The sequence below is a fragment of the Haliotis cracherodii genome, unplaced genomic scaffold, assembly GCF_022045235.1.
Source record: "Haliotis cracherodii isolate W230 unplaced genomic scaffold, xgHalCrac1.p SCAF_7, whole genome shotgun sequence".
In the NCBI taxonomy this organism is placed as follows: Eukaryota; Metazoa; Mollusca; class Gastropoda; order Lepetellida; family Haliotidae; genus Haliotis; species Haliotis cracherodii.
In genome coordinates this window covers 4,696,315-4,768,403 of record NW_027266330.1, presented here as the reverse complement: position 1 = coordinate 4,768,403, position 72,089 = coordinate 4,696,315, and the positions used below count along the sequence as shown (strand labels likewise).

Below are 72,089 nucleotides of genomic sequence, written 5' to 3'. Positions count from 1 at the left end.
CCTCTGTATGATGTGTGTAGTCCTCTGTATGATGTGTGTAGTCATCTGTATGATGTGTGTATTCCTCTGTATGATGTGTGTTCTCCTCTGTAGGATTTGTGTAGTTCTCTGTATGATGTGTGTATTCCTCTGTATGATGTGTGTAGTCCTCTGTATGATGTGTGTAGTCCTCTGTATGATGTGTGTATACTTCTGTATGATGTGGGCAGTCCTCTGTATGATGTGTGTAGTTCTCTGTAGGATGTGTGTAGTCCTTTGTATGATGTGCATAGTCATTTGTATGATGTGTGTATTCCTCTGTATGATGTGTGTAGTCCTCTGTGGGATGTGTGTAGTCCTCTGTATGATGTGTGTAGTCATCTGTATGGTGTGTGTAGTCCTCTGTATGATGTATGTTTTCCTCTGTATGATGTGTGTAGTTCTCTGTATGATGTGTGTAGTCCTCTGTATGATGTGTGTAGTCCTCTGTATGCTATGTGTAGTCCTCTGTGGGATGTGTGTAGTCCTCTGTATGATGTGTGTAGTCCTCTGTATGATGTGTGTAGTCCTCTGTATGATGTGTGTAGTCCTCTGTATGATGTGTGTATTCCTCTGTATGATGTGTGTAGTCCTCTGTATGATGTGTGTAGTCCTCTGTATGATGTGTGTAGTCATCTGTATGATGTGTGTATTCCTCTGTATGATGTGTGTAGTCCTCTGTGGGATGTGTGTAGTCCTCTGTATGATGTGTGTAGTCCTCCGTATGATGTGTGTAGTCCTCTGTATGATGTGTGTAGTCCTTTGTATGATGTGTGTATTTCTCTGTATGATGTGTGTAGTCCTCTGTATGATGTGTGTATTCCTCTGTATGATGTGTGTATTCCTCTGTAGGATGTGTGTATTCCTCTGTATGATGTGTGTAGACCGCTGTGGGATGTGTGTATTTCTCTGTAGGATGTGTGTATTCCTCTGTATGATGTGTGTAGTCTTCTGTATGATGTGTGTAGTCCTAAGTAGGATGTGTGTATTCCTCTTTTTGATGTGTGTAGACCTCTATGGGATGTGTGTAGTCCTCTGTATGATGTGTGTAGTCCTCTGTATGATGAGAATAGTCCTCTGTATGATGTGTGTAGTCCTCTGTTGGAAGTGTGTAGTCCTCTGTATAATGTGTGTAGTCCTCTGACGAATGCGTGTAGACCTTTGTGGGATGTGTGTATTCCTCTGTAGGATGTGTGTATTCCTCTGTATGATGTGTGTAGTCCTCTGTGGGATGTGTGTAGTCCTCTGTATGATGTGTGTAGTCCTCTGTGGGGTGTGTATAGTCCTCTGTATGATGTGTGTAGTCATCTGTATGATGTGTGTAGTCCTCTGTATGATGTGTGTAGTCCTCTGTATGATGTGTGTATTTATCTGTATGATGTGTGTAGTCCTCTCTTGGATGTGTGTAGTCCTCTGTATGATGTGTGTAGTCCTCTGTATGATGTGTGTAGTCCTCTGTATGATGTGTGTAGTCCTTTGTATGATGTGTGTATTCCTCTGTATGATGTGTGTAGTCCTCTGTATGATGTGTGTATTCCTCTGTATGATGTGTGTAGTCCTCTGTAGGATGTGTGTATTCCTCTGTATGATGTGTGTAGACCTCTGGGGGATGTGTGTATTTCTCTGTAGGATGTGTGTATTCCTCTGTATGATGTGTGTAGTCTTCTGTATGATGTGTGTAGTCCTAAGTAGGATGTGTGTATTCCTCTTTTTGATGTGCGTAGACCTCTATGGGATGTGTGTAGTCCTCTGTATGATGTGTGTAGTCCTCTGTATGATGAGAATAGTCCTCTGTATGATGTGTGTAGTCCTCTGTTGGAAGTGTGTAGTCCTCTGTATGATGTGTGTAGTCCTCTGACGAATGCGTGTAGACCTTTGTGGGATGTGTGTATTCCTCTGTAGGATGTGTGTATTCCTTTGTATGATGTGTGTAGTCCTCTGTGGGATGTGTGTAGTCCTCTGTATGATGTGTGTAGTCCTCTGTGGGGTGTGTATAGTCCTCTGTATGATGTGTGTAGTCCTCTGTATGATGTGTGTATTCCTCTGTATGCTGTGTGTAGTCCTCTGTTTGATATGTGTAGACCTTTTTTGGATGTGTGTATTCCTCTGTAGGATGTGTGTATTCCTCTGTATGATGTGTGTAGTCCTCTGTATGATGAGAATAGTCTTCTGTATGATGTGTGTAGTCCTCTGTATAATGTGTGTAGTCCTCTGTATGATGTGGTAGTCCTCTGTATGTTGTGTGTAGTCCTCTGTGGGATGTGTGTAGTCCTCTGTATGATGTGTGTAGTCCTCTGTATGATGTATGTTGTCCTCTGTAGGATGTGTGTATTCCTCTGTATGATGTGTGTAGTCCTCTGTATGATGAGAATAGTCCTCTGTATGATGTGTGTAGTCCTCTGTATGATGTGTGTAGTCCTCTGTGGGATGTGAATAGTCCTCTGTATTATGTGTGTAGTCCTCTGTATGATGTGTGTAGTCCTCTGTATGATGTGTGTAGTCCTCTGTGTGAGGTGTGTAGTCCTCAGTGGGATGTGTGTAGTCCTCTGTATGTTGTGTGTAATCCTCTGTATGATGTGTGTAGTCCTTTGTGGGGTGTGTTTATTACTCTGTAGGATGTGTTTTGTCCCTGTCGGATCTTCAATGTGTCATTGCAGGCGAAAGATGAAAAAGCAGTCAATACATTCTGAAATATTGATCTTTATCTTTCTACTAATCATATTGGGTAAGTATGTCTGTAAAAATATATTTTATATAAAGTGTGACATACCTTAAACTGATATATGCAAATGTTCCTTGTTTAAAAGTAAACAACACATATTCTTGTGCTGATGATTATTCGAACAATGTATTTGAAAATGTAGTCAGTAAGAACATTGCTTACATGTTTGTTGCAGTGTGGAATGTCAGAGGTGACCCAATATGTCAAAGGGGCAAATATGGAGAGGCATGTGACAAAAACTGCCCTGAACACTGTAACAGAGCTCCTGATCAGAACAGTGTTCACTGTGAAAAGGCAAGTGGAAGTTGTTCCGAAGGATGCGAACCAGGCTGGTATCATGCCAAATGCAACAAGGAATGTAGTAAAAACTGTTTCGACAACATCTGCACTTACCAAGATGGAACCTGTACAACAGGATGCATAGATGGCAAAAAAGGAAGTTTTTGTGAAGGTATGAATTAAGGAATGTAATTTAGCTGATCGCATAAAATATGTGTGTACTTTCTCCAAACTAGTCTTTCTGTCAAACTGTACTGTCTATGAAGTTTAAATATTCGGACTCACAAGTGGCAACGATATATATTATAACCAAATCGGAATATGTTTCTTGGGGTATTTATTTATTTATTTATTTATTTATTTATTTATTTATTTATTTCGGCAATGTGAATACAAGCGTAAATCTTAAATTCGTAATTTTATGTTAAAATGCACATTTAAAAAGGGTGTCACGTTTTTGCATATGTCATTTCTTGTATGAATATATTGTTGTTGTTGTTGTTTTCGTGTATTTTCTATGAAATATTGTTATGAACAACACAATAGCCCATGACACCAAGTCAGCCATGTCGTAACCATGTGAGCTACAGAAGTCGTATCTTCATAGCTAGGAATTACCACAGTCTTCCTGTTGATGACACGTCCTGACCACTAGCGCGTGATTTCACTGACGTACGTGCAAAGGTGTCCACGTTTACTCTTGAATAAACCAGGGGAACACAGAAATTCAGTCGAGATTTTATGAAAGTAACGTACATTGATGTAAATAAAACAAATACTCCTTTCTGTTGATTAGTATCCACCACCATAGGTGATATTGTATTGCTTTACAAACTAATTATCATAATATCTTTTCAGAAGACGAACGCGAAACGAAGGAGAAGGAACCCACATCAGACCCGTTCATGATACCTTTTATATCCTTTTTGGTGGTGGCAATCATCTTGGCTGTAGGGCTTGGATATATCCTCTGGTAAGCATGCACCAACCATGTGTTCAGTGTTACCCGGATTCTAATCAGTGTATGTCAGGCATGCATCTTTTAACATACCACTCTGTGTTCAGTGAGTGTTTAATGGGCTAATGTAAGTCGTACCTCAAACCCTTACACGTATTAAATATCCAAAAGGATATATGCATAAACTACATATCAAAACTGTTCGCAGCAACACGCTGTGTTGGATGGTGTGTGCTTGTGAGCACACCTTCTTCATCGATGTTACTCGTGCAAACAACACCTATAAGGCGACTAATTTGTCTCTATATTAACTATATTAAATGTTGATCATTACAAAGTGACAAACTTGATGAGAACATAAACCTATACTATCAAGGTGACTGTAAACATTTCTGACACATTTAGCTGGCAGACATTGGCAGTGACATATCCTGATTTCTTATACATGTATTAAATTTGTTTAATTAGTTCTTTCGTTCCTTTTCAGTCGGCACATTAAAGGTAAGTGTCCTATGGTTTGAATTCATTATCGAAGGCATGATGTGAGAGTGCAGAGATATTATTACTTAAATTTGAATGGAAAATACATATTTAGACATACCGGTTAAACCAAGGATTTATTAAAAATAGGCAATAACAACAAGACTAAATCATTAAGGACTTTTGTAAGCAACATAATTGTGTTGGGTGAGGTTAGGTAAAACGTCACGATCAAGCTTCTTGCACTTATATGGGGACGTGTGTGTGTGTGTGTGTGTGTGTGAGAGAGAGAGAGAGAGAGAGAGAGTGTGTGTGTGTGTGTGTGTGTGTGTGCGTGTGTGCGTACGTGTGTGCGCGTTTGTACTTGTCCAGACTACTGCCGATTTTATAGTGCTAGTCCACTGAGATACCATGCCGCAGTGTCACATGAATATCCCACAAAGACACATTATACTTACTCTGAGCCGACCAGTCCAGGTTTTAGTCCCTTTATGCCAGGCACCAGGCAGAGTAACAACAAGTACCATCTTTTAACGTCTTTTGGTTTATCGCAACCGGGGAAGCTCAACCACTAGGCCATTGAGATGGTCCAACATAGTTGGACTCACACAGAGTGAGTACGTCCAACAGGCGAATATACACATGTAAACAGCACTGACAGTAACTTGTCAGTTCTAATAGGATCTAAATACACATAGCGTATTTCAAATCTTCCGAGGTGTGCCTACCGCCTGTTTCTGGACAGCAGCTCTGGTCTTTGAACTTCCGTCGGGGCGGAACAACCTGTTATCCAGATCGGGATGATGTCTCCGAGAATAATTAGGACTTTGGTTATATACGTAAGAGTTACAAAGCGCAGACAAGTAGGAAACTTTCGCTCCTGTATTATGTCACCCCAAAAACGGCAAACCAATGATATGCAGTGTTTTCTTTAACAAATTTGAAAGCGATACCACAGGTTAGCGTTTCAACTAACATAAGAAATAAGACCATCGTTATAAGGTGCAGAGTCTGCACTTTCAGAAGATATTTTATATACAGTGAAGGCCCAAGTGGTGTATTAGTTATCGCCAAAATGGAAACTACAAACTAGCGGGAAATTAAGATACACATAAGCAATACAATACAAAGGGGCGGTCCCACAATCTTGACTTAATCATACTCCGTAATAAATAATGTCATTTCAGACGTAAAGATGCACTATATTTCATTCATTCACTAATCTACAACATACTGTTGGGGTGGATGATTATATGCCGCACTGTAGGCAGTTCTGTATCTTGTTGGCTGATTCAGTGAAAAGCATCATCATCAGCGTCATAACAAGTGTAAACGATTCAGTATGTTGGGCATAACGAGTGACATTTCACACAAAGATTGATATATGGATTTACCTCAGGGTTAACAATGTGATGTTTTTTGTGAGACGTGACATCATATGATGTATATAGTTAATAAAAATAATCAATCCAACGGCTTATATTCCGTATATTCATATATTCTCTAATTAATAAGCTAAGCAAACGTATGGGATATTGGGTTTACATCAGACGAGACATTAGTCCCTGAATCCTTTTTGTGTAAGTTTGGTGTGGAAGTAGTGTCCTCTTAGTCAGTGGTCATGTGGATGTTAACTAGCAGAAATTCACTCTCTAGCATGTGCAAACAGATGCACTTTCTGGTAAAGTCAATCTTCAGATACAGCGACAGGTCTAAATGTTTGACTGTACACAATGGTGTTAATGTATTGTTTACAAAACAAATCCAACTCATGCACTCTGTAGCTTAAGTACCAGATTACTCATGATCTCTTTGTCCTCAGGTGCGAACAAAAAAGCTGCAACTGCAGGTGAGTGTAGAATGCATGACAGGTCATCGCGGTTTCCGTGCCTCATCATTTCTTCTTTATCAACTGTGATGTAAAACACCATTCGACACGTTATACAAATCAGTTAATGTAGGTTTGGCTCCTCCTGTTTTCTACTACTAATACATTATTAATAAAACGTACATCTCTTAATGTGTGATACACTTTACTTTTATCGAATAAGGAATAAGGATTCCAGATCCGGATCGAAAAAAAGCCAGTGTAGGTTTTTGAAAGGAAGATGTGGCCGCCTCAACATTATTATTTTGAGTTATGCATAGAATGTGTAATACTAGTAAATACGACTTTAGTGACTTATCAGATGTCCAACTAATAACTGCACAGGAATGATTTATAAGCAATAACATGTTTCAGATTCTAAAATAGCAAAGTTATCTGTGGAACGGATAGGTTTATTGTATTTTATGGGTGTCTTTTTCATATTGTCCCACTTACTAATATATTTGGGGCATGGTTGGCTCAGTAGCTAAAACATAATGTATGGTTATGATCCTGCATGTGCATGCACAATAACCAATTTTACAGTTTCCCTGGATGCTGTCAATGGTTTACCTGAATCTCTTTGGGTTCCACTCCCAAATTAACCTGACAAACCGATTTAAACAAACTCAAGTACAAAACAAAGATCGCCCGATATGTATTTGTTATTTGATGTGAACATAAGAAGTTTAGAAATCTACGTACAAGTGACAAACCAAACTCAACAATTGTGTTTTTGTCGCCACAACACTACAAACCAAGATTATACCATTGGACGCACATGTAACGCATGAACAATAAAAAAGTCAGTTAGGTGCAACTTTAAAATGCCAGGATTATCAGCAGCACAGCAAGAGCAAACCGTTGGCCTGACGCAGATGATTTTTCAAACAACCATATTGCCAGTAATTTGACGATACAAGGCAGACATAAAGTTGCTAAAAGCGGAAGTGGAAGACCAAGAGTGACCACCACACGACAAAACAAGAACTGTCGAAAAACTGCATTTTTCCGACGTGTTTCTGATGATGGAGCCATTGTCATTAACAACATTTGGTCACTCCATCCGCGAAAAGACAAAGGTAATATAACTAGCCACTGCCGATATGACCCGAAAAGGTCGTATGAGTCTACTCTGGACGAGGACTGTGCAACGTTGGCAATATTGAGAAGACATCTTTGGTCACCATACTGAGGGTATCTGACAGGCCAGAGTTACAGTGATAAGTCGAGCAGGAAGTGGTTCTCCCTCTTTGACAGCTAAAGCCACATGATTTCATTTTCCAAAAGGGCAAAGCCAGACAACAAACCCAAGAATCCTCCTTACTGCTGTCAGGACATAATACCTATTGGACATCTCTTGGACCATCTGGGGAGACAATTCTAACGTCTAGCAGCTGCAAATAGCTCTACACGACGGGAAGAGACGGATCACCAGTAATTGTATCCGGCATAATGTCATCAAAACCATTGAAGATCATACCAGATACTGTTTTTGCCATGGACCGTTGCAGAAAGAAATTGTATTATGATACTTGTTTCAGTGACTGCAGCTCACTCTTGTAATATTGAAGCCTCAGAGTTTGCGTTTGGTATAAACAATCCTTAGAGATCCGATATTATTACACATCTGATATAAGCTGGATATGAAGCTATCTTAAAGTTAGGGTGTGTGCTTTCTTTTGTAATTTAGTTTATAACCAAAATTATGCTCTTCTTCACACGCTGATTTAGCAATCTTTGGGACTTGCACAAGCCCAGGTTATCACTATTTATGAGAAGGACTGCAAGCTCCAATATCTCCAATATGAATACTATTTAATCTGTTATGTTCTGACTTTCACTTATTAATTCTGCTATTTCACGACTACGATTATGGCTGCTTTCTAACTTTCAGGTACATACATTTTCAGGACATTATAAATTAGAAAATCGAAAAGTTATTCTTAGGATCAGTGTAGAATTCTTTTTGTAAATACACTGGATCTATCATGGCATGATAAGGTATAGAATGTACCCCTCACAGGAGAGATTTTAGGAAATTCGTTCATAACAGTATCATTAATTCATGTCTTCTGTTTTCACAGAGGCGGAAACTGAAAGATTAATCACAGGTAAGACTTGCATTCTCCGACTCAAAGGGAATCAGCTATTTCTTCTTCACATTGGCAAAAGTACACACAGTGCAGCGAAGTGCATTCATAAGCAATACATTACAAAGGGGAGGTCCCACAATCTTGACTTAATCATACTCTGTAATAAATTATGTCATTTCAGACGTAAAGATGCACTATATTTCATTCATTCACTAATCTACAACATACTGTTGGGGTGGATGATTATATGCCGCACTGTAGGCAGTTCTGTATCTTGTTGGCTGATTCAGTGAAAAGCATCATCATCAGCGTCATAACAAGTGTAAACGATTCAGTATGTTGGGCATAACGAGTGACATTTCACACATAGATTGATATATGGATTTACCTCAGGGTTAACAATGTGATGTTTTTTGTGAGACGTGACATCATATGATGTATATAGTTAATAAAAATAATCAATCCAACGGCTTATATTCCGTATTTTCATATATTCTCTAATTAATAAGCTAAGCAAACGTATGGGATATTGGGTTTACATCAGACGAGACATTAGTCCCTGAATCCTTTATGTGTAAGTTTGGTGTGGAAGTGGTGTCCTCTTAGTCAGTGGTCATGTGGATGTTAACTAGTAGAAATTCACTCTCTCGCGTGTGCAAACAGATGCACTTTCTGGTAAAGTCAATCTTCAGATACAGCGACAGATCTGAATGTTTGACTGTACACAATGGTGTTAATGTATTGTTTACAAAACAAATCCAACTCATGCACTCTGTAGCTTAAGTACCAGATTACTCATGATCTTTTTGTTCTCAGGTGCGAACAAAAAAGCTGCAACTGCAGGTGAGTGTAGAATGCATGACAGGTCATCGCGGTTTCCGTGCCTCATCATTTCTTCTTTATCAACTGTGATGTAAAACACCATTCGACACGTTATACAAATCAGTTAATGTAGGTTTGGCTCCTCCTGTTTTCTACTACTAATACATTATTAATAAAACGTACATCTCTTAATGTGTGATACACTTTACTTTTATCGAATAAGGAATAAGGATTCCAGATCCGGATCGAAAAAAAGCCAGTGTAGGTTTTTGAAAGGAAGATGTGGCCGCCTCAACATTATTATTTTGAGTTATGCATAGAATGTGTAATACTAGTAAATACGACTTTAGTGACTTATCAGATGTCCAACTAATAACTGCACAGGAATGATTTATAAGCAATAACATGTTTCAGATTCTAAAATAGCAAAGTTATCTGTGGAACGGATAGGTTTATTGTATTTTATGGGTGTCTTTTTCATATTGTCCCACTTACTAATATATTTGGGGCATGGTTGGCTCAGTAGCTAAAACATAATGTATGGTTATGATCCTGCATGTGCATGCACAATAACCAATTTTACAGTTTCCCTGGATGCTGTCAATGGTTTACCTGAATCTCTTTGGGTTCCACTCCCAAATTAACCTGACAAACCGATTTAAACAAACTCAAGTACAAAACAAAGATCGCCCGATATGTATTTGTTATTTGATGTGAACATAAGAAGTTTAGAAATCTACGTACAAGTGACAAACCAAACTCAACAATTGTGTTTTTGTCGCCACAACACTACAAACCAAGATTATACCATTGGACGCACATGTAACGCATGAACAATAAAAAAGTCAGTTAGGTGCAACTTTAAAATGCCAGGATTATCAGCAGCACAGCAAGAGCAAACCGTTGGCCTGACGCAGATGATTTTTCAAACAACCATATTGCCAGTAATTTGACGATACAAGGCAGACATAAAGTTGCTAAAAGCGGAAGTGGAAGACCAAGAGTGACCACCACACGACAAAACAAGAACTGTCGAAAAACTGCATTTTTCCGACGTGTTTCTGATGATGGAGCCATTGTCATTAACAACATTTGGTCACTCCATCCGCGAAAAGACAAAGGTAATATAACTAGCCACTGCCGATATGACCCGAAAAGGTCGTATGAGTCTACTCTGGACGAGGACTGTGCAACGTTGGCAATATTGAGAAGACATCTTTGGTCACCATACTGAGGGTATCTGACAGGCCAGAGTTACAGTGATAAGTCGAGCAGGAAGTGGTTCTCCCTCTTTGACAGCTAAAGCCACATGATTTCATTTTCCAAAAGGGCAAAGCCAGACAACAAACCCAAGAATCCTCCTTACTGCTGTCAGGACATAATACCTATTGGACATCTCTTGGACCATCTGGGGAGACAATTCTAACGTCTAGCAGCTGCAAATAGCTCTACACGACGGGAAGAGACGGATCACCAGTAATTGTATCCGGCATAATGTCATCAAAACCATTGAAGATCATACCAGATACTGTTTTTGCCATGGACCGTTGCAGAAAGAAATTGTATTATGATACTTGTTTCAGTGACTGCAGCTCACTCTTGTAATATTGAAGCCTCAGAGTTTGCGTTTGGTATAAACAATCCTTAGAGATCCGATATTATTACACATCTGATATAAGCTGGATATGAAGCTATCTTAAAGTTAGGGTGTGTGCTTTCTTTTGTAATTTAGTTTATAACCAAAATTATGCTCTTCTTCACACGCTGATTTAGCAATCTTTGGGACTTGCACAAGCCCAGGTTATCACTATTTATGAGAAGGACTGCAAGCTCCAATATCTCCAATATGAATACTATTTAATCTGTTATGTTCTGACTTTCACTTATTAATTCTGCTATTTCACGACTACGATTATGGCTGCTTTCTAACTTTCAGGTACATACATTTTCAGGACATTATAAATTAGAAAATCGAAAAGTTATTCTTAGGATCAGTGTAGAATTCTTTTTGTAAATACACTGGATCTATCATGGCATGATAAGGTATAGAATGTACCCCTCACAGGAGAGATTTTAGGAAATTCGTTCATAACAGTATCATTAATTCATGTCTTCTGTTTTCACAGAGGCGGAAACTGAAAGATTAATCACAGGTAAGACTTGCATTCTCCGACTCAAAGGGAATCAGCTATTTCTTCTTCACATTGGCAAAAGTACACACAGTGCAGCGAAGTGCATTCATAAGCAATACATTACAAAGGGGAGGTCCCACAATCTTGACTTAATCATACTCTGTAATAAATTATGTCATTTCAGACGTAAAGATGCACTATATTTCATTCATTCACTAATCTACAACATACTGTTGGGGTGGATGATTATATGCCGCACTGTAGGCAGTTCTGTATCTTGTTGGCTGATTCAGTGAAAAGCATCATCATCAGCGTCATAACAAGTGTAAACGATTCAGTATGTTGGGCATAACGAGTGACATTTCACACATAGATTGATATATGGATTTACCTCAGGGTTAACAATGTGATGTTTTTTGTGAGACGTGACATCATATGATGTATATAGTTAATAAAAATAATCAATCCAACGGCTTATATTCCGTATTTTCATATATTCTCTAATTAATAAGCTAAGCAAACGTATGGGATATTGGGTTTACATCAGACGAGACATTAGTCCCTGAATCCTTTATGTGTAAGTTTGGTGTGGAAGTGGTGTCCTCTTAGTCAGTGGTCATGTGGATGTTAACTAGTAGAAATTCACTCTCTCGCGTGTGCAAACAGATGCACTTTCTGGTAAAGTCAATCTTCAGATACAGCGACAGATCTGAATGTTTGACTGTACACAATGGTGTTAATGTATTGTTTACAAAACAAATCCAACTCATGCACTCTGTAGCTTAAGTACCAGATTACTCATGATCTTTTTGTTCTCAGGTGCGAACAAAAAAGCTGCAACTGCAGGTGAGTGTAGAATGCATGACAGGTCATCGCGGTTTCCGTGCCTCATCATTTCTTCTTTATCAACTGTGATGTAAAACACCATTCGACACGTTATACAAATCAGTTAATGTAGGTTTGGCTCCTCCTGTTTTCTACTACTAATACATTATTAATAAAACGTACATCTCTTAATGTGTGATACACTTTACTTTTATCGAATAAGGAATAAGGATTCCAGATCCGGATCGAAAAAAAGCCAGTGTAGGTTTTTGAAAGGAAGATGTGGCCGCCTCAACATTATTATTTTGAGTTATGCATAGAATGTGTAATACTAGTAAATACGACTTTAGTGACTTATCAGATGTCCAACTAATAACTGCACAGGAATGATTTATAAGCAATAACATGTTTCAGATTCTAAAATAGCAAAGTTATCTGTGGAACGGATAGGTTTATTGTATTTTATGGGTGTCTTTTTCATATTGTCCCACTTACTAATATATTTGGGGCATGGTTGGCTCAGTAGCTAAAACATAATGTATGGTTATGATCCTGCATGTGCACGCACAATAACCAATTTTACAGTTTCCCTGGATGCTGTCAATGTTTACCTGAATCTCTTTGGGTTCCACTCCCAAATTAACCTGACAAACCGATTTAAACAAACTCAAGTACAAAACAAAGATCGCCCGATATGTATTTGTTATTTGATGTGAACATAAGAAGTTTAGAAATCTACGTACAAGTGACAAACCAAACTCAACAATTGTGTTTTTGTCGCCACAACACTACAAACCAAGATTATACCATTATAAATTAGAAAATCGAAAAGTTATTCTTAGGATCAGTGTAGAATTCTTTTTGTAAATACACTGGATCTATCATGGCATGATAAGGTATAGAATGTACCCCTCACAGAAGAGATTTTAGGAAATTCGTTCATAACAGTATTATTAATTCATGTCTTCTGTTTTCACAGAGGCGGAAACTGAAAGATTAATCACAGGTAAGACTTGCATTCTCCGACTCAAAGGGAATCAGCTATTTCTTCTTCACATTGGCAAAAGTACACACAGTGCAGCGAAGTGCATTCATTGCTGGTAAGGCCGCCCTAAAGTGGCAGGAGGTTTAATGGAGACGTGTATTCCATTCAATAAGAATACCAAAACATCTTTACCAATAAGGCAAATATGGAGGCCACACAATTTGCTTAAACATGTCCTGACAGTCAGCAACAGTCATGACAGTTATTAATCAATATGTCGTATTCTATAATTAACTTAACAAATAGTTTATCGGTGAAGACCTGCTTTTAGGTAATGCAAATGAAACACAGAGGATTGGATAAGAGTGATTTTGCGAATTATCAATGAAGCTCAATATATAGATATATGATGTATATGCGCGTTTATTACTACCATGGCTATTGTTTAGAGAGAAGAGAAAAGCTATTTGACAATGGGGATGACGTCAGTTTTCAAATAATCAACTTTCGCTTTTATATGATGTTTATTGTTCAATCTCTGGCCTTTGGTGTAATGTAACAACCTTTAAGGTACAATCGAGCATGTTCTTTCTACGAAGATTTCAAAGTGCGTCATCTTCTGTTGGTCACAAGTTGCTGGATCAGGGTTGAAACCTTCAGTGCCTCAGTAGAGCATCCAACGACTATGCAGTTTGCCGCAAGCTCAACTAGTCCCCACCCTGTCTCCAAAACGTTGTGGATAGGTCCTGAACACGACCACGAACAATGATAATATAAATACCTGGTGACTTAGCCAGAGTCATTCAGTCTCTGCCTGTTCAACCATGGCTGCTGATGAGTGATTGAGAGTCCTACAGAATTTAGCACACATATAATATGATGAGGCAGAGGATGATCTTGTCATTGCCCACTTGATTAGAAGGAGAACAAATAAGACGATACACTGGATAAGGCTTCAGTTGCAGAGAAGGGATGGGCTTGGACCGTCTGATGATCTGCAGACTGTGAGCAGAAGATATTATATCCTTTGCCATCGTCCTGAAAATACCACCAGAGATGTTTCCTGAGTTTTTTGCCAGAGCTTGGGTAAGAATCACCAAACAAGATAAATGGTTTAGGAAGGCTCTGGAACCAGGACTGAAGTTGACCAACACTCATTGGCACCTACATCCTGGAAACAAGTACACCAGTTTGAAGTTTGGGTTCAGAGCTGCTCACAACAACATCTCCTTGCTAGTATGAGAGTGAGTGAGTGAGCATGGTTTTAAGCCGCTTTTTGCAATATTCCAGGAATATCGCGGCGGGGGGCTTGACACATTATATCTATGTTGGGAATCGAACCCGAGTCTTCGGCGTGACGAGCGAACGCTTTAACCACTAGGCTACCCGACCGCCCCTGCTAGTACGAGAAGTCTGCCAGGCAATCATAGATGAATATGCTGAGGAGGTCAGCAGCTGTCCTGTGACAGAATGGCGTGAGATTGCTGAACAGTTAACTCATAGCTGGAACTTTCCTTATGCCTGTGAAGTCGTTGTTGGAAAGCGTGTTTCCTGCAAGTGCCAAAAGAACAGTGGATCAACCTATCACAACTATAAGGGCTTCTATTCCATTGTCTTGATGGCACGTCTTGTTAACGCTGACTACAAAATGACTGACTCCAAGGCCTTCTCGTTGTAGAGAATAAAAGCCACTCCACCCTTGTCTCTTCTTAAACATTTTTGAGGTTAGTCGTTGTTTTGCTCTTCTAGCTGGTATGGAAAGATGGCGACTCTCATTGGGGTCATGCAACAGCATCACCTTTAGCAGCAGTTTCAGCAGGGGTCTGTTGAGTTGTTTCCTCTTCACCAGAACTAACATGGATAGATTGTGCTTGACTAGACCTACATGTATTGCAATCATTTTATGGTTGCTGATGGTTTGGTCAGATCGTCCATTGGATCATTTGCGATTGTATTGCTGTCGTCAAAGTGATATGTTGAGTAAAGTATTTAAAAAATTGCATATATCAGCTTGCTTGAAGTAAACGTTTTGACTCGTTTTCAGATTTCATGGTTTTGAACAGTTTGACATTTTATAGTAGTAAGATATGAGTTATTTTTAGCTTAGATCAAAATAGTTTTGGTTTGTTTATAAAACTATAAATCTGCATATCAAGTTAAATTTCGAAAATAAATGAAGAAATACTCTGCATATAACAGTGGCTACTCACTCCAAATTTAGCAATAAATTAATAAGTTCATGTGAGAATATGCCATGTTGGCGTGCTTTGTTGAAGATGCAAATGTCTTTGGACATTCCATGAAAGAGCTTTACTCACATGTTGAACCAGGGTGTAGTCATATCATGGCTTTCCGCCTTAGTTAATATTACATTATGCGCTGAAAATCCGCATACTTCCAAGTTTTATTTCCCTTTTGTAAGGATCTATTTCAGCAATTTTGCTGCAAGTTTGACGCCATAATAAGTTTTTTTTACATCAATTAATTATGTGTTTTACTTGATTAGAAAAACAAATGATGCTGCAGGTTATATGATAATTTGAGTACAAGATTTATGAGGATACTTACCATGATGACGGTTTCATATTGCAAGTCATATTTACACGTCTGTCATCTTTTTCTTCACAGCGACCTCCGGAGAAGTCATAGAGGAATATGAAATCCTTGAAGGTGAGATAAATCAGATAAATCAATGATTTACAGAGGTTGCTATTTCATATACGGTTCAAATAGAAAATTGTTTTTTTATCGTTTGTAAGGCTAAAAAAGTGGTAAAGTTGTAGGATCATGGAAATGACCATTCTTTCTATAACATAGCCTGGTAATCTTAATAATGTTTGAAATTATATATTAGGAAATAACGAAGAGGGGGAGTTGTTTATGGTACAATAAACACTGTAGGGAAAATATACTATGAAGCAGTACGATCTTTTTTCACTAACTGTTACGTCAAAATATAATGCATTAATATGACGACACAAATATTGATCGCCTCTGACTACGTTAAAGTTTAAATTACAACTGAAGGGACGTTGAGCTGCGAAAGATCTTGAGTGCATAAAGCAGGTTTATGTATATACAGGTTCAAAAAGGAAACCGATTGCTGACACCGAATTCCATAAGGCTTGTGATGAGGGGGATCTGGTTTGCGTGAAACGGCTGATGAATAATGAGTCACTAGATGTCAATGCCCCAGGATCGTACGGAGTGACACCAGTAATGTGGGCAACACAGAAAGGACACTATGATGTCTTTAAATGTCTTGTTGATAATGGAGCTGATATTTCATGTTTGGACATTTTCGAAGACAACATGCTTAATATGGCCTGTATTGGGCAAAACATAAACATATTACGCTATATTCTCACAACGGACCCAGCTCCGGACATTAACAGACCAAGAAAAGACGGAAGAACTCCACTGATGTGGGCAGCTTTGCAAGGGAATGTAGATGTGTTCGACTACCTTAAGAGTAAACAGGCTGATTGTTTAGCAATGGATAACGATGGAGACAACATCCTTCACTATGCCTGCCTTGGTGGACATATTGAAATGGTCAGTCATATCATCTCTGAAAACATTATTGATATCAACAGAAGTGACAGATATGGAAGGACAGCATTGATGGAAGCAGCTAAGTATGGACACAAACTAGTGTTTGACTTCCTTCTCTCGAAAGGAGGTGACATATCACACAAAGATAAGGAAGGAAACAATATATTCCATGTGGCATGCCGTGAAGGAGATCTGGAGATGGTGGGGCGTATCCTCTCACAGGGAGAATTTGACATCAACTGCAGAGGGCAGAATGGGAAAACACCACTACTGTTTGCAGCATTTGGTGGACACAGATGGGTATTTGACCTACTTGTGAGAAAGAAAGCTAATGCATCATTGGATTGTGACAAAGGGAACAACATCCTACACGCGGCTTGCATTGGCGGACATGTGGAGATGGTGAAGCACATCCTGTTACAGGGCATGGTGGACATCGACGGCCAAAGACAAGACGGGATGACGTCACTGATGTTGGCAGCACGGTGGGGACGCAAAGCCGTATTTGACCTTCTCGTGAAAGAAAAAGCTAATACATCAATAGTTGGAAGTAAGGGGAACAACATCCTACACGTGGCTTGTATTGGCGGACATGTGGGGATGGTGGAGCACATCCTGTCACAGAGCATGGTGGACATCAACAGTCAAGGAGAAGATGGGTTTACGTCACTGATGTTGGCAGCACGATCGGGACGCAGGGCGGTGTTTGGTTTTCTTGTGAATAAAGGAGCTAACCTATTTCAAGTGGATAAAAAAGGTAACAACATCCTTCATGTAGCCTGCAAAATAGGAAGTATTGATATTGTGCAAGATGTTCTGTCACAGCATAGACTTGACATTAACGCGAGAAACAGTCGTGGTGAAACAGCTTCTATGATTGCAAAGCGTAAACATCACATGGATGTGTTTAACCTACTTGTCAAGATGTGAAGAAAGCAAGCCTTACAGGCAGACACTGACGTGTTCAACAGTGCGAGTATGATGATTTAAGGAAACAGAAAGAAAGTACCATCCCTCAATAGTATGACGTGTCTGTGTATCGAACAACCGACTTTCCGCTATTCGGGCAGACGCTCTATCAACTATAACCCAGCGGCAGTCTGTTGTGCACAATGTTGCACATTGTGTACATTGCAGCATATGTTCGGGTAAATAACATGCTGGTTAGGCATTTTTTATGCCCAATTAATTTTTGGGCTTGCCGGGAAACTAGGACGAATTACAAAACTTGCCAGGGAATTCGAGAGCATAATATCAGAGTGGCTGAGACTTGCGGTATAATAGGAAACAACAAAGACAACATAGTGCAGTTTTTAAAAATATTTACTGATTTTCATCTCCTCCTGGTCCTTTATCACTGTGCCACTGTTTCTGTCCACCCAATTGCGCAGTTGAATACACATACTTAGTATGTTCCTGGAAAAGGGATAGAAATTTCACGTTTCATATTCGGCGCTGTATGTTGACTTGAGGATAATTAAAAGAAGGGAAGGAACTCTGTCTTCTTCTATTATTGCACTTGGTAATGATCTAATTGCGAGCCACTTAAAAACAACAGCAAACTTATAATTAGTGGTTGTATTTCTATAGATTACTTTTATGTTCTGAAACATTACGATGAACAAGAAATGCTATGGCTGTCACAAAAAATCTAAAATATTTCCTCCATAAGACTTTTAAGTAACATTTGCTAGTTTGAAAGTTCCAAGTGTATCGTATATGTTTGACGTCATCTATAAGTTTTCATTGGCTTAGCTTGAGCCACTTATGAAAGGCCATGCTGTGACAATGTTTTCACTGACATAGGTTCTGAGTCTAGTGACCTAGAGCCCTGAATAACAACTTGTGAAATTTTTATTTCATTTAACATTCAGCGTGGAGAAATTGAGCCAGCTTAAAATGTGTTGTGCTATCCAGTCTTTTATTTTGAAAGGGCTTGAAGACTTGATTCAAATAATAAACTGCACAAATTTCGCCTTTCGGTCATTTTGATTTCATGTAACGTTTTGTACATATAGGTCACATGCAGATCATCCTTGATCATGAAGGACATTCTTGATTCAAATCATACAAAAGGCTAACCTGCCAAAATTACAATAAGCATTGGCAGAATTCTAGCTTTATTCTTGACTGTTCTTTATGTTCTCTATGTTTTTTCGATACATTAAATATGGGTAACTATTAAAATAAATGACATGTACGCATGTTTATGATTTTCCCATGGAGTGATACTTTTTGGTTGTTTTGTTTGTGTTGGTATTTTGTATTGATTATTTGTTTGTTTCTTAGTTGTTATCATTATACTTTCGTCTAAATGTAGAGTCAGTCGTTACATATCTCATATGGTATATAATTTATATTGTCTTTAGGGCTTTGTGTAGACAATACATGCTGGAGGACCCAAACAAAAAGTAGGAATCAGAGTCATTTTATATGTTTGCCAATTGTGAAAGTACAGTGTATGGTGTTTGATTGCTGTTGTGGTGTCTTGAATTGCTTATAGTTTTGCTTACGTTATCAATATTAAATGTCATATTTTTTACATATTTCCTTGGGACATTTTAGTGTCATTTTAGTGTCCACGTATTGTGTCATCTGTCGTATTTGTTAATGTATCAACAATTGTAGTCAATTTGATGTAGCTATGTCATTAAACTACATTTGAAGAGTTATATCACACGTATATATTCTTGTCACTGATTAAAACATAACACTCGTTTTATGAGTCATTCTATCATTACTAGACATTTCAAGACAATGGCTTCACACGTAGTACGAATGTGGAGGTTGGAACCGTATCTTGTAATGAGCAATACTGTATAGAGACCTAATAGTGAACACACTTGATTCGCAGGCATTCCTATTTCTGGCAGGTGTCTGACAAGGTCTATGAGGGCACAGTTAAGGGAAACACACGTCCCCCTATATTATATCATATGCAAATATGCAACTCATAAGGTTGGTGCTGGATACGCTTAGAAGTATTACGTCATAAAGTTAGATTGCTACGCGAGAAATCGCAAAGAACAAAGAAGAACGAACGAAGCGTGGTTTATTTCAGGATAAGAGTACTAAGAGAAAAGGTACAGATACCCGACGTGAACATTGTGAGGATACTGGCGAGGTCGAACTGTATACAGGGAGTTATCATTATTTAAAAGCGGGTAAATATGTTCGAAGCTGGTCTTAAAGAGGCTGCGCTCCTCATGGTATTTTCGACTTGAACACAGCACACACGCTAACAGGGATACGGGGTAGTTTCCGCGTCACTTTATAATAATGAATTTATAAACATCATACCACTGTGGGTCGGCAGAAATTGAACCAATGCTGCGGTATGATGAGGACAGTCTTCACATAGTTCTTTTATATGCATTGACATCGTCAAGTTTAACTCAGCAGACAACATGCTGTGTACAGTCGTCAGCTCATATCTCCCTTTCACCTGTGCATAGCCTACATCCTCCGTATGTGTATTTTGATATGTGTATCATGTAGTTACTCGTCCTACCGGGACACACATGACTAATACAAACTGTTCTCAGCATGGCCCTGAAGAAGTCTGAATACATGCCATTGTTGATGGGAACTTCATGATGACCTGTTTGGTCGTGACAGGTGTTGGGTGATCACAATTCTTTTCTGACACGATCTTATCGTCAAAGTCTGTTAAGGTTCATGACGGCGCAGTTGTTGAGCTCTTTAGAGTTAATTTTTTTATGTTCGTTGTTTACCCAAAAATGTAATGCAACAGAGAGGCACTTGTCTAGTCCCCCTCAACTGAAATTTCAATACATAATGTGGTACAATTGTTCAGCATTGATCTGTCTGTTGATGTAAGAGAACAAACAGTGATCTTATATATATATAATATATAGCTCACGTCTATCTATCTGTTTGTTCCTGGTCATAATTGCACGTGGTGCTAAAGCTGAGAATACACTGGTATGAAATGGAAACAAACTTGACCCAAAAGATATTACAATGTTCCTAAAGATCTCAATGCGGTAAAGTTGGATAGGTGTTTACATACTGGGCCATGTAACATGATCTATGCATACATGATATATTCTAAAGATTGGAAACACAAAAGAGATGTGTAAACACATCGAGCTGTTGTGATTCACGTAGTTGCTAACACCAAGGTTTTATGCAGCAGAAATGAATCGTGTCTAATTATCTCTAACCATTGATTTGCATATCGTTGAAAACCATATAGACGTATTCCATCATTCTTCAACTTGTGATCACAAAAAGTGTTTTGTAATACTTTCATTAAGGATGTGACTTGATTGGAAAAGAAATCCTTTGTTGTTTCTGTTTGGTCTATCATCTATGACTACCAATACTTTCCTTTGCCGGGTAGTTTATGTATGGTAATACATCTTCCTTCTGAATCCAGGCAAGTTGTTGATGCCACTAAAAGTAATGAACTTATTTCAGGAAGTTTCAAAGGAGTTCTATATCTTATGCCACAAAAAAATATTTTCCAGAAGAAAACTTCCACATTTAACTTACCGAAGAAATGTTTATAATGTGTATACCTATTGACACATGAATCACCAAGTTACACACATACATGCTCATGCCAAGATCTTGCAAGTCATATACATGCAGAGATCGCAACGTTAGTCATATTAAGCCGTGCACATTCAGTTACAAAATATTGTTGTGATGTCATCGCACGTGCGATTCGGTTGCATCCGTCATTCATATGATCGTGTAAAATAGCAAGGTGGAAAGGAAACCGCCTGCCATGCCATCACAGTGTGTGTGAGAGTGTGCGTGTGTGTGTCTGTCTGTGTGTCTTTGTGTGCGCAAACTATTGCTTGGTATGGTGCAAGGGGGACTACTCCTTCAGTTTCATGTACACAACACTGTCCGCTCACAATATATTGACAACACATGCCTGGTGTTGGTTTCGACAGCACATATCAACACTGTCACAGTGCGGGAGGTGTAATATAGTGTTCATCGTGGACGGTTCAAGGGAGACTACTCCTTTATCCACGTCACACCTCCCTTCTTCCAAATGCCGTCTCCCCTTTGCTTAGAACTTCTTCTCGAGGCACTTCTCTTTAGACGCTAATCACTTTTCATTCGGCCGTTGCTTGAATGCAACCGCCAAGGAAGATTAAATTGATTTGGTTATAATCCCAAACAATGTATTTCAAACCACACCCATGTGTCCAGGCGTTATCTGTGTCTGGTAGTCTGAACGAAATTCTAAAATAAATGCAAAGTTAGTTATCGACCCCATTATAGCCATTGAGCGAAATGTCACTGACACTGGATGGGTATGCTATGCAATCTATTCAGCCTCGAGGACAGTGTGGTCAGTGACACTCAGTGACAGTCAATACATAAATCACGTGCCGACACTAGACTCGAGGACAGTGTGGTCAGTGACACTCAGTGACAGTCAATACATTGATCATGTGCCGACACTAGACTCGAGGACAGTGTGGTCAGTGACAGTCAATATATAGATCATGTGCCGAAACGACACTGGAGGACAGTGTGGGCAGTGACACGGAGTGACAGTCAATACATAGATCATGTGCCGACACTAGAGTCGATAACAGTGTGATCAGTGACACTCAGTGACAGTCAATACACAGATCATGTGCCGACACTAAAATTGAGGACAGTGTGGTCAGTGACACTCAGTGACAGTCAATACATAGATCATGTGCCGACACTAGAGTCGAGGACAGTGTGGTCAGTGACACTCAGTGACAGTCAATACATAGATCATGTGCCGACACTAGACTCGAGAACAGTGTGGTCAGTGACACTCAGTGACAGTCAATACATAGATCATGTGCCGACACTAGACACGAGGACAGTGCGGTCAGTGACAGTCAATATATAGATCATGTGCCGAAACGACACTGGAGGACAGTGTGATCAGTGACAATCAGTGACAGTCAATACACAGATCAGGTGCCGACACTAGAATTGAGGACAGTGTTGATAGTGACAATCAGTGACAGTCAATACATAGATCATGTGCCGACACTAGAGTCGAGGACAGTGTGGTCAGTGACACTCAGTGACAGTCAATACATAGATCATGTGCCGACACTAGACTCGAGGACAGTGTGGTCAGTGACACTCAGTGACAGTCAATACATAGATCATGTGCCGACACTAGACTCGAGGACAGTGTGGTCAGTGACAATCAGTGACAGTCAATACATAGATCATGTGCCGACACTAAAGTCGAGGACAGTGTGGTCAGTGACACTGAGTGACAGTCAATACATAGATCATGTGCCGACACTAGACTCGAGGACAGTGTGGTCAGTGACAATCAGTGACAGTCAATACATAGATCATGTGCCGACACTAAAGTCGAGGACAGTGTGGTCAGTGACACTCAGTGACCGTCAATACATAAATCACGTGCCGACACCAGACACGAGGACAGTGTGGTCAGTGACACTCAGTGACAGTCAATACATAGATCATGTGCCGACACTAGACTCGAGGACAGTGTGGTCAGTGACAGTCAATACATAGATCATGTGCCGACACTAGAGTGGAGGACAGTGTGGTCAGTGACACTGAGTGACAGTCAATACATAGATCGAGTACTGACACCATGGTGACTTGAATGCAGTATGGCAAGTGACACTCAGTGATGAAAAGCTTCACTCTAGATCATGACCATGACCGTTCTTACAAGGTAAAATGTGGATGATTGGTAATTGTATCTTGTTGGAAACTGACATGTCCTTTGATTTTGAAATTGCTTTCAATCATTTAAAACAAAACATCATTTGACATGATTTGTTTAACATTAACACTATGGCACCACCACACATCTAAATAATCTTGTTTGCAGTAAATATGAAAAAGAAAACATTTTCCATTTGGCGGAAGAGGAAAATGCGCGATTGAAATATACGAAGGGATCACTGAAAATCAGTGATGACACCAGGTGTTCGGGAAAAGATTAAGTAGGTCCTGCCCCACTAGAAGCAAAGGCCGCTCACACAATCTGCTTTAAAAAGTAAGTGTTTGTTGTCTGACGCCACACAACAGTACTCCTAGAACAACATAGTCATAGGATTTGCCTCAATTAGGAGTTTGGACGAAAGGTGAGTTATCTTTTGGAACTGGGGGAGGTGAAATGTGAAAAAAGGAGTAGTCACCCTTTCATCGTCCCTCGTGAGCTATATTACACCTCCCACATTGTGCTAGTGTTGATATGATTGATCTTATTGCGACTTGCGTAACCCGCAACCCGCTTGTGTTGTCAATACATCATTAACGACCAGTGCATTGTACCTTAGGATCATTCGAACTACCTTTCTTCAGGAGAAGTATTGTTCGACCTTTGCATAACTAAGGCGGAACATCCCCTGTATCCACAAGAGAATTAAAACAGTCAAGTAATGGTGTTTGGACACAAGGAAACAGTTTCCAATACCGGTTTCGTATATCATCTTACCCTAGCGCCGTATTAGATTTCGACTTTTTAATTACCTTTTACAGGCAATCGGTTGCAACAATGGTGACTTTATTTTGTCATGTACATTATTATTGTAATCATCTACCCATGTTTCCTCAAGGTTGTAGTTGCCGGGTAAAGACAACTGTTTTCACAAACTTTCACTGGAATCCCTGGTGGATCTTTCCACATCACTGCCATTGGTTGCATTTAATTGCCTGTAAAATGTTTTTCGTTAGATTCGAACAGTTTATTGTGTTTTATCAACTTATTTTTCATGTTCCATTTTCTTTTTCTTTCTGTACAAACTTCTGTCCAGCATTGCCTTCAGAGAATCAAGAATTTGATATAGAATGTTCTCTTTTCATTTCTTGCAAAGTGGCTTCTGAGTTTTGACATTAATTGCCCTTAGGAACGTAATTGCAAGCAAAGTTATATCCATGGGATATCTTCCTTCTTTCATTTAGTTTTATTTGGAATCGTATTTTCTTATGATGATTTTGTTGATTACCCTTTTTCTGGTTCATTGTATCTGGAAACTATGAAGTTTCTCCAGAAATCCAGAAATCGAGCAGGAGCAAACGCGCATCAGTTAATATCATGCAAAGAACAGTCCGCTTTAAGAGTAACAGAAATAACTGTTAATTTGCCAATGTGGGGTCTGCTACTGTTGGAACTGAGGGTTCAATCAAAGGCGCCTGACGAGTGTGGGCAGTGGGCTCACCAGGTTCACGGCGCAGATATAATTTTAGTCGCCGTAGCTAATCATGGATGTTTTGTTCTGTCAGATGTGCATACATCGGCATGGCTTCGTCTCAATGCTGCTTCAACAATGTGCCGTTTACTCGTTGTATTTCTGGCTTTCTGTAACCCAGTTTTGAACCAGCTTCGTGGGGTTAGCCCCAAATGGTCGATGTACGTAAATTAGTTCAGGGGAATAAATCCTATCTAAGCCAACCACGGAGAGGCGTACATAACCCGGCCCTTATTACTATTTTAATTCCTATTAATACTGTAAATACTGTTGATATTAAAAAGACCCACTAATATTACTGTTACTATACTGTCACATAGATTAAAAGTGTTATTTTAAGATATACAATGTCATTATCATTCTTATCACCTTAACTGACTCACTCTCTGACACAACTTCATTCGCCGTAGAGCAAAATATCGGAGACACTGTTTTCATGTGATCCATGCATACAATTTTCATCAATATTTTGCTTTGTTCGCCTGACGGAGTCTGTTTCAGCAGATATTTGAGACTGATTATTCTCTGGCGTTGACGTTTTCTATGTTTCTTTGATGCCATGACTATATTATCACAGGTTCTATTTCCGTGCACCACCTCTGTAACACTGAAGAGGCCACATCCATCTGTACCCGTTTTTACACATGTCACCAAAAGGGAAATACAAACTGAATTAACGCAATATGAATAACAGCGGTTTCAAAGAAAATTTAAAATAGTTTCAACCCAGATCATCAAAATGTTTACATCTTAATAACATACATCAGGATATGGGGAAGTAAGCACAGTTCCATTTCCGTCACGTGAACGATTTGAAAACTAGATTATAATATTTTGAGGATGTTGATCATGTCCTAATATAAAGGTGTATGACGTGGGTGAGTTAAAATAGCCTCGGTTGCTGACAGATCTGACTCATATTCATGGTGAACGGAGAGCGGCAATATTTCTCTCCGCGCATTGTTTTTTAGGTATCTGACAACAGCCCGTCATGTCGAAAACGTGTACGCTCGTGTATCTGCAGCTGATTGTAGTAAGGGGATTGTAATATCCTTTTATGCATGAGTCATTGTCAAAATGTCAATCATTGGGATCTGTGTACATTCCTTTGAGCTTTCTGCTCCACGATACAAAGACGAGCTGACATGTTATACGCGTCATTAACATGCCACCTGGCGTATAAATGCTGTATTGACATCTTTCGAAAATTTCATGAGTAGTACATCAAAATAGTACACGGAAGCGTTGTGAAATATTTTGTATTTTACTACAGCGTGATTCCCTTGTACGTAAACTATAGGCAGATGACAAACGAGGAATAAATGTACGAGATTGTCAGGATTTAGACGCGTGTTTTAACTTCCCTGTTCAGTGACCCATAACATCCAGGGTACCAAACATTCTGCATAATATCAATATCTTTAGGTCGTATGAACTTGATGTCGATGGAATCCAAGGGAGGCCAAATCCTTGTGAAAAACTATTTGAGTCGAACACATAAGTATTCCTGGTTAGACAAACAATATTAAGTAATTAAGCCCAATACTGGTTCCTTGAGACACAAATACAAACACAGCAGTAGACAGTCATCACCCGCTACCCCAGTAGATGTATGGAGGTTATGATGGCAGATGTTGGAAAGGGAACTGCATGCTGTACGTTTATGTTCCTTCAAACAGAAGTAGAAAACCCTCACTAACAGTCAAGACAGGCCATTAAAAATTTAAGGAAAACTAATCAAACACAAATATGAGATAATATCATGTATATCAACGTCCTAAACGTTAGACCCGGTTACAACCATCGTGGAAGTAGATATTGAATCTGCTGTCATGTGTTACCAGTATGACTTTTTTGCGTGGAGAAAACATTATAGCAACGTTGGACACCCAGACTCCCTTTCACACAGCGATTTCAAGCTGAACAATCACACTCGCTTTCCCACAGCGATCTCCAGCTGGCTAACAATGAAACATACAGGAGACACGCACCATGGGATATGTTAAACATGTCTCAAGCATAGCAATAACAATCAATTTCATATATTTCTATGTGAACATATTGTTTGAAACAGACAGTTAAGCAATCATGGTTATACTGATTTGTTTTGATTTCGTAAGCATAACCTAACCAGGACATAAAACAGAAATCGGGAGGAGGAATGCAGCTTTGTAGTGTCTTATGTGTTTTAGCGACACCGTACACGAACACATGTCCCGGGCCATACATTGAAATCTCAGCTGTGCGCCATCTTCCTCTTCGTCAGGAAATATAATACACTGGGCCATGAATAAACATAAGATAATCAATCGTGTCGAAAGTATGCTCTATGTAGTTTCGTTAAACAGCCTCTATCATCTCCTTAATGAGAGTCCATCACGTCATTTGAAACTAAATCATATTTCCTTCTATTTCCTTATGTAGATAGAAGTTTGACATAACCCCTGTCCGTAATTGTATCATTAGACGACAATAAAAAGGATATAAATCCCAATCAACACTGACAATGATCACCGATTAATTAAATCAGAACAAATATACAAGATGATTAGCAACTGTATAAAAGTAATCAAAACTTTGACAAGATACTGACAAGAAGTATAGACAGCCAATTAAGACGGCTGCAACAAATTAAGACCTGAGAGTTACTTAACACAACCCTCTAATAAGTGAATAACCTCGATAAGGTTAAATAGAGGGAAATAAAGACAGAGGGCCTACCGCCTGAATAGCAAACTAGACATTTTGACTGGACAAGGAAATACTAAACTATCCACCAAATACCAGATACTTGACCTACGGGTATCTAGACTCCGGTTCATTACGAAAGGCATTTGACCAAAAGAGAAACTTGACTCTAAATAGTATATAGGAACTTGACCTAAACTAGACATTTTCCAAAATACCAATTGAAAATAAAGCACTGAACATAAGCAACCGAACGGTACCGCTTATACTTTACCAACAGATATGTACAGTTATTCAGGTGGCAAAAATGGTCATAAATACATGTCTACATGTTCAAGATAATCGCGCTACAACGTGTAAATCAAAGTTACTACGACATTTTCAACACATGAATACGGTAGCAAACATATAAGGAGAGATACATAAAATGCGGAGGCACGGGTGACCTAGTCGTCTAAGGCGGCGCGATTCGCTATGCGGAGTTGCTTCCCTTGGGCACGCCAGAAACCTATGATTGTGGGTTCGAATCCTGGTACGCCCCGATTATGTTTCTACGTTTGGATACACCATACCGCTGCTCGTGGGTTTCACCAAAGTGGCGAACGTCTGAGACCTGCATCACTTCGGTCTTTCCTCCCACATTAAGGCCACAAAGAGCAAGGATTGTCACAGAATGTCTGCAGCAACAAGATAACAGACGCAGGGAGTGACCAGCATTAACCTCTGACGTGAATCCGACAGAACACGTGTGGTACATGTCAGGACGTTGAGTATATGCAAGGGTGCCACGTCCTGTCACGCTTCCTTACCCCGAGAACGCCTTGATACAAAAGTGGCAAACCACCCCCAGGGTCAGGTCGTGATGCTGATTTTCGGGATGAAGAGGCGTTGTCGAACGTGCATCCTCTCAAGAGGTGTCCGTATTGTCCGTTTTTGATTAACTGTATTTTCACTTTGATTTTCGAATCTTGCCTTTGTCACGTTATGTACAGCTAATGTCATGCAGCCTGTGATAATAAAACCTTAGGTTTGTATTTGAAGCCTCTTTTTTGTCACTGTAGGTCCTAACTGTTTTTCACCATGCATAATTATATCTGAGTCTAAACCTTTTGCGCTAAGTAGACGCAATGGAATTCCCATGTACATCTCGTCCCGTTTGGGAATACGACAAGCACATGCTTTATTAATTTTAATATGAAACATCTCCTACAACTCCTACAAACAGGTCATGCGTACGCGCCCCGCCTTCGTGGATAGAACAAAAAGACAACGCTAGATACTAATCGGTATTGATTACATCACGGGGTTTCAAACGCCAAATAATAATGAAAATTATACGAATAGATTACTGAAAATCAGTGATGGGACCAAGTGTTCGCGAGAAGGGTAAGCTTGCCCTGCTCTCATCACTGACACATTTTTCATGCAATGGCTGTCTCCCTTGTAAATAACAGATCCTGAAAACCGTCGCTACATATTGCTCCCTTCACTGCAGGGTGCATACGGTCTACAGTGTATAAGGCCATGCTAGATTTTGTAGACAGAGGGAATAGAACATATCGCCATTGAATATACACAGTGATATCTTTAGCTACATATTCTTGCCATGCCAAATGTGAATAGCATAAGCTCATGTATAAATACACACGGGACCTAAATCCACTGTGTCGTCAATTCATCGGTTTGAAACGTAGATGCGATATCATTTGAAGCCTTTTATAATGTGCAACATTTGATTGAGTAAGAAACATAATAGTGCACTTGTCCCAAATGCTTCTCCTGCCATGACGTTTTGTTCACAGAGCTCTTCACACGCCCTCTCCTGCAGGCACGTCGCAGCATATATAGCCGCGTCAGTTAAACACATAGTCATAACATATACATTGTCCAAAAAACCGACTATCACAAACCAGTGTGTTTAGAAAGTCTTTATTATATCGTCAGTGAACTGGCCTGTGCGATTTTTTCAAACCCGAGATTGAAGCTGTGAGTTCCACTGATGTGTGGACACAACTGTAGTCAAGGACGCATTGTGTGAAACGCGGCTAACTTACACCAGGCATAATGCGTAACATTATTTGGTTTCATTCGCCCGTCGTTTATGTGTAATGTTCACATACCATGAACACAACTGCGCAATTGAACATACCACGGCTACAACTAAACTTCATGCCGGGATTAATATTTCCCCCACTATAGTGAACTGAATAACCTGATACATTTTCCTGGAGAGTCTTGATTATGAGTCAATGAGGAAACATTTTGCCATTCGCCTTATTGAATGAAAGGAAACATTTGTTCACCACATTATTTCATGATGAGAATAAAATGTAGAACAAGGTCCAGACTTCATTCACAGACAATTATTTCTTCTGTAGTAGTAGTAGTAGTAGTAGTAGTAGCAACAGTAGTTGTAGTGATCTCAGTAGTAGTAGTTGTAGTAATAATAGTAGCAGTTGGTAGTAGTCTTCCACTTCAACCATACGCTGCGCTGCGTGATCTTTGTAAATAGAACTAGAATATCCTCCTTAACAGACAAGATTCCAAATGTTGCAAAACAGTGTTATGGCATCACAAACATACACATATATGAGATAATCTCATTTTCATAAACCTGACTTACTGTGAGATAATAGTATATGTCTGAATGCGTAATGCATGCAACACAGACATGGAAGACTAAATCGCCATGATCAGAGAGAAAGGATGGTAATGTTTTAACCTTCAAGATGATTACTATTACAATAAACATTTGAAACTGTAGGATTTACGAGAGAATTTCTCAGGGACACAGCTGTTATGTAGCAAAATGCATGGCTACGTTTATCCCACGTCGCCACACAGCCATGAATGAGTTAGTGAGTATGGTTTTACGCCGCTTTAAGCAATATTCCAGCAATATCACGGCGGGGGACACTAGAATTGGGCTTCACATATTGTACCCATGTCGGGAATCGAACCCGGGTCTACGACGTGACGGGCGAACGTTTTAAACCACTAGGCTACCCGACCGCCCCTACACACAGCCATGAAGTTAATATATCCTTTTCATCATAAGTCAACTGTGCGTCATATATGACCATCCTGTCGGAAGGGGAATAAACTTGGATTCATCAGTTCCGCTTGCTACCTGTATCTATAGCAGACCAGGCTTTCATCTTGTCTTGTGAAATGGTGATTGGAGTGAGCAAGACGAATGGTGATTGGAGTGAGCAAGACGAATAGGTTATCAGCATTCGTTAAAAGAGAAAAGGCAACTCCATAATATAGCCAGTGCAACTACTGACGGGTCCCCTTCATAATACAGGACCGAAAACAATTTCAAAAGCTAAAAAATGCTAAAGCTGGAAATAAATGTATTGTGTTTCAGTTCCAAATTAATTTCAAATTAGAACAACTAGACTCACATTCAAACAACCGCAAAACATAGAACAACCAGACTCACATTCACACAACCACCTCACATAGAAAAAACAGACTCGCTTTCACACAACCACCTTACATAGAACAACCAGACTCACATTCACACAACCACCTCACATAGAACAACCAGACTCACATTCACACAACCACCTCACATAGAACAACCAGACTTACATTCACACAACCACCTCACATAGAACAACCAGACTCACATTCACACAAACACCTCACATAGAACAACCAGACTCACATTCACACAACCACCTCACATAGAACAACCCGACTTACATTCACACAACCACCTCACATAGAACAACCAGACTCACATTCACACAAACACCTCACATAGAACAACCAGACTCACATTCACACAACCACCTCACATAGAACAACCCGACTTACATTCACACAACCACCTCACATAGAACAACCAGACTCACATTCACACAAACACCTCACATAGAACAACCAGACTCACATTCACACAACCACCTCACATGGAACAACCAGACTCACATTCACACAACCACCTCACATAGAACAACCAGACTCACATTCACACAACCACCTCACATAGAACAACCAGACTTACATTCACGCAAACACCTCACATAGAACAACCAGACTCACATTCACACAACCACCTCACATAGAACAACCAGACTCACGTTCACACAACCACCTCACATAGAACAACCCGACTTACATTCACACAACCACCTCACATAGAACAACCAGACTCACATTCACACAAACACCTCACATAGAACAACCAGACTTACATTCACACAACCACCTCACATAGAACAACCAGACTTACATTCACGCAAACACCTCACATAGAACAACCAGACTCACATTCACACAACCACCTCACATAGAACAACCAGACTTACATTCACACAACCACCTCACATAGAACAACCAGACTCACATTCACACAACCACCTCACATAGAACAACCAGACTCACATTCACACAACCACCTCACATAGAACAACCAGACTCACATTCACACAACCACCTCACATAGAACAACCAGACTCACATTCACACAACCACCTCACATAGAACAACCAGACTCACATTCACACAAACACCTCACATAGAACAACCAGACTTACATTCACACAACCACCTCACATAGAACAACCAGACTCACATTCACACAAACACCTCACATAGAACAACCAGACTCACATTCACACAAACACCTCACATAGAACAACCAGACTCACATTCACACAACGGTCTCCAGTAGCAGTATATACCTTCCATGTTTAAGCTTGCATGCGTTCAGCAAGATTAGCAACAGAAGTCAAACTCATATATTTGAATTTGATATGAATATATTGTTCTTAATTAAAAGATAACTTTAGCGTAGAATTATATTGCATGAGATTGACAACACTCAAATATACGAATTTGTCAGCAAAACATGAAGGGACATTAAAGATGAACATCGGTTAGGCAGTTCGTGCAGCGTTAAAGCGTTTTAAATACTTCGGCGATATTGTTATCTTGTTAAATATTTTAAATACATCTTATCTGTCCACCATCTTCCACTTAACCGGGACATTTGACATAGTGGAGCATGAATAAACATAGGGTGATCAATGAAGTCGAAAGTTAGCTTTCTGTGAGTTGTTAAAACAGTTTCTATCATCGGCTTAACATTTCTTAAGAAAACGAGTTGTAATGAAGACACTTGAAACTAAAGCATGCGACCTACTTCCTTTTGAACATTGAATTAGGCCATATTCATGGTCCTTAGGATGACTAAAAGGTAATATTTCCTACTCCGTTCCTGAACTTAAAATGGCTCGTATCAGGTTCGTTTTGAAAGAAATGTCATAATTGGATTTCAGTTTAATTTATATTGTTAATAGTATTGGTAAAGTTACATCTGTATAGCTAAAACTTCATTCAACTGAAATATCGTTATCTTCAATATTTAAAGTTTGACTGAATCAGGCGAGCCAGAGCTAGTTATATTACTTATATTTCAACAACATTAATAATCAATAGTTGGAACTCAAATCTTTCCTCTGTTCCACAGGGACCACCAACACTAGCACTTTAGGGGGTGTATCAGGTGTCAGTCATCTTGGGATTAGGACACAAACATGAGACGGATAATAGTGAGTGAGTGAGTGAGTGAGTGAGTTGGGTTTAACGCCGCTTTTAACAGTATTACAGCTTAATGTGGGAGGAAAGCCAGAAGTGAGGCAAGTCTCAGACGGTCACTTCGATGAAACCCATGAGCACGGGTATGGTGCTGACAAACCTAGAAACATAATGGGGGCGGACCAGGATTCGAACCCACAATCATAGGTTTCTGGCGTACCCAAGGGACGCAACTGTACACAGCGAATTGCGGGAGACGGATGATAAGTTTTGCTTATTCAGTGTTGCCCGTGTGACATGGCATTGGTTTTGTCAATGGTCTGTTGGTATCCTGCTAATTATTAATTACATTTGAACGCTTTTCTTATGAAATGTCTTTATAATAACCTGCATTAATCTGGAATTTCGTTCTTAACGGTAAATGGTTTGCCTTACGTATTTGTAACTATCTTGGTATCCTTGCTATAATCAGATATATACAAATAAGAGTCTTTGATGCTACAACATACATGCTTAATCGCGAGGTGTTTCAGCAACCTGTTAGCTGTTTTTGTTATGAAAACCCAACATGAGGTCAGCATAATATAATTACCTGAAATAACTGTCCCAGATGGGGAAATGCTATGTAATCTGTCAATGCCCCTGTCCACAATCACAACCCTGTCAATGACCAATTGATGGTAACGCATAACATTTGGTCCACATAAGATTGTGTATAATCCTGAATTTGTCAATTGATGACATGATTGCAGCAGAGATACGTCTCCCTTACTACGTTTCTTTGTTTATTTGTTATTTAACGCCACACTCAGCAATATTCCAGCTGTATTCTACCCCGGATCGTACTAAGTAAAATCATGTACAGTATGTGAAATTGACCTCATGTACTTTGGTTACACTCTGAAACAAATTAAACTGACGTCCAAAAGAAACTTTAACAGAGTTTGAAATCACTCTTGCTCAAACACAACAAAACATACATACATGAAGTAAAGTGTATTGAGAAGATCATTATATCAACATAATCAACACTGAAAATGACAATCATACCGCGACCGTGAATGACGTCGGAGCCCCCCCAAAGTTGGGTGTGGTACAAAACTCGAGCTTTCAGAATCATGGACAATAGGCAGAGTACATAAACAATCGCTCACGTTCAATAACAAGTCATTAGTAGCGTGTGTGACCAACACATGCCTCAATACACGCAAAAACTCTTCGACACACAGAAAAAGTCAGTCGTCTGATGAGCTCACGTGGGATTTGACGCAATTCTTCTTGGAGGGCCAAGATCGGTTCTTGCCGTTTGGCTGGAGAGTGTGGTCGTTGTCGATAACGCCTGTATGCGTCCTAAATATTCCACAAACATCTGTCATGTAATTATGTTGTAAGAAGTCAATATAGCATAGGGAACTATCAACTTGAGTGATTACTTACACTCGTACAATAAACATTACATAAGATAGTTGACTAGTCGGAGTGAAGGTGCAATGGCTGACGTGCAAATCAATCAAGACGACAAACAAGACAAGGCAAAGAAAATAACATTGACTCAAACCGACAACACAACGTGTTTCCCCTTCTACACGTAACGGTCATGGCAAGTATAACATATTCTAATGTTAAGAGGTAAATCTACTTCATGATTATCTCACGAACGTAATTCAGTGCAAAGAATCGATTTAACGATGATTTGACCTTTCCGTTGTGGATGGAACGCTGACGGTGATGCAGATCTTTGGCGTTTACTACTGTGGGAAGCCCAGAAGTACGCATACGGTGCTGACAATCCACGAGTATCGGTATGGTGCTGGCAATCCACGAGTACGTGTATGGTGCTGGCAATCCACTAGTACGTGTATGTTGCTGGCGGTCAAATAGTACGTTTATGTTGCTGACAATACACTACTACATTTATATTGCTGGCAACCAACTATAACGTGTATGTTGCTGGCAATCCACTAGTACGTGTATGTTGCTGGCAATCCACGAGTACGTGTATGGTGCTGGCAATCCACTAGTACGTGTATGGTGCTGGCAATCCACTAGTACGTGTATGGTGCTGACAATCCTCTAGTACGTGTATGTTGCTGGCAATCCACTAGTACGTGTATGGTGCTGGCAATCCACGAGTACGTGTATGTTGCTGGCAATCCACGAGTACGTGTATGGTGCTGGCAATCCACTAGTACGTGTATGTTGCTGGCGGTCAAATAGTACCTGTATGGTGATGACAATACACTACTACGTTTATGTTGCTGGCAACCAACTATAACGTGTATGTTGCTGGCAATCCTCTAGTACGTGTATGGTGCTGGCAATCCACTAGTGCGTGTATGTTGCTGGCAATCCACTAGTACGTGTATGGTGCTGGCAATCCACTAGTGCGTGTATGTTGCTGGCAATCCACTAGTACGTGTATGTTGCTGGCAATCCACGAGTACGTTTATGGTACTGGCAATCCACGAGTACGTGTATGGTGCTGGCAATCCACTAGTGCGTGTATGTTGCTGGCAATCCACTAGTACGTGTATGGTGCTAGCAATCCACTAGTACGTGTATGGTGCTGGCAATCCACGAGTACGTGTATGTTGCTGGCAATCCACTAGTACGTGTATGTTGCTGGCAATCCTCTAGTACGTGTATGGTGCTGGCAATCCACGAGTACGTGTATGGTGCTGGCAATCCACGAGTACGTGTATGGTGCTGGCAATCCTCTAGTACGTGTATGTTGCTGACAATCCTCTAGTACGTGTATGGTGCTGGCAATCCACGAGTACATGTATGGTGCTGGCAATCCTCTAGTACGTGTATGTTGCTGACAATCCTCTAGTACGTGTATGGTGCTGGCAATCCTCTAGTACGTGTATGTTGCTGGCAATCCTCTAGTACGTGTATGGTGCTGGCAATCCACGAGTACGTGTATGGTGCTGGCAATCCACTAGTACGTGTATGTTGCTGACAATCCACCAGTACGTGTATGTTGCTGGCAATCCACTATTACGTGTATGGAGCTGACAATCCACTAGTACGTGTATGGAGCTGACACTCCACTAATACTTGTATGTTTGCTGGCAATCCACTAGTACGTGCATGTTTGCTGACAATCCACTAGTACGTGTATGGTGCTGACAATCCACGAGTACGTGTATGTTGCTGACAACACTGCAAACACGAAAACGTCGTTTTTTTCCGTATATGGTCATTGGTCGGAAAAACGACTAAAAACTGATTAAAACTGATTAATTGGTGAGCGTCTAGAAAGTGTCCAGAAAAGGGTCGAGTTTTTCAAGCGTAAAATGGACGGAAAAACGATGCTTTTTGCTCCGCCTCGTACAACTGATAACGGCCAATCAGATGGCGCTGGTCCCCCGACGCACGTGATTCCTAAGGCTTCCTTTCGAAAGCTTTAGGTTTCGTATTTCTGGCATGCCTTGCTCTAGTATCTTTAGCGCGCAGTGCAGCGAGATTTGCTGATAAGCCAGTTTTAGGATATGTAACATGTTAATGGAATTCAGGCACGCGCCAAGAAGTCAAACCAAACAATGTTACCAAGTTTATTGTGGTAACATATCCCTCGGCTATGAACAGTTACCCCTATCGGATAATGGGTTGTGTTTAATTTGGTTATAATAATAACTATTTTTTTAATGTGAAGTTATACGGCTAGGACGAGAGGTCGGTCACATGACGTTCTTCACGTGACTGTATTCTTGAAATGGCGTAAACACTGACTACTTCGACATACAGAAGCGTGGTTGCACGCCCGTTTAAGGACACCCTCGCTTTGTTTTTTCTCTGGGATGGGTTGTAGCGAGGGTATCCTTAAACGGGCGTGCAACCACGCTTCTGTATGAATTCGTACCAGGGAAGTCCAAGGGTTTTCCCTAGGAATGTAGAAGTAGCCATTTCAAGAATACAGTCACGTGAAGAACGTCATGTGACCGACCTCTCGTCGTAGCCGTATATCTTGTAAACTTCACATTAAAAAATTAGTTATAATTATAACCAAATGAAACACAACCCATTATCCGACTACTTACAGAATCGTGGTTGCACGCCCGTTTAAGGATACCCTCTCTACAACCAATCCCAGAGAAAAAACAAACGAAAAAACATCCAAACTATCGTAGTGACAATCTACAGCAATCTATGAATTTACCTTAGTGTCTATTTGACACATCTTTACAATCACCTTTCAACGATCGGCCAGTTGATCAGTCATGACAAAGGCTTGAAATAGCCACAGGTTAATTAACAACTTCGGAAATATCTTCCGTCACGTTTATCGTGTCGGCCATTTTGACGTATTGTACTTGATGTAAATGTATTACGACGCTCTGTCATTGTAATTGACTTGGGGGACTATTTTATTCCGGGATGGCCTATTAAAGCTAGCAGTAAGTCAAGGCACCATGCGTGTATATGATCTGTTATTATATGTGTTTAGATTACGGTTTGGGGCGTTTATAAAATACACTGACGCAAGTATATTCTATTTACATCAATTTGATAATTGAATATGCTTTCTTTATATTACATAACAGCACTGCACAACATTTGAACAGTTGCAGTAACACACTACAGTAATCACATTAAACACCATTTTCAACTGTACAGTATTTCAGTATTTCAGTTATATCACGATGTATCAGACTGATGTGGGATTAAAATCCGAATTGGTTCAGGCCATCCAACGGGTGTTCGGGAAAAGGTGAGCGTATCCTGCCACACAAGTGGCACCCGTCACAAACACATGCAAGGACAAGTCAATTGTTCACCTGAACAAAACACGGAAACACACAATGATGCCCGTCCTCACTTTTACCGAGCATGTAAATTATATTGTCCGTCAAAAACATGGACGAGTATAAACAATATGTTTATTCACGTAATACTCCGTAATACTCGAAGCATTATTGTTAATCACAACGTATAGTATCGGCATGCAGTTGAACTCATCACCCATCCCAGGTTTTGATAATCCTTCTTGAAGATCTATGAAATCAGAAGCTGCAACACTTTATCTTTTAATTGGCATGTCAGATTTCTATTTCATAACTCAGTTTTATTTGCACGGATCACTATGGAAGGGACATTGTCACATTGTCGCGTTGTCGCATTGTCGCATTGGCGCCCTTACAAAAACAAGCAAAACGTGTCAAAATTAACAAAAACGCGACAATTGGCCATTTGTCGCATTGTCGCGTGTTTGCATTGTAGCTCTTTGAATAATCCTTTTCTTTATTTTACAAAAGGGCGACGATGCCGTAACGCGACATTTTTAAGGTCCAAATATGTCTCGTTGTCGCATTGTCGCAAATGTGTATAAAAGGCGTAAAGTATAGTTAATGTTACAGTTAGGAAGCGGTAACCAAGTTACATCTGTCGTAGAAATTCAACCTGATACATGTAAGTCTTGAAATGAACACACAAGTCCGTCCGCGAGTCAATAACGTTTTATTGTGAGCTCTTCTCTAAAAGTGCTTAGTGTTCACTCCCAGTTCCAAAGACGTAGTACCTCATCAACAATCCACATACCTCTAGTGCAGTGGTCTTCCGGAAGATCTTACTCTTGACCGCATTAGACAACTGACGAGTGCACGCCTGATCTGTGACCTCGTTGCAACCCTCATGAGGTGTTTGCCAAAGGGAGAGGGGAAGGAAATGTGTGCTCCAGCCCAGCGCAGAGCTCGCGACACACTGTATACTGCATGTTGTATACAGTATATTGCAGTTGATATACTGTATACTGCATGTGATACTTATTAGCGGAAATGTTACAACTTTCAAGATTCAAGATTCAATTTGCATTTATTTCATATACAACAGACCGCCGTCATATATCACTGGAATACTACTGAGAGCGGTGTTAAAACAATTTGTTTTCATAATGGAGCGCTGCAGTCATTTAAAATAGATCCGTAAACATATGTAGTACCAACTCACTCACTCTGTTTCGAATATTCAGCAGAAAATATATTATTAACCAGGTCTTTGGGAAAAGATATCAGATTTTTATAAGCAGTCACATAGGGATGATAAAGGACCCCTCGCTGATTAGGTTTTTGTTTACTTAAGAGCAGAGTTGGCCATGTTAGATGATATAACCAAAGTCTAGGAGCTCCGGCGGGGGGCCAATCTGGTTTTGTTAGTGTATGGTATGAGCTGTGGCGTTGACCCAAGAGAATAATGTAAAAGATGAGACCAACTCAAGTCTATAATGATTGGGAAAGTCTAGATTTCCACAGCCCTTGCCTGAAATGAGGAACTGTTCTAGGCTCCATTTTAATTGTATTATGTTCATTTTGTAGATATGGATGGACCAACCAGGAGAGAAATTGATGGAATATTAATATCACATGTTACCACTAATCCAGTTAAATTCATCACACAATAATATATTAGTATTTGACATTACGGCATTTGATTATTAGGGCATGATCATGTACATGTTCACTGTAGTAATGTACACACCAGTCAACTTGATTATAATTTTTATTATAGTGTAGCGCGGCATCAACGATTACTTTATGATATCCTCACTTGTCATCGATGTATTGACATCGAACAATGGACGACAATTCGAAATTCTTAAAAAATAGCTTCAATAGGGACAGCGCCGGTGTCAGTACAATTTTCCTAGTTAAAAATATGTCTCTCCAAAATATAATCTGAAGCAGACAAGAACAATATTTTTTTTATTAATGCTTACTTTCATGGATAGAATTGAGGCAATCTAGGCTTGCCAAATCGTTCTAGACTTGAGCTGGATTCATTTTTAATTTATTCTCTATGGTCTGGGAGACGAACGGGCGTCAGTATCGCATAGAGAACTGGGACAGCCTGAATCAGTGTAATCGGATATGTTGTGGAGTTTCGGTTTGGGGCTGTTTGCTGAATAGAACAAGGGCTCACGAACAAGGGCACAATGTAGAGATTAAATCATTACCACCTCTCTTTATTATCAGATATGTTATTGTGATTTGAAATCTCTTTTGGAGAATTGCGAGTTATGTATACTCTGTATTCTTTCGTCATGGTAGCATATATATGTTCTATGTTGCTTTTTGAATTATCCACAAATAATGATAACTGCAATGTAAACCTCTCTTTGAAGATATACAGTAATACTACTGAAGGACATATCTGAAAAATGGGACTTATTGACAAATATTTCTTTCTTAAATACTACCCGTTACAGGCATTCTGATCATTATACTTTGTACTGTTTAAAAGTCAAATAATGGCAAATTGTATCTTTCTACATTTTGAATTAATTATAATTTCTGCAATAAAAACTTAGCATCAGATAGTGATATAAACGAATAAGATCTATACTGTGATAAATGAATTATCAATTTCGTATTATGAATCAGATAAAGAGAAATATGACAGTAAAACAAATTATTTTAATCTGTTCGTGTGAGTAGGTAACGAGAGATCTAGGCAACTCACTAACGTAGCCATTTGTGAAAAATGAAATATTAAAAGTTTAGGGGGTTGAACATGTACATTGAATGACAGGGAAGAAAGCAACGCAATAATTGAATCAAATTATGTTATAAATATAACAGAATATATAGAAATATAAGTTTAATTTCTCATTGTTGGAAGGTGTTTAAATAATAGATTTTGTTTGTTTGTTGTTTAACGCCGCACTCAGCAATATACCAGCTATATGACGGTGGGTCGTAAATAATCCAGTCTGGACCAGACAATCCAGTTATTATCACCAAGAGCACCGATCTACGCAACTGGGATACGATGACTTGCATCAACCAAGTCAGCGAGCCTAACCACCCGATCATGTTAGTCGCCTTCGAACAAGCATGGGTTGTTGAAGGCCTATTCTGACCCGGATCTTCATGGGTAATCTTTTTAATAATAAGGTACAATGAAATTCTGCATATGTGTAATAGGTGTGTATAAGTAGATGGATAATATGTCCATACACGCCTATTAAATGGGTTAGACTGCATATGGTTCAATGATGAGTTCTTTCACAAGTCCATATTTCAAGACATGTATTTGATATTCATAATAAATCCACAAAAGCTACACAATGGCGACAAAACTGTACCAGCATCACAGATACCAATAATACATGAGATCCATATAATTACTTGAAAGTTAAAACATCTAAATAGAAAATTGGAAGGATAAACTTCCGACATTTTTCGACATTGTGTTTTCGTTTGGAAAGAGAAGTTGTGATTGGTATCGGATGGGTGCAAACAGGTGTTCCCTTCCGCCCAGGCCTTACGGCAATGCTATAGCCCGAAATGAAACAAGCCTAGATGTTCAACAGGTTCAGGCTGAAATTTCCATACCACTTGGGCTCCTTTCAAATTTAGATATAGTTTCTCGTGTAGATATGTGTCAAAAGAAATGAATTAAATATAACAGCACTGGTGAATATGTTGTTTGCACATGTCAGCGTCGATCCTACAATATCCTTTTATGCAAAATACATATATACTGATGAATTAACGTAGTAATACTACGCAAATATATGTCCAGATGTATACATAAGTTTCATCTCGTGATCTTTATTCGTGCTTTTAGCTCTTTTTCTACATTAGATTATGGGGTGTTACATCACACCAGAAAGCCAGGTCCAAATTCAAGTCATAATTTCATGGTCCGTCTTGTATGTTGGAAACCAATATCGCAATATGGCTGAATATTGCTAAACGTGGTATTAACCCGATTACTCACATAATTATTCCATTTTCTATAGTCATCTACGAACACTATCTTTAAGGAGGTATATCTATATCATCCAAATGTCCATACATATATGTCCACATATATAATCATGTATAAAGCAAGTCGTCCTGCACTCTTCCTTAATAGTAGTTTTTGTTTGATTGTTGGTTGTTAAACGCTGCACTCAACATTATACCAGCGATATGACGGCGGTTTGTAAATAATCCAGTCTGGGCCAGACAATCCAGTTATTGACATCAAGAGCACCGATCTACGCAATTGGGATACGATGACATGCATCAACCGAGTCAGCGAGCCTGACCACCCGATTACGTTAGTCGCCTTAGTACAAGAATGGGTTGTTGAAGGGTATTTTTTCAATAATAAGGTACAATGAAATTCTGTATATGCCCATAATAAGTGTGTATAAGTAAATGGATAATATATCCATACACGCCAATTAAATGGCTGCATATGGTTCTTTGATGAACTCTTTTACAAGTCTATATTTCAAGACATGTATTTGATATTCATAATAACTCCGCAATAGCTACACAATGGCGACAAAACGGTACCAGCATCAGAGATATCTATATAATTACTTTTAAGTTAAATCATGTATCTAAATAGTAAATTAGAAGGATTAAAAATATACACTTCCGACATTTTTCGGGTTTTTTTTCGTTTGGAGAGAGGAGTAGTGACAGCAGTGACTGGTATCTGATGGGTGCAAACAGGTGTCGAGTGGCTGTTTCAGATGGCTCTAATTTCGTAGCTCTAAAGATCACGACGGCGATACAGACCGTGATGTAGTTTGTCTCACAGTCCCTGAACCATATTATTTTCCCTTCCGCCCAGGCCTTACTGCAATGCTATAGCCCCAAATGAAACAATCCTAGATGTTCAACGGGTTCAGGCTGAGTTTTCCATCTCACTTGGGCTCATTTTAAATTTAAATATAGTTTCTCGTTTTAACCAAAATAATGTATTTTCAGAGACTAAGCGTTTGTCTAACTGTGAAGTACAAGTATCCAAAAGACCCCATGCATGTCTATATTTCTTCAGACAGACTCTCCATGTTCCTATCTATACATATCAAAAGACAAATGAATGAAATATTACAGCACTGGTGAATAGGTTATATGCGCATGTAAGCGTCGATCTACAATATCCTTTGCGCAAAATACATATATACTGATGAATTAACGTAGTAATACTACGCAAATATATGCCCAGATGTATACATAAGTTCATCTCATGATCTTTATTCGTGCTTTAAGCTCTTTTTCAGAAAGCCAGGTCCAAATTCAAGTCATAATTTCATGGTCCGTCTTGTATGTTGGAAACCAATATCGCAACATGGCTGAATATTGATAAACGTGGTATTTACCCGATTACTCATATAATTATTCCATTTTCTTCGTGCACGTTCTACAATCATCTACGATCACTATCTATAAGGAGGTATATCTGTATTCATCCAAAGGTTTTTTACGAGTGGAAGTGGAACGAAGGGATACACTCCAAATCCATTCGCACAATTAAAGGATCGCACAACAATTAAGACAGATATTTATTAACAATGCATGATAGATTATCAATACAGCTAAGTTTACTATGGGAGAATTAGGCTTGGGCTACCATGTACAATACTGTCACCATCGAAGGGCTACAGCAAATTGTATACTTATATAGTCACCCTGATTTCCATGTTTGATTGTTCACTCCACTCCTTGGTCCACGAAAACACATATATCCATAGTTGCACATAAGTTCACAATGCAAGTTTTCCAAGGTACACATTTGCAAATATCAGCATGATTTCTAGTTCAGTTTCACAAGCCCCGACATGGGATACAATCTCTCACACAGTGTTCTGAACTTTAACGTTAAAAATGAGGAGGTTAAAATAAAGGTCTGGCCAACACCCAAGAAAAAGAAAAAACTAACTATTTTTGAATCACCCCAACCTTATACTATAATGCTGATTAGCTACAAGCTTCACAAATGACATAATTACTTAACCCGCTCAGGCAGCCAGCTCCCCAGGTGTACCATTCAAGCAAAATTACGCAAACCCAAGCCTTCTTGTTTCAAGTCAAGTCTAAATGCATCTGGTATACGAACAAACATATAAAAGCATACACCCATACACATAACAATGTACATACATATTTGTCCGCATACATATGTATTAAGCAAGTCACACATTCTTCCTTAAAAGATAAATGCTAAGCATTTCCTCTGTATGTATTTATATATGTAAAAATCGTTTTTATGTCAACGCTGATGCAGTGAACGTACCACAGACGTGATGCTAGAATAACATCTAATCTCTGAAATGAACATATTTTACAGAAAAAAACAGTTGTTAAACAATAGTTATAAAATATAACAAGAAGGAGCCAAGAGACTTTCTTCATTTTGCCAAATTTTAGCTGTATTGGACATATTTGTTTCGGGGTCTGTATGACAGACACACCTAAGTATAAAGATAAGTAAATGTAAGTATAGATGTGGTATATATTCAAATATGTTTGTGATTAACCCGACCTTGAAAAATATTGAAGGGTGAGTGGTATCTATTTATGTCATTAACTATTTATGTCATTTATTTCGAATTAGAATGATAGCACATCAGAAAAGCATCACACTTTAATATACGTATCTTGTTAGCCCAATAGTGTTTTAAGTAGGAGCAACATGTATATCGAGAGTATAGGTTTGGTGCGTGACTTACCCAACATTACTGTCAGAAAGTGTGCATGCTCTGTTCATCGGGAATAAATGACATAAGGCGATTCATGCGGGTAAATACGATTTACTTCAGAACTAGTATAGATTACTTTAGGTTAGGAGAAAATGTATGCACGCTTCGTGCTCAGGGGGTTGTTTGGGCGGGTTTAAAGGATACGGGTCGTGGCTTGGTCTTTATGTTGGACGTGTAGCTGGCATTTCCAGGTTTGACGTATCAATGACCAAAATGATGTCTGATGCAATTCTCTATTTTGACTTGTACCGTGTGTTTCCGTGCCTTTTCGGGTGAACAATTGGTTTGCCTTTGCATGTGTTTGTAGCGGGTGCAACTAGTGGACCGGGATGAGCCTGCCTTTTTGCGAGCACCCAGTGTCATCATTTTATAAGGTGAATAATGAAACATGCATGCTCCTGGTGTTGTCGGAATCGTGCAGTTGGCGCTACTTTTGGCAAGGGTTTCTTGTGATGATGGAACGGCTTTGGGGTTTATGTCAACTGATATAATCAACTGTGATATGTCAGGGAATATGGTCATGTAATTAAGAAACAAACCGCAAGTGGGAGTTGTTTATTGTACGATAAACAACGACCACGACTCGTTTATTTCTTATATGAGATATCGACATTACGTACGACCGCGGCAATGCCAGATAAATCTATTTTATGAACAGGAGGGTTTGAATTTGGTCTTTCCCGCATATTCTCACAATTTTCTCGTCTGTACCTTTTCTCCCAATACCGATTAACATTTCGCTCTCACTTTCTGATGCGATTGTTCGGGCATTGCATTTATCTACCTTCCCCAGCTACATCTATTGGGAACAACTCACTGGACACTTCCCTCTCACTAATAACATCAAAGTTACGACGTTTTCAAGTTGCGAGTGCATGTTCGAATCTCCATAAATGACGTCATGATAGAACAAGCTTTTATCGTGAAATAAATATCGCTTCCTTCTTCTTTGTTCTTTGCGATTTATCGCGAAGCTGTCTTATATCATGAAATGTCAATTTCTCATTGCTTTATCATGACGTATACGTGTCATAACCAATCATGTAGCAATAGCAAACACAAATATAGTTGACTTCGACATAGAATAGTATCATGATATATAATTATCCTTTGGTGTGCAATATTTCCGGTTGATAAATCTAACATATGCTTACTTTTAAAAATAGCGACTATACATTTTTATATTACTTTGTCAGGTCTCTGTAAAATTTGCAAAATAAAACAAATTTAATAATACAACTGAACCTAAATGTATGTTGTAATATCCTTAAGTTGATGAGTGCGTCATTAGACCATAAAAAAACCATAACATCTTTAAGAATTATGTTAATAATGTCGATGCTAAAAAACAATCTCCACAATATCCATACCTCTTTCTCTATGTTTCATGTGAAACATAATAACTCTTTTTAATGATCTGAAGGAATAATAATGACAATAATATCAAAATAATATCATCATTATTTATGTTATTTATCCTCAACTGAAGTAGTCCTCAACACTATACGTTCAGAGAAGAAACCCATGAACATATTATCAATGTAACATACATTAATGAAAATTAGATGAACAGTTGATTGAACAAATGATATTATTCGGTCGAACGTCTATCAGCCAATACTACATTATTAAGTTGTGAGACTACAGTGATTTTAGCAAGGCTACTCTCATAAATGTCATGACGCATTTGAGGCCAGGGTTCTTCTATACTCTATGCTCAATGTGCTGACTTATTATTGCGTTAATTTCATGATTTACAGTATTCATGAAGAACATTTCACGTGGGACCAACAGAGGGAAATATGACTATCGACTATTTTTTTTATATTTAGCTTGCTCAAACGATCTATTGGTTGATTTATTGTTATGGTATCCACAAAATAAGTAGGATCCGTTTTTGTTGTTCTTTGTGTAACGCCGCACGTAGCAATATTCCAGTTATATGACGGGTTGTCTGTAAATAATCGAGTCTGGACCAGACAATCCAGTGATTGATATCACGACCACCGATCAACGCAATTGAGATACAATGACATGCATCAACCAAGTCAGCGAGCCTGACCACCCGATCCATTTAGTCGCCTCTTACGACAAGCATAGTCGCCTATAACGGCAAGCATGGGTAAATCTATTCTTAACCGGATCTTCAAAGGTAAAGTGGGATTCAACTGATATGTTTAGATGAAATAAAACTGAATTATATGTGCTGTTTACATATCAAAGTTTGCCAAATTGTTACAAAATGTTTGGCCACAGCAAGGCTACGTATTCACAACTTGTTGTGGTAGGCACAGTATAACTCATGAGTCTTGACTGAGGGAGGGCCGTATTCCTCCTTGTGGGTCACCTGCTTGGCAATATGGGACGGGAAAACTGCAGGGGGTGAGGGCAGTTAAGTTGATGGTACAGACAGATAACAGAGATCATTTTACAAATGTGAAACCTCATTCCACAAAGGAAGAGGGGAAAGCTGAAACTTGGTGAGATTTAGAGAACAAAGGCAGTTATTTCTAGTTTCTTACTGACTCTCGAAGATACATTTAATAAAAATTCGTCTGTGCGACACGGCTACCAGTCACTAAATTTGGGTCACAATCTTTCTGTCTTCTTTCATTCGTCATCTGAAATACCACCCCTTCGTGCACTTGTGCTTTCTACTCAAATTACCAAACACATCCTGTTTACGTACACCTGCAAGATATATATTACGCCGAGGAGAATTTACAATTATACCACTAGCAACGATACAATGGCGTTCAAAGACTTAAAATGAGTCAAGCATCCGTCACTCGATTTCTATTTTGATTGATTGTTTGATTGATAAATTGATACATTGATACATTGATACATTGATACATTGTGAGTGAGTGAGTTAGTGAATGAATTAGTGAGTGAGTGAGTGGGTGCCTGTTTCACTGATATGTCCGGATCTGGGTACGAGACACCGGCTTAGCGTCACCGATCTAGATATATCTATGCAGGAATAGGTCATCCATGCGGATAGCGTAATCTCGATTAATGTATTCAGGAACCTTTTCGTTAACAACATTTATTGAAAATGCTACCGAAGAATCAAACAACTTTAAGATTTGGCTTCTGTGGTGGAATCATTCTAGTATTTCACATAACCGTAAACGTACTTCTTGAATGTTGTCACGCCATTCATTCAGACAGATCTCGAAGATATGTTAATATCTATGCAAGGACAGCGGATTAGATATCGCGAGGCCGGTTCACAATCCGTAAAAGCCTGTGATATGCCACGAATAGCCCATTGCATCTCCTGTACAAAGACTTTCGTTTGTACGTGTTGTAACAGAGCCACAAACTTAGGTCAATGGATCAGATAAAAGCAGGACTGCTGGAATCGGTTGAGGTGAACTTCCCATGACATAAACTCCTACTTGACAACCGCTTTAAGAAAGTGCCGCCATTCATGTACACAGCCCTGTGGATGAATGAACGACCTAGCGAGGCCAGTAGCGCCACCTAGTGAGATATAATGGAAGAAGACCAACCGAGAGTTGAATCTTGACATACTCCGGTGCCATCTGCAGAACCTTGGTTAGCAATGGTACAGTGATTTATGAGAGTTTATGTGAGTCGGATTTTACGCCGCCTTAGGAATAGTACAGCAATATCACAGCGGGGGATTCCCACATTGTGCCTATGATATGCAGAGAATCGAACCTGGACTTTCGGCACGAGGAGCGAAAGCTTTTACCACTAGGCAACGCCAGCGGCCTTGATCATATGATCAACATAATGTGTTTTCATTTTTCAAATGTTAAAGTTTGAAATCACAGATAAATATAGAATACTAAACGAGCTCCCGTGTAATACCAATTTTATGAAACGAGTGAATAGTTCTGGTATCTGACGAGCGAAAGCGAGTCAGACACCACAACTATTCACGAGTTTCATAAAATTGGTTTTACACGAGAGCGAGTTTAGTATTTTATTTATTACTTGTCATTTATAATGTTTTTAGAATTATACTGTTGAGTGTAAATAGGCTGACACCTACACGATCCATGGCATAATCCAATTGAGTTTAACACAATAATACTTCAAACACGTCAAAAGTTGAAACGTATGAATTTAATATCATACAATGGTCCACCTTTAGAATTCAGGCGTTCGTCCCACAAAATTATCGTAGTGCTAAGGCTATCACAACTCACATAATTTAACTTAGACTAACGACTGTCGTTGCGCTAGAGTACGATCGCCTTGTGGAACGGGGCCTTGCACCTCAAAGTTTACAATCACGTCACAATACCCGATAACGTAATTTGTTGAATTTTGTTGCAAGATCCATCGGCAAAACAATGCCATGTGACGTCAGCCCAGCAACAAGGTTGCTGGGGTCATCGAGTGTGCATAAGCTCCTCCCAGTGATCTATCATCTCCACACACAATGTCGTTGAATACGCCAAGGGATGTTGAGAGCTTTCAATATTTGTTCGTGAAACGTGTTCCGAGAGTACATAAGCACGCGTTTTGTTATTACACAATGTGTAATAAATCTGTATGTTTATTAAACGGGTGATCTCTTCACGGGCAAGTAATAATATTTACCACCACTGTAAAATGCAAGGATATCAGCATATCATCACCATCACCATCACCATCACCATCACAATCATCATCATCATCATCATCACCATCACCATCACCATCATCATCGCCGTCACCATCACCATCACCATCAGCATCAACCTCGCCACCGGTATCGTTATCACAGGTATATACGGTACTCCACACAGAGATTAACGAAGGGCATCTATTTGATATGTTTTTTTTTAAATATCTACAACAGCTGTGTGTCAGTATATCCAGTTTCTGTCAGTGCAGAAAAATACCAAAATACCAAGTCGGTCAGCTGTGAACACGGTTCTTCAGCATCGGTCATCAGCTGTCCTTGACACGCACATTTCATCGCGTTTGAAGCTACTGAGAATGCCCCCTGCAGAGTAGGACGAACATTCTGTGGTAGCGCTCGCGGCGGTGACCAGAGGCTATCAGCAGTATTTCCTGTCCAGGTTATTTAGGTCCGGGGGGCGGGGGGCGGGGTGTGAGAACGGGGTAATAGATGATGGATTTAACAACAAGTAAGGTCATCTTTTAGGTAGAAAAAGATCCACGATGTTCGACCTGGTAGAAGTGTGTAATCAAACCGCACAGCATTGGTCTTTGATTGACTGTCGCGTCAAAACAAACTCATTCATGTACTTGATCTGAATGTTCATCTTAATTGTTATGGATAGTCACAGAGCCGTGATCCAGAGAACAGGGTGTCATTAGATAAAAATGAAGTAATAATAGGATTACCAGAAAAACGGGGTATAACGCCCAAGTCAATAACCTCCCCCCAGGAACACCAGAGTAAGTCAATACAAGATTGAAAACTGCCCCATAAGTATGTATGACAGGCTAGTCGGGTATTGCTACTTGTATATGTGAAAACAAAGTTATTAAAATCAATAGCAAAACTGATGAAAGTCACCAATAAACGTGTATAAGTGTTATATCGTCACTGCAAAAATAATGAGTGTTGCCTTTAGTATTAACATTCAAATACGTGATATCTGTATTAGCGATATTGTCTACGTTCCACCGGTGTGTAAGCGTTAGCCTTACAATCTCGTAGTATAACTGATTAAATTGTATTTCTGAAGACATCACGATACAGATTTTTACGATGCATCACGTCTGCACCAGCGCTTGATAACAGCCGTTTGTTTGGGTGTTTCAGTAGTTTAAATTGCTGTTCTCGATGTTGTTGAATAAACTTTGATACTATGAACAATATAAGGTTACATGAGAGTATGACTTTAGAATGGTAACCTGCATTAATGTATATCTGATATGATAATATATATATACGCCCTGATCAAATAGATGCCCATCCTATATATATATATATATATATATATATATATATATATATATATATATATATATATATATATATATATTACTACTTTTAAATGTTGCCTATACACTAATCTGGACGTACTACTCATTGTTCTATTTATGTCATATATATAAATAGAACAATGAGTAGTACGTCCATTTAAAAGTAGATGAAAGAACACAATCGTGCGGAATACAATGTATAATTCTAGTGCACTTCCATGTGACTATATAGCATACAATAAGCTTTCGGGTCCCGTTTGGGTCGGTTTGGGTGGCAGCTTAGATATCCATAGAGTAGGTTCATCTCGGAATCTCCCATATAACTGGGGCTCCTCTTCAATTTGAATGGAGTTACTTGTTTCTTTCAAAACTATACAGTTTTAGAGACTAAGCATTAGTCTGAATAGATATCACCAGTTTGGAATTTGAAACTGATCTGTTTACAGTAACAGAATACTGTTTAAGTGTCATGTACAAATGAGAAAGTGGAATCCCGTCAATTAGGCGGACGAACCTTAAAACTATTCATAAACATTAAAATAAGCAATATCAGGAAAATGTATATGCATATACTATCTGGCAATAAACACCAAGATTACCTTCTACAAAAATAAGTTTTAAAAGCCGGTTGATATTCTTTTGCATATTTGACGATTATATAACTTTCGAAAGTATAAATCCTTTTCCTATACTCAGACGTTCCTGAGCCTTGCGCTTTCCTAATTATTTTGACTAAAATTATTACCGTTATCATTGTATTTGTTAATGGGAAATACGCGCCGATCAAGTACGTGCCATAAATTAAAGCGGCATTGTACGATTCCGAACTCATCACGAGACTGTGTTTATGACTCGGTGACATATAGTGGAAACAATACGCGAAATCGCGCATGCACAGAACGGAAATTCAGTACTTCCGCTAAGCGCTTCGAGTACAGCGTCAAACTCGGGCCTGTAATCTAACACGCGAGAACTGACCAATAAAATCTGAGAAGTAGGAATACCGGTCGACGCTGTTGCTTGATTGACAATGTCAATCAAGAAAGGGAGGAGCTTGATGATATCGTTCTCTCCCAGTAAATTCCGATGTCAAATAACGACGTCATTTGGACGGAAAAACGATGGTTTGAAAGCGTCCAAATAACGTCGTTTTTCCGTCCAATGACCATATACGGAAAAAAACGACGTTTTCGTGTTTGCAGTGCAATCCACGAGTAGGTGTATGGAGCTGACAATCCACTAATACTTGTATGTTTGCTGGCGGTCAAATAGTACGTTTATGTTGCTGACAATACACTACTACATTTATATTGCTGGCAACCAACTATAACGTGTATGGAGCTGACAATCCACTAATACTTGTATGTTTGCTGGCAATCCACTAGTACGTGCATGTTTGCTGACAATCTACTAGTACGTGCATGTTTGCTGACAATCCACTAGTACGTGTATGGTGCTGACAATCCACGAGTACGTGTATGTTGCTGAAAAACCTACGAGTACGTGCTTGGAGGCGACAAGTCATCAGTTCGTGTATAGAGGTGACAACCCATTAGTACGTGTATGGAGGCGACAAGCCACCACTACGTGCATGGACGTGACAAGCCACCAGTGCGGCTATGGAGGCGACGGGGTTGGTGCTGACCACCGACGAGTACGGCTATGGAGGTGACAACCCATTAGTACGGGTTTGGTGCTGACATCTCACGAGTAAGGGGATGATGTTGACAACCAACGAGTACGGGGATGATGTTGACAACCCACGAGTATCGGTATGGAGGTGACAACCCACGAGTACGGGTTTGGTGCTGACATCTCACGAGTACGGGTTTGGTGCTGACAGCCAACGAGAACGGGTTTGGTGCTGACAACCCACGATAACGGGTTTGGTGCTGACAACCCACGAGCACGGGTATGGAGGTGACAACCCATGAGTACGGGGATGATGTTGACAACCCACGAGTACGGGGATGATGTTGACAACGCACGAGTACGGGTATGGTGTTGACATCTTACGAGTACGGGTTAGGTGCTGGCATCTCACGAGTACGTGTTTGGTGCTGACAACTCACGGAACGGTTTGGTGCTGACAACCAACGAGTACGGGTTTGGTGCTGACAACCCACGAGTACGGGTTTGGTGCTGACAATCCACTCGTACGTGTATGGAGCTGACAATCCATTAATACTTGTATGTTTGCTGACAATCCACTAGTACGTTTATGGTGCTAAGAATCCACGAGTACGAGTACATTGCTGAAAAACCTACGAGTACGTGTATGGAGGTGACAACCCGACACTACGTGTATGGAGGTGACAAGCCACCAGTGCGGCTATGGAGGTGACGGTTTGGTGCTGACCACCGACGAGGACGGCTATGGAGGTGACAACTCACGAGTACGGGGATGATGTTGACAACCAACGAGTACGGGGATGATGTTGACAACCAACGAGTATCGGTATGGAGGTGACAACCTACGAGTACGGGTTTGGTGCAGACATCTCACGAGTACGGGTTTGGTGTTGACATTTCACGAGTACGGGTTTGGTGCTGACAGCCCACGAGAACGGGTTTGGTGCTGACAACCCACGAGTACGGGTATGGAGGTGAAAACCCATCAGTACGGGGATGATGTTGACAACGCAGGAGTACGGGTTTGGTGCTGGCATCTCACAAGTACGTGTTTGGTGCTGACAACCCAAGGAACGGTTTGGTGTTGACAACCCCGAGTACGGGTTTGGTGCTGACAACCCACGAGTACGGGTTAGGTGCTGACAACCAACGAGTACGGGTAAGGTGCTGACAGCCCACGAGTACGGGTTAGGTGCTGACAACCAACGAGTACGGGTTTGGTGCTGACAACCCACGAGTACGGGTTTGGTGCTGACAACCCACGAGTACGGGTTTGGTGCTGACAACCCACGAGTACGGGTTTGGTGCTGACAGCCCACGGAACGGTTTGGTGCTGACAACCCACGAGTGCAGGTTTGGTGCTGACAACCCACGAGTGCAGGTTTGGTGCTGACAACCCATGAGTACGGGTTTGGTGCAGACAACCCACGAGTACGGGTTAGGTGCTGACAACCCACGAGTACGGGTTTGGTGCTGACAACCCACGGAACGGTTTGGTGCTGACAACCCACGAGTACGGGTTTGGTGCTGACAACCCACGAGTACGGGTTAGGTGCTGACTTCCCACGAGTACGGGTTTGGTGCTGACAACCCACGGAACGGTTTGGTGCTGACAACCCACGAGTACGGATTTGGTGCTGACAACCGAAGAGTACGGGTTTGGTGCTGACATTTCACGAGTACGGGTTAGGTGCTGACAACCCAAGGAACGGGTTTGATGCTGACAGCCCACGGAACGGTTTGGTGCTGACAACCCACGAGTACGGGTTTGGTGCTGACAACCCACAAGTACGGGTTTGGTGCTGACAACCAACGAGTACGGGTTTGGTGCTGACAGCCCACGGAACGGTTTGGTGCTGACAACCCACGAGTACGGGTTAAGTGCTGACATCACACGAGTACGGGTTTGGTGCTGACAACCCACGAGTACGGGTTTGGTGCTGACAACCCACAAGTACGGGTTTGGTGCTGACAACCAACGAGTACGGGTTTGGTGCTGACAGCCCACGGAACGGTTTGGTGCTGACAACCCACGAGTACGGGTTAAGTGCTGACATCACACGAGTACGGGTTTGGTGCTGACAACCAACGTGTACGGGTTTGGTGCTGACAACCCACGAGTACGGGTTTGGTGCTGACAACCCACGAGTACGGGTTTGGTGCTGACAACCCACGAGTACGGGTTTGGTGCTGACAACCCACGAGTACGGGTTTGGTGCTAACAACCCACGAGTACGGGTTTGGTGCTGACAACCCACGAGTACGGGTTTGGTGCTGACAACCAACGAGTACGGGTTTGGTGCTGACAGCCCACGGAACGGTTTGGTGCTGACAACCCATGAGTACGGGTTAGGTGCTGACTTCCCACGAGTACGGGTTTGGTGCTGACAACCCACGGGTACGGGTTTGGTGCTGACAACCCACGAGTACGGGTTTGGTGCTGACAACCCACGAGTACGGGTTTGGTGCTGACAACCCACGAGTACGGGTATGGTGCTGACAACCCACTACTTCGAGAAATAAGGAGGATGGTGTGATGACGTAGGTATGTGGGAGCAAGATAATGCCCATATAACTAGTGACTATAATTCGCACATATAAGTATCCTGAGAATTATCAACTGGCCTGATACACCAACGATGAAAACGTTCCTGTCTCATTTTGAGTAAGCAGATAAAATGTGTTCTTGTTAACTGTAATATAGTAAAATGTTGGTTATGATAATATATATCGGTATATTTGTATTTTTCCCCTTTCAGACATATCATGACCTCTCTGACGGGACTCTTCCAACTGTCAACTTACACAATTTTCAAAATGTACGTGGGTAATACATACATTGCTATAATCGCTCCAGCCAGGCATACTGTTTCTAGAACAACTCGTGTATTTCAAAATGTTTTGAAATGAACTAATAATAAACACGGTATCTAACGGGAACAAACTGAAAGACTGTCTCGTATACATATAATTAGTTGAAACTGAATGTTCATCAAGTACCGTTGAACAACATTAATTATAGATAACTGTTGTCATTGGTCTGAACACATTCTATTCGTTAGCAGATTCATGACATATATCCCCGTTATAGGGAAGTTGAAAGTCAACTGTTAGCACGAAGTCTGAATCCGCGACCACAGCTCGTACAACTAAATGCCCTTAGGTCCTGCCAGTAAGCTCGATGCACTACCATTGAACATGTGCTTCCCTCAAAACGAGTAAGTAGATCAAGACTTAGTGTAAACTTGTTTTCTGTTACACGGTCTGTTTGTCGTGATGATAGATGGGTATATATTCTTTTTTTTATTTTCAGAGAGATCATGACATCTTTGGTGATCCTATGTTTTGTGTCCGTTGTACTTTTGATAGGAGGTAAGTTTGACAAATCTTCATTGTTTCATCCAGGTATCTGCTTCAAAAGATAAGAACAATGTGCTTAATAAGTCAGAGCAAGGAGATGATTTCAAAGGTATATAACTCGCATAAACACAATATCCTACTTTGACAAATCTTCTTTGCCATTGCAGTGATTTATTCCATTATTTACCAAGCTCGACCTTCATCAACCTGCTATTACTTCTGCTACGTCTTTCATTATTTGGAACAATGTGACCCATTGATCTAATGCGTCGAATTTGCCGTCATAGCTTTGAATACTTTTTGATGTTATTCTCATCTAAAAATGTATTTTATTTTGTATAGCAACACCCTGCAAAGATGGCCAGCACTGTGCAGTTTGTGATGAAAGAGGTGACTGCTCATCAACGTGTCACCCTGGGTATTTCAACAAGCGATGTACATCTACGTGCAACAGTGGCTGCAGATATAAAGCGTGTGAACTGCTCAAAGGCAGTGGCATCGCGGTGTGCATCCATGGCTGTAATCCAGGATTCCAGGGTACAAGCTGCAACATACCATGTGAACATCAGAGACAGTGTACAAAATGTAAAGGAGGATGTGACGGTGACTACTGCCAGATTGGGTCAGCCTGTGTTTCTGGATGCGTTGACTCCTACTATGGCCTTGACTGCAAGAACTGCTCTGAACGATGTAAATCGTGTAATAGAAGCACGGGAATGTGTGAGCAGTGTCATTCTCCATACACTGTCCCCAACTGTGAGATGCCATGTGAGAATTGTAAAGGAACATGCAAGGCTGGATGCGAAGGAGGCTGTAATCCTGGATTTTATGGTCATTGGTGTGAAAAGGTGTGTAGTGAAAACTGCCGCGCCGGCCTTGACGCAACTTTTGTGCTAGAATGTAACAGAAATGTCTCCAACACGTGCATCCTCGACTGCGACAAGAAGACAGGACATTGCATCCACGGTTGTAATCCCGGATTTTATGGCCATTGGTGTGAAAAGGTGTGCAGTGAAAACTGCCTCCCTGACCCCGACGGAACTTCATCATCAGCCTGTGACAGAAATGTCTCCACCAATTGCACCCCCGAATGTGACAAAACGACAGGATACTGTATTCATGGCTGTAATACCGGATGGCATGGTACTAACTGCTCATCTCGATGTAACTCAAAGTGTGCAAATCTGTCCTGCACTGAGTCAGGGGTGTGTGTAGATGGTTGTGCACCAGGGTATGCTGGGACTGACTGTACATGCTATGAGAACTGCTTCGATCTTGTTTGTTACTCTGAGAACGGAACCTGTGCAAAAGGGTGCGACAAAGGTTACTATGGTGCATTTTGTAATCACTCCTGTCAGATATGCATTGATGGGATTTGTGACAAGGTGTTTGGAACATGCATCAAAGGATGCAACATTACTGATCATGAGTGCCAATCTACCTGTTCAAGTGACTGTTCGATAGACATCTGCCGAAATGAAAGTACATGTGGTAAGATAATATTCATTTCAATAATAAAACTAAATGTAATTATTGGTATACATTTTCTCTTTCTGAAAATTGATTTTATTCTGAGACAATTTTCGTTTATGCTTTGAAACAAATTGACGTTTGAGTTGAGTTTGACACAGCTTTAAACTATATTTTTACAAATTGCTGCAGCAACTATGATACATAGATATATGATAGACTTAAGGTAAAAATACATTTTAATAAGAAAATATAAAAACATTACACATGAAAAAAACCCAGAGAACAAGGGTGGAAGATATGGGTATATTTCTAGTCATCTTAACATGTCTTATGTTGAGTACAAATACCATGTATGTCATATTGTCATAATAGTGTTAAAGTGGAAGGTAATACGATAATTCCCAGATACAATATTCAGAATTCCTCCACTGTTCAACATGTACAGTTATCCGTTATAATTCCCTAGCTGTTACAATAAGACATAGCTATGCAATATCCATATGTATAGACATGTAATATAGATAGGTATATCGCAAGAAGTCATGTCATGGCTGGTATGTATTTCCACACACATCCGTCCATTTGTGGGTGTCCTTAACTTGTTACAAGTAGTCTACGCGTACAGTGGACTCACGTACCGACACAAGCCTCATGTTGTGAGAGCTATTGTTACAGTAATCCTCTCAATGCCTTGATACAGAGAGGAAACTGGAGAATGAGACCGAAAATCTGTGCCGGCGTCTGGAATAGACAGTTTCCGGAGTTTGAATAATGATGTTGTAACTATGATTGAACGGGACCGGGAATACTTTTACATTGGTTAATAGAGAGTGCCTGGGTCTTCACATTCCGTCGTGTTAGACAGTCCTATGTATTCGTCGATGTATCTGCAAAACAATAAGAAACAAAACTGAATACCCAGCACAAACACAAACTTCAGTGCTTGACAGACCAATGCCGTGCTCTCTCCTCATGGCTATTCCAACATGACTGTATATATTTAACGGCATTGTAAATGTCTCATTAACTTAACAAAGCATCATTTTTTTCAGCAGGTGTGCAACCGGAGGTTCATAGCAACTACATCATAATAGGACTGACAACAGTGCTGTGTCTTGTGATAATCCTGTTAGCAAGCTGCATGTGTCTCCGAAAATATTCATCAACAGGAAGGTAAGCATTTAATAGTTAAACCAGCAAATAATATGCAAAAGGGTATATTTATACATTTTGCAAATTACACATGCTAACTTCCGTAAAGCTAGAGTTTCGGAGCCGAATTCTCCAGCCGCCTATGTCGTTCACAATTTTGGACCAAGGAGGTTAGTTCATTTAATATATAGAACGTGTGTGTAGAAGTGAGGGTCATTATCCTCACTGTTAGATGACTGCGAGGTTTTTCGGCGTCTGAGCAATTGATAATAAGCTGTAAATTGAAAACAACTGGATGTTATTTGCTTGTGATGATTCGTCTTCATCAGCTGTCGAAAGACAAAACGTTCACCTACTTTAAATTTCCAGCCTAGTGGTTAAAGCGTTCGCTCGTCACGCCGAAGACCCGGGTTCGATTCCCGACGTGGGTACAATGTGTGAAGCCCATTTCTGGTGTCCCCCGCAGTGATATTGCTGGAATATTGCTAAAGGCGGCGTAAAACCATACTCACTCACTCACTCATAAAATTTGGGGAAGTAAATATGGCGACTGAATTTTTTAACGCCATGAACAAATCTTAGATTATGATGCTGAAGCAGAACTGCTTGAAATTGACCAATCCTTCGATCCTTTTTCTCATTACTTCTGCACAAAGATCATTCACACTATTCCACCATGGATTCTTCCATATAGCGCTATGCAATTAATTTTGCATATGTCATGAAAAGGTCAAAGTTAAAGATCATGATTAGAAAAAACAACTCACAAATGCTTGTGGTTACACGTGCTGAACATTATTTAAGCATTTTTCATCAAACTTGGTAGGATGAGACCCTGCTTTGAAAAGGGTTTGATCAATGTTAGTGATAGATGCAACATTAAATTTCGAGAACCGGTTACCTCTAAATACACGGAACTTGATATTTACATGTTTCTTCAGACGTAATTCAGAATTAGCATACCGTTTGTATTAGATTCATATAGCCAGGAATGGTACATGTACTCTCGTTTCACTGGATTTTCTTGTTCATCGATCACTTCATTGTCTGGTTTGTTAACAGGTTGAGGTCGCATGGCAGGAGTACTGCTATACTGCAGGCAATAACTACTCACTTTATGTATGCAAATTGTGTGAATGGAGGGTGCTACCGGTAGGGCAGGACATGCTTACCCTATTCGCGAACACCTGGTATCATCACTGATTTTCAGTGCTCCATTCATATAATTTCCACAACTATTTGCCATTTACGCCAGGTGGAATCTGTATTGGCAGATAATCTTGGCTGGTTATTCTCTTGCATTAATAAATCATTTTTAGAAATACTTCCACAAAGGATATCAATTGCATTTTTAACAAACGCTATATTTTACTGTTATTTAACCTTCTTTCAATATAGGACAAATCAAGCAGACCACTACTTGGAGGCGTACCAGCCCGCGTCCATGTATTGGGAAATAGCAGATGAAGACGTGAATCTAGAAGGCCAACCACTTGATACCGAGGCGAATGATGAACAACTCAGGGAAGTGCAAGACCGTGAAGCGGATGTTGCATCGGATGGTCCTTCTAAAGACAGCCTGTCCTATTCTCACCTTGTGAGGGACTTCTTTGTTGATGAAAACTGAAAACAGCAAACTGTAGGCATATGCCATCAGCATTGGGGGGTGGGGGGGGGGGTGGGGGGGGTGGGGGGTGATTATCAACATATGAGAGTGACATGTTGCTCTTTTAGGGCAGTATAGTATTACTACGTGTGTTCAAATAACAGGTACCTCTATTAATTTTCTTTGAACCCATTTAGTCAGAATCCCAGGCCGACCACAACATTCTGCCATTGTAGTTTGCGTGAAGCCAACCTTGCTTTATTCTAACAATATTTTGATTTTTGGGGAAAGGATAACATCCAGTCCTTACTAACCTAATACATTTGAAACACTTTTCTGGAGCAATATTCTTTAAATAAATTCCCTCATCTGAACTTGCTGCCTTGGAACATACAACATACAGCCACTAGTTCAGCACTTGGGAGATCATAATGTACTGCAAGCAATATACTTCATACAACAGTGTCACACTAGCTGCACTTACCCGACCTGAAAGTGAAAGGTGTTCTCTGTGCAACATGTTCACTTTACACATTGAATCCTCATGTATGTAACCGCTCCTGTTTAGCAAGTTCATGTTTTTTTTAATGAAATCATGCAATTCCTGAAGTGAGTTTGGCAAATTAACCCATTTGAACACTTACAGGAGTCTTTTATCCGTTGCAAACCGAAATTGTTTCAGATTTGGTAAAAACATAACTTTGCATTAAATCTTATTCAATGTCACAGAAACTTTTGTTGGGCAGTATATATCATCATCATTTGTTTGTGAATCACTATCAAATAGTGAGCGTGACCGTTTCCTGCCCCCGTATGCACCGATGGTGAAGATCAGCAGAGATCATACTGCCAAACAAAGAGGGGTGATGGTGGTGGTGTGGTGTATTTCTGCTCTCACTTTTGTTCAACATCATGGTGGTTATCAACTTTTTAGAGTGATACGTTTGCTGTTTTGGGGCAATATAATCATAATACATGTGTTCAAATAATAGGTATATCTATTCATTTTCTTTGAACACATTTAGTCAGCATCCCGAGCCGATCACAACGTTCTGCCGTTTTAGATTGCGTGAAGCCAACCTTGCTTTATTCTAACAATATTTTGATTTTTGTCAAACATATAAGAGTGAGTGACTGAGTATGGTTTTACGCCGCTTTTAGCAATATTCCAGCAATATCACGGCGGGGGACACCAGAAATGGGCTTCACACATTGTACCCATGTCGGGAATCGAACCAGGATCATCGGCGTGACGAACGAACGCTTTAACCACTAGGCTACCCGACCGCCCGAAAAATATAAGATCCAGTCCTAACTGACCTAATACATTTGAAACATTTTGCAGCAATAATGTTACAAACTGCCCTCGTTTGAAATTGCTGCCTTTGAAAATCAACGCTAAACATGACAGTCACCAGTTCTGCACTTGGAAGGTCAGAATGTAGCGTAACCAATATACGTTATACAGCAAGCTGGCTGAAAACACCCCGAGATCGACTCACGGGTGTGGGCTGTCTGTTTGAGTTAAAGTGAAAAGGTGTTCTATGCGTTATCTATTCAATTTACTCATGAATATGTTTTTCGTCGACTCCTTTGTATCTACACCTGTTTATTTCTATCTTTACAAAATACTGCTCTCGCCTGTTCAATGTCCATTCAAATACAACACTTAATTCTTACCGTGTGTGGGTACTAGTGTGTAGTCTTTCGGTTAAGTATTTCTAAAGGGATTGTAACAGACTCACGGGGACTGAAGTTGGGAGCAAACACGTATGCGGCCAGATATTTCGGTAAGTAAATATATGCGAACTGATCATAAATTTCTGTACATTTTGTATAAACATGGTTAAGGGATTAACGTAGAAATGAGAAATGACTGTGTAGAGAAAGAGGAATAACTATTTTGTACCGCGTTATATAATCGTATATTTAAATATGTATATGGTATTCATGTCCTATTCAAACGACAACTTTACACCACACCTAACGTTATATGTCATCTTCCATGATGTTTAACGAACTGATGGTCTGAAAGTTTATTTGCCTGACATTTATCTTAATCGCAGCCTCCTTCTCTGGTCCAAACAAGCTGTATGTTAGTGATGGGAACTTTTAAATCAGTATTCATTGCGTTAAGAAATGACTCGCGTCGCAAGATGTCTGTTCGCTTCAGCGACCTTTGAGATACAAATTCAAACGAAACTAGGCTGGGGTCTAAGCATGAATACCTTTGGGATATTGATTTGGGGAAAGCTACCGTTTAGGAGGAATCTGCTAAAATAAAGAGCATTTAAAAAATGCATGATTTTTTTAATGTGCTATATGAGTGAAACAGACTTAATTGCTACATATGGACTGTAATAAATATGAAATCTGTCCATTAAAGCCTTTAAAATTGAAATGGTTTGGAGGTTTCGTAAATGTACCAGGTAGTTGGACGCACATAAAGTGAGCACACAGACGCTGCAGAACACGCAGGAGAGGCAATATTTTACGTTCGCTTTATCGGGCACCTTTCCTCATTCCTCACAGCGACCTGTTTTTTACTGCCCCACACATGCTCTGGCCAAACTTCTGTTGGAAGTTCACGGGACGCAGCTGTTTAACATAAATAATACCATATGTTGACGGCAAAATTTAAGCCACCAGAAACAGTAGTTTTGTGTTTGTGTGTTAAGAAAGGTAATGTAAGATGACTCAATTATTGTCCAAAATAATGACAATTATGTTGTTTTTTATAATAAACGTTCAGCTAAATCTCACGTGCGTATTACGACCAACTGGTCCCTTTAAATTAAGAGATTATTTTGCCTCCGGCATCTTTGTCTATTTAAAAAATGCAACTTTGTCATGTAGAAATCTCCCCTTCAATAAACAACCAATGAAGACAATTTTGATACCAGATAGGTTTCTGTTAATAATAATTGTTTCTGATGCGAAAACAGTTTGTTTTCATGATAATTATTTCATAGTTATCTTGCTCTCAAACGATTGAGTCATGTAACTTTAAAAAGAAACATTAAATAAGTATCTGCTTCCATGAGAAACGTTTACTATTACAATATTGATGATGAGAGTTTGGGTGGTATTCAAGACTGACGGTGAGTAAAGGGAATCCAGGTTTTAGACGTAAACTTGATAATAGAATGGTAAAACATGATTAAAAAATGTCCTTTTATTGCATACTCCTATTAAATGCATCCATGTTATTGACAACTGAATTATGTAATTAAAACAATTCAAGTTGTACAGTACATGGTATAAATGCGAGTATGCTTGTCGTAAGGAGCGACTAACGGGATATGATGGACCGATGCTCATGATGTCAGTCACTTGATTGCCTGGTCCAGACTCGACCGCGGTCAATATAGCTGGATTATTGCTGAGTGCGTCATCAAGCAACAAGCAAACAAAACTGCGAGTATAATGGTTTCTTATTTGGAGTTGATTACGTTTAATACAAAACTGTCGGTCCTAGGTATAAAGGGACCACTTCGACCATTAAGCATGAGCGCGTTATACTGTTTTTTTCATTTAGCAAGCGTATACGTACCTTTGCTAATAACAAGATAAATGCAGATGAGCATACAATTACTGTTTTGTGCCAATAGGAAAACACACAACAATTTCAGCACTCGTTTTCTCACTTAAACATATTTCCCAAATTCTAATAATACCATTCTTTGACAAGGAACTACACCGTCAGTTTTAAAGCGATTTAGCTCAAGTACAGGCACTGAACAATATTCTGTGTATTGTAACCTGTTCCTGTAAGGTACTGCCAGGATATCCACAATCCTTGACTTGTATCATATATATGGTGGAGGGAAATTGAATAAAAAAGCTTTGTTATCCACGAATTACTGGAAAAACTGAGTATTACAAACCCTAGTAACTTAGTTCATTACAACTGGACTAAGTCAATACTAGATCGATAAGTGTCCCGAAACTACTTACTGACGGAACCTGAGTTTCAAACCACAAATTTTCAGTATGTACAATCTGTTATGTGATGTTTCAAATATGCCTCCATGAGCAGAAATGAAACATGGGAATCTACTTGTAAAATGATTGTACATTGCACTGTATTGTACGCACTTGGGTCTATGACCTTCATAATATAAACATTTGAATTTGCAAGGAATGGGCATATTATGAGATATTGTTACGAGAGGCATATGTAGTAATTTTGTTTTTGGCAAAAAGAAGCTTTGAAGAAAGCTTGCCCTTTTCACCCGTAGCCTTGAAAAGGATCCTAGTCTTCTAGCATATATTCGTGCTCACGACACCTGGAGCAAGATCTACTTTATGAGACACCTCCATGTAGGCTAAATGTCGATATAAAAACAATTGTTCCAACATCCATTTTATTAACTGCCAACTTGGTAATTATGTTACGAGTGGAAGTGGAACGAAGGGATACACTCCAAATCCATTCGCACAATTAAAGGATCGTACAACAATTAAAACAGATATTTATTAACAATGCATGATAGATTACAAATACAGTTAAGTGAGTGAGTGAGTGAGTTAAGTTTTAAGTCACATGGGCAATATTTCAGCCATAACGTGACTATCAAAGGTTTAAAATTATAAATACTTTGAAAACGTATAAAAAACCTGCCAACGATGGGCAGTAAAATAACTAGACTTATCACAGAGAAATATTTAAAACTAGTATGGAGTCATAAAATTGATATTACTATACATAACAATACATTATAAAAACAGGCTATGATCTCCAACAACTGAAGGTAGATCACCACACTGGGGACCATGGGGACTTACAGTACTTTTGCTACCTGCATGGACCCCAGCTGGATTTACATCATCCCTTCAGGTGTTGGCGATTATTGACAAATGTAGCCAGAATAAAAGAACATATATACTACGATTAAAATTGTGGTGAAAAAACATTACTTTGAATGACGTGGTCTGACAAACCCTCTCTGGGGGACAATCATTTTACACTACTTCAACCCCCATCAAGGGTAAAGCCACGAACAATCTCAGTTAACAAGTTTTCCGCTACCAATACTAAAATATATATTATTTACAGAACATATCATCAAAATTTATGTAATAATTCTATTTCTTTTAAAAAACCAATAATTAAATGACTACTTACGTGATTAAAAAGATCCTTTAGCGATGAAACTGTGAAATAGTTATCCCTTGTGATGGAAAAATCAATACAGTCAAGCAGGACATGCTTGACCGTGATTCTTTCATCACAAGGGATACAGAATGGAGGATCCTCACCTTTAAGTAAATATTCATGAGTATAACGTGAGTGACCAATACGACATCGTCTTAATACAACCTCTTCAAATCTGGACGGACAGCCCAAGTAGGTGTAACCAGTATTTGGTTTTATTTCATGTAATTTATTTATACCTACTTGGGTGTCCCACTTCTTTTGCATCAGATCACGGATGTAAGATCTAATTATAGGTTTATAATCACTGTATGGTAAAAGAAGTGGTGTCACAGATTTGTTGAGTGCTGCTTTTGCGGCAGCGTCAGCCAGTGTGTTACCAACAATCCCAACATGGCATGGTAACCAACAAAAGACGATGTCATATTGGCCAGTCGCAAGATCATTAAATAACTCAAGAATTTCAATTAAAAATGGATGTTTACATGACATATTTTTAATAGCCTGAAGGCACGAAAGTGAGTCTGAAAAAATAATGAATTCTTTATATTTAGATTTGTTCTTGATATATTTTAGTGCCGTTAAAATGGCGTGTGCTTCTGCTGTGAATATGGAACTATTATCGGGTAATCTTGAAGATACTGTTCTGGATCCAATGACAGTGGCACTAGCAACTGCGCCACCATCCTTGGATCCATCTGTAAATATAGATTTATAAGTGTCATAATTGTTTCGTAATTGATTGTATTCTTGTTTATAAATAAGTGGGTTTGTATCAGATTTCTTAAGACTAGTTAATGTGAGATCTACAGTTAGTCTTACCATTTGCCAAGGAGGTGTTGAAAAAAGTTGTGTGGGAGCTATATCTTGAAAGTTAATGCTCGCAGCAAAAACGACTGATTTTATTCTTATTCCAAGAGGTGGAACAAGAGATGATTTCTTATTGTAAAGATCTTCGTAGAGAGGATTAAATACGCAATTAAAAGCTGGATTTGACTGATTTGAATATAATTTAGTGATGCAATACAGTTAAGTTTAATATGGGAGAATTAGGCTTGGGCTACCATATACAATAATATCACCATCAAAGGGCTACAGCAAATTGTATACTTATATAGTCACCCTGATTTCCCTGTTTGATTGTTCACTCAACTCCTTGGTCCACGAAAACACATATATCCATAGTTCCATATATCCATATATGCCCATATATCCACAATGCAAGTTTTCCAAGGCACACATTTGCAGATATCAGCATGATTTCTAGTTCAGTTTCACAAGCCCCGACATGGGATACAATCTCTCACACACTATTCTGAACTTTAACATTAAAAATGAGGAGGTTAAATACAGGTCTGGCCAACACCCAAGAAACAGAAAAAGCTAACTATTTTTGAATCACCCCAACCCTATACTATAATGCTGATTAGCTACAAGCTTCACTTGTGACATAATTACTTAACCCGCCCAGGCAGCCAGCTCCCCAGGTGTACTATTCAAGCAAAATTACGCAACCCAAGCCTTCTTGTTTCAATTCAAGTCTAAATGCATCTGGTATACGAACAAACATATAAAAGCATACACCCATACACATAACAATTAGGATGACCAATGTCAACAGAATCGTTATTTCTTTTCAGGTCAAGCGAAGAAAGTTAGATACTCATGTTCGAAAATGTTCACGTTATACATACTCGTGACCGTCTTAAGTGAGTATAATGTTTCATTCATTGTCAATATTACCTTATTCGCTCATTTATTTCAATAGGAGAGTACATAAAGCAAAAGTAAGCCTTCTTTTACAAAAATAAACTGCCGAAAAGAAGGCATACACCAAAGTGTGATGGTGGTTAGATCTGAAATAAACAAGAAATGGTTATTCGAAGGGGATTTATGTGATGCGGACATCATAATTTTGTTGTTGACCTTAACGTTGCAATGTTTTATACCGTTCATAGGCTTTTGGTCAAATCTAGTATTGGCCCGGCATTTCATATTGGTGCAAAGCAACAACGACAACCAACAAAACAATATACTGAACCATTACGTAGTATACGCTTCATTGACCTCTACTGACACACATTATTGTACTTAACCATGTAAAACTGCATAATGACAGGAATACTGTACTAATCTCAGTTGTCAAGTCATATATTATCCTCACTATGTCTTAGCTTTTTTGTTTATAAACAGAATAAACTAATTAGAATGTAGTCAATGTATCTGTTCCTTTTGTAACCACCAGAAATATATATATCTCAGTAAATAAAAGTGACAAAACCCTTTCCATAAAGAAAAAAACATGTTGTGTCTGCTGTTCTATATTGTTTATGTTCCTCTGTTGCAGTAGCGAGCGTATGTGGTAACAGCTGGTGTTCCTGGGGCACATATGGAGACGCATGTGACAAAAACTGCAGTCTGCACTGTCGTCCTCGTCCCAACACAAACACTGTTCACTGTCACAAAGAAAGTGGGAAGTGTTCAGAAGGATGTATTGCAGGCCGGTATGGTGATGAATGCAACAAAGTATGTAGCAAGAATTGCATGAACAACATCTGTAGTCACGAAGATGGAACGTGTACAGATGGGTGTAAAGATGGCGAAAAGGGAAATTTTTGTGAAGGTATGAAATTACAAATGCCGGTGATGCGTTCTTAATTTGCATGTGAAGAGACGATTATAAATAATAAATTGACGGATGACCTTCCCCTGAAAATGAACATAGGTGTCTGAGACACTTACACAAATCATATCTAGCGTGACTGAGTGAACAACATAGCAGCATCGGTCGTGTAATCTGGTGGCCTTATTGGCCATGTTAAAGAGTGAACTAATGTTTTCTTACAAAACAGTTACCTAGCGACAGGATGACCAGGCAACCCTCCCATGTCATCTATTATTACCACACGATCTGTATCACAAGTAATAGTTGGCTCTGAGTCAGTACTCTTTGTCGGACCGGGGTATTCATTTCCAGACACACACACTCACACACTCTCTCTCTCTCACACACACACACACACACACACGCGTGTGTGCATGTACTTGGCTGTGTAAGTGCATTTGGAACGCAATGTCAAACGCCATTTCAACCAACCTCACCTTACAAGAATGTATATTGATACAACTAGTTATATATCCAGTTGAAACAGTCTTTGTTTTACTGTACCCCCTTCTTTACAAATGTGGAGGTTGCAGAAAAAAACAAACATGCGAAAGTCCTGCATTTTTGTCAGTTATTCACAAGCATTTCTCTAAAGCTATAATGATGTACTTTTGTAATTACGTTTTCATGTATCTGTTTTCACTTTGTGTAAAATAGAGTAGTCATGTACATTGTACCTGGATGCACATATCTGTATTGTGAGCGTTCTTCTATCTTGCATTGGACCCTCGATTTCACTAATGAACCAAGAACCAGCGTCAGCTGTTCTTTGCAGGGGATATTATCTGTATATATTTCAGTGGAAAGGAAATCGAAGGAGGGTTCACCAGACGCTTGGGTGGTCGGTTCAAGTTGTCTTGCTGTCGTGGTAATCATCTTTGGTGTATCCAGTCTAGTGTTTGGATACATCCGGTAAGCATGCACATACCAAAATATCTCTCAATGTGTTCAATGTGTGTTTATTTGGTTAATGTAAGTCGCACCTGAAATTGTTACACGTTTTACATACCCACGAGCGTATCCAATAAACAAATCCAAAGCACTTCCCAGCAACACCATAGTGTTAGCTAGTGCACGACTATTAAATCAATGCAACTGAACTCGTGGAACAGCTTACTCTTCTCCTTGTTTATTTGTAATATTTACTTTGGATAATCTTTATTTACGAAGTGAAAAACATGAAGGAAGATCATGGCTGATGTATTCAAATATGTCTGGACACAATAGATGGATTGGAGATGACAAGCCTAAGTTATGGAAGTGATTGTAAACATTCACCAAACATTGAACTGCCAGCTTAAATCAGTGTCATGTAATGATTTCTGATATATTTAATTTGTTCAAAAGGTTCTTTCTTTTCTTTTCAGTGGATCAAACAATAGTAAGTGTGACATATTTACATTTTCTATGTGTAATAGAAAAACAATCATTACTCAATTTGGAGTGATGGGTTGATGCAACGTTTCATTCTCAGAGGGAAAGTGTAACTTTGCCAGCAATATGATTAGCTCAATGATAAGAAATGTATTGAGAAGTAAAAAATGCTCAACATTTCATTCATTCACAAATCTACAACCGACCACGTGATCACTTTAACAATAGTTAAACGTAAGAACATAACAAAAACTCAATCGACATGACAATATAGATGAGCTAAGAACAGAGATGAATCACAAACATTCCTTTTGTATAAAACTTTTCTGTTTATAATCATTGCAGCAGGATGTAAACTAATAACCCAAGACGGCTTCGTTAGTAATAAATATATTAGCTTGTCACAGTAGATGATATTGATAGTGACCATGCAATGAATTGTCTCTATATCACAGAAAGTGCTCATTATATTCACTTGTCTTTACATGAGACCTTATTAATACAACATGCATACTGCCACAACGTATCTGAAGGACCCTCCCTACTGTCACAAAGTTTTGAACCCAATTCATATTTAACCACTTCTCACTACACACAAAGTCCTGATGAACTTCTGATGTCTCTCTTCCAATTCCTCACCTTGTCGCACTCCCACACACGACAACAATACTGTTTTTAGTTATATTTAAAAACATGTTTTTGTCATAACAATATTATCCTAGGAGGTAACGACATGGGGTGTAAATTGGTAATATCGCCTGATTCCTGGCATGCACCATTTAGCTTAAGTTAGACATATAGCGCCACAATTCAATACAGTTGCTTCCCTTTGTGTGGAAAGTACCCAATGATCCTGGGGTCCAACACAGGTTCGCGCTGATTACATTGCTGTAGTGCCAGTGGTTATACCAAACACGTCCGCGCGCAAAAAAGTTGACACACCATAAAATTGAAAAATTGTTCGAAGTGTCATTAAATAAAGGCAGCATAGTCAACATAAGATCGTGAATTCCTTTATGATACCTCCTTACCTTTGCTTGTTCTACTACTTGGTATCAACATTTATGTCTCATGATTCATAACTTATTTTAATTATGTATACTTGTCTACGTGATTAAACGCGCTTTAATAACAAAAATGTGTATCTCCTTTCCTACAGGGCGAGGACGAAGTACTGTGAGAGAACGCGCTGGTCTGGTATAATTGGATCTTTAAGGAAATTTCATCCTTCATTTGGCCTGTGACATAGGAAGTGTAGAGATTGTGAAAGAAAAAGTCAAAGTGATACAGCCTCCACAGTTGCAAGACGTAAACAACAAATGGAACTTTATTGTCACGGCGACCGATTTTGGACACCACTTAATCACAATTGTAAATCCCCATTGACTGACAGTCATCCTGAACTAGCTGTGAACCGATGTCACTTCTCATTGTTACTGTTGTTTATATTTATGGCTTAAACGGTCAAATGATCTTGGACATAGAGACACTAAATTGATAGAAATACACTGCCACCCATCCCAACTCCCACCCTAACCTCCCACGCACACTGTTTTCTAAACGCTCATATCTATGAAAGATTACTGCACTTTTACACAACAGACGTAACTCAAAACTAGTAAATCGTTTCAACAACATCAGTAAAACTGCTTTGACTTGGTAGATGCATGTCATCGTATCCCAGTTGCATGGATCGATGATCATGATGTCAGTCACTGGATTGTCTGGTTCTGACTCGATTATTTACAGACCGACGTCATATAGATGGAATATTGCTAAGTGCGGCGTTAAACAACAAACAAACAAACAGTAAATGCACTATTGTGTCACACGTTCATCTATCCCTTGATTGTCTTGTTTGATCAGAGACCGCCATTGCATGGCGGGAGTATTGCTGTACGGACAATAAATACTTACCTATTGTAATAAGTCAGGCTCGGTCGAAAGCGATCAAGACCTTCGGTTTTCGCCCACGTTCCCGAGATCGTTTGAAGTTTTTATAGTTATTAAAATTATGATTATATATTATTACATACACGTCTTGTGTGTAAAAACTATGTATATTGTACGTATAAGATCAATTAAATGTTTCATCGTAATATTTAACATTTATAGTTAGCTACAGTGATCGGCTCAAATAGTCCCGCAATCTACTGGCGCTTACGTCATCAAAAGTTGGGTAGTTCATACCGAAATTTTTTCATGCTCTAAATCCTTTAAAGTAAATATGTTTATTCCAAAATACTTACATAAACACCTTCATGGACATGTTATTGAGTAGATTACATCCATCCTAATTACTGTCACATCGAATATTTGGTGTTTAATCGCATTCTTCTCGCTCTAACTTTTGGCGTCTTCTGCTACATGTATATCCGGAAGTGACGTCACAATGAATATAATCTCGTTCCAAATCGGTTGCAGAAATAACAGACTCAAAGTAAGTTGTAGTTTTTGGCCCAGCGAGTTTTTAAAATTTTTATAATGAATCGATAGACTGTTTCACAGTTCTTTTATAATAATTACCGTGCAGCATTATTAGCTCTGCCTTTGCGCACAGTAATTATTCTTTTTCAAGTAGATTAAATAGAATTTGTAGAAATTAATTATCTAGAATCTAACTGTCAAAACTGACAAGCGTTAAAAATAGAGTACGACTTGCAGTTAGTTCATCTATATATTAAAAAATTGTAGCTGTCATTACTAACAACATCAACAAGTAAAGATTTCAATTGACTTTTTTATTTGTTATAGTTTTCTTTTACATCCGTTTTAACAATATCTCTTTGAAACTGACAGTTTGGATGGGACAGAAATCATCCTGACAACCACGTTCCCCCACCCTCAACCCGTTACAGTTTAATAGTGTGAAATGCTTTTTGGATAAATGGAAATAATTTTGAAACTTTACTTATTTTGTGTAGTTATGGATCATTATTAAAACAGGTTTTCTGATAAACTCTATGCAGTAGAAGGCCCTGCAACTAATTTAAGGTCTCGCAGACAACAAATTGTTGATAACCTAAATGTAAGACAACAGGTCGCGAGATGGTTACCATGAGGAGGGTGCAGACA

At 39.5% G+C, this 72,089-nt stretch overlaps 3 protein-coding genes and 1 long non-coding RNA gene across 4 annotated transcripts; all 4 read left to right on the top strand.

Moving 5' to 3' along the window:
• Window positions 1-2,674: 2,674 nt before the first annotated feature.
• Window positions 2,675-3,934, top strand: LOC139448468 (uncharacterized). The gene is made up of 3 exons (XR_011652089.1): window positions 2,675-2,743; window positions 2,916-3,191; window positions 3,878-3,934. It is a non-coding gene; the product is annotated as an uncharacterized lncRNA (long non-coding RNA).
• Window positions 3,935-6,260: 2,326 nt separating this feature from the next.
• On the top strand, window positions 6,261-19,221 carry LOC139447990 (putative ankyrin repeat protein RF_0381). Its single transcript, XM_071229489.1, has 9 exons — window positions 6,261-6,306; window positions 8,412-8,438; window positions 9,237-9,263; window positions 11,369-11,395; window positions 12,194-12,220; window positions 13,179-13,205; window positions 15,813-15,854; window positions 16,267-17,074; window positions 17,276-19,221. Exons 1-9 carry the CDS (start codon window positions 6,261-6,263, stop codon window positions 17,667-17,669), a joined length of 1,425 nt encoding a protein of 474 aa, XP_071085590.1. The 3' UTR covers window positions 17,670-19,221.
• Window positions 19,222-49,265: 30,044 nt separating this feature from the next.
• Window positions 49,266-59,838, top strand: LOC139447989 (cell death abnormality protein 1-like). The gene is made up of 8 exons (XM_071229488.1): window positions 49,266-49,419; window positions 53,917-54,014; window positions 54,986-55,053; window positions 55,540-55,598; window positions 55,929-56,486; window positions 56,640-57,077; window positions 58,115-58,232; window positions 59,610-59,838. Exons 1-8 carry the CDS (start codon window positions 49,266-49,268, stop codon window positions 59,836-59,838), a joined length of 1,722 nt encoding a protein of 573 aa, XP_071085589.1.
• A 1,671-nt stretch (window positions 59,839-61,509) lies between these two features.
• Window positions 61,510-71,694, top strand: LOC139448466 (multiple epidermal growth factor-like domains protein 10). The gene is made up of 6 exons (XM_071230016.1): window positions 61,510-61,607; window positions 66,616-66,684; window positions 67,323-67,598; window positions 68,441-68,552; window positions 69,008-69,021; window positions 70,174-71,694. Exons 2-6 carry the CDS (start codon window positions 66,651-66,653, stop codon window positions 70,215-70,217), a joined length of 480 nt encoding a protein of 159 aa, XP_071086117.1. The 5' UTR covers window positions 61,510-61,607; window positions 66,616-66,650; the 3' UTR covers window positions 70,218-71,694.
• Window positions 71,695-72,089: the final 395 nt, after the last annotated feature.

Coding starts and splice junctions, on each gene's coding strand:
- LOC139447990 (XM_071229489.1), top strand. CDS start 6,261: ATGATCTCTTTGTCCTCAGGTGCGAACAAAAAAGCTGCAACTGCAG. Junction 6,307..8,411: donor CAAAAAAGCTGCAACTGCAG/GTGAGTGTAGAA, acceptor CTGTTTTCACAG/AGGCGGAAACTGAAAGATTA. Junction 11,396..12,193: donor AACTGAAAGATTAATCACAG/GTAAGACTTGCA, acceptor TTTTGTTCTCAG/GTGCGAACAAAAAAGCTGCA.
- LOC139447989 (XM_071229488.1), top strand. CDS start 49,266: ATGCAAGGATATCAGCATATCATCACCATCACCATCACCATCACCATC. Junction 55,599..55,928: donor CGTTGTACTTTTGATAGGAG/GTAAGTTTGACA, acceptor TATTTTGTATAG/CAACACCCTGCAAAGATGGC. Junction 56,487..56,639: donor CGCAACTTTTGTGCTAGAAT/GTAACAGAAATG, acceptor CTTCATCATCAG/CCTGTGACAGAAATGTCTCC.
- LOC139448466 (XM_071230016.1), top strand. CDS start 66,651: ATGTTCACGTTATACATACTCGTGACCGTCTTAA. Junction 66,685..67,322: donor CATACTCGTGACCGTCTTAA/GTGAGTATAATG, acceptor CCTCTGTTGCAG/TAGCGAGCGTATGTGGTAAC. Junction 67,599..68,440: donor AAAGGGAAATTTTTGTGAAG/GTATGAAATTAC, acceptor TATATATTTCAG/TGGAAAGGAAATCGAAGGAG.